Source organism: Lactuca saligna, chromosome 5 (genome assembly GCF_052625555.1).
Source record: "Lactuca saligna cultivar CGN05327 chromosome 5, ASM5262555v1, whole genome shotgun sequence".
Classification (NCBI taxonomy): Eukaryota; Viridiplantae; Streptophyta; class Magnoliopsida; order Asterales; family Asteraceae; genus Lactuca; species Lactuca saligna.
The window spans coordinates 284,649,605-284,721,693 of NC_136421.1; the positions used below are offsets into that span (position 1 = coordinate 284,649,605).

General features: G+C 34.0%; 4 protein-coding genes and 1 pseudogene across 7 annotated transcripts; 2 read left to right on the forward strand and 3 right to left on the reverse strand.

Annotated features, from left to right (window-relative positions):
• The first annotated feature begins 28,023 nt into the window (after positions 1-28,023).
• Positions 28,024-29,151, forward strand: LOC145048073 (small ribosomal subunit protein uS10y). Its single transcript, XM_078996482.1, has 4 exons — positions 28,024-28,161; positions 28,268-28,389; positions 28,608-28,721; positions 28,828-29,151. The coding sequence occupies exons 2-4, from the start codon at positions 28,278-28,280 to the stop codon at positions 28,968-28,970; spliced, it is 369 nt and encodes a 122-aa protein (XP_078852608.1). The 5' UTR covers positions 28,024-28,161; positions 28,268-28,277; the 3' UTR covers positions 28,971-29,151.
• A 1,302-nt stretch (positions 29,152-30,453) lies between these two features.
• Positions 30,454-35,102, reverse strand: NEK5 (Serine/Threonine kinase catalytic domain protein). Of its 3 annotated transcripts, XM_078996484.1 has the most exons (15): positions 35,086-35,102; positions 34,460-34,789; positions 34,219-34,366; positions 33,975-34,041; positions 33,490-33,555; positions 33,253-33,296; positions 33,051-33,096; positions 32,871-32,951; positions 32,639-32,681; positions 32,509-32,558; positions 32,321-32,402; positions 32,178-32,227; positions 31,869-31,942; positions 31,721-31,772; positions 30,454-31,643 (listed from the first exon to the last, which is right to left on the reverse strand). In XM_078996484.1, exons 3-15 carry the CDS (start codon positions 34,344-34,346, stop codon positions 30,759-30,761), a joined length of 1,668 nt encoding a protein of 555 aa, XP_078852610.1. In that variant the 5' UTR covers positions 34,347-34,366; positions 34,460-34,789; positions 35,086-35,102; the 3' UTR covers positions 30,454-30,758. The 3 variants fall into 3 exon arrangements, with proteins under 3 accessions (XP_078852610.1, XP_078852609.1, XP_078852611.1); XM_078996483.1 differs by lacking the exon at positions 35,086-35,102 and having other exon boundaries at positions 34,460-35,052; XM_078996485.1 differs by lacking the exon at positions 35,086-35,102 and having other exon boundaries at positions 34,219-34,384; positions 34,460-35,052.
• A 4,965-nt stretch (positions 35,103-40,067) lies between these two features.
• LOC145046810 (potassium channel SKOR-like) lies at positions 40,068-41,661 on the reverse strand (annotated as a pseudogene).
• Positions 41,662-64,436: 22,775 nt separating this feature from the next.
• Positions 64,437-65,735, forward strand: LOC145048077 (hexokinase-1 protein). Its single transcript, XM_078996488.1, has 3 exons — positions 64,437-64,604; positions 65,362-65,441; positions 65,530-65,735. Exons 1-3 carry the CDS (start codon positions 64,494-64,496, stop codon positions 65,597-65,599), a joined length of 261 nt encoding a protein of 86 aa, XP_078852614.1. The 5' UTR covers positions 64,437-64,493; the 3' UTR covers positions 65,600-65,735.
• Positions 65,736-65,808: 73 nt separating this feature from the next.
• LOC145048075 (uncharacterized) lies at positions 65,809-69,727 on the reverse strand. Of its 2 annotated transcripts, XM_078996486.1 has the most exons (8): positions 69,333-69,727; positions 68,630-68,738; positions 67,647-68,423; positions 67,291-67,561; positions 67,013-67,207; positions 66,753-66,926; positions 66,380-66,658; positions 65,809-66,256 (listed from the first exon to the last, which is right to left on the reverse strand). In XM_078996486.1, exons 3-8 carry the CDS (start codon positions 68,399-68,401, stop codon positions 65,924-65,926), a joined length of 2,007 nt encoding a protein of 668 aa, XP_078852612.1. In that variant the 5' UTR covers positions 68,402-68,423; positions 68,630-68,738; positions 69,333-69,727; the 3' UTR covers positions 65,809-65,923. The 2 variants fall into 2 exon arrangements, with proteins under 2 accessions (XP_078852612.1, XP_078852613.1); XM_078996487.1 differs by lacking the exon at positions 68,630-68,738.
• Positions 69,728-72,089: the final 2,362 nt, after the last annotated feature.

Genomic DNA, 72,089 nt, shown 5'->3' on the forward strand with positions numbered 1-72,089 from the left:
TCATATGCCAACTAAGGGCTGAAAACCTTAGAAATTCCGGTTCAAGTTCTTTATGGACTAGGATTTTATTACTGGGCCTATCGGACCAATAAGCATGCAACTCGACTATTTTGGGTTTGGAAACCCTATTTTGATTCTAAATGGACCTAATTCACAAATCTATAACATTTTGAGCCATAAGGGCCTAAAATGTAATAAAATTATCTAATGGGTCTTGTTGAGCTATAATTAACCTAATTAGTTTTATTGGGCCATAATTGATTTAATTAGCCCTAATGGGCCACAAATGATTTCATTTATTCTAATAGACTTCAATTGGGTCGTGGACCCTCATAATGCGCCCAATGGGCCGAAAATTTATAATTAGACTACATAAAAATCGAGCAAGGCCAAGGATGGGCTCAAAACCATTTCATTTTCATTTCTCTTATCCCATTCTCAGCCCAACATCAATTAACAAAAAAAAAAGAGAGAAAACTAATGGGAGAAAATGGGGTGACACCTCATAATTATTTGTTGGATATCCATACAAGAGTGCATGTATCCATGCAACTTTCACACCATCCCTTTATAATTCAAATTCTATAGCTCTCTTATCTCTCACTCTGTCTCTCGACCTTCTCTCACTCTCTAACCTCACTCACACTTCAAGATTAACACATATTCTCTCAACACTTTTCCACCCATATCTCTCAAGCAAAACCGTGAATATAAGGATCGTCACCAAGGGAAATTACTTCAAACTTCATATTGTGGTAAGATCTTGCAAACCTAAGTGTTATACTTCATCCTTAAAAACATTTAATCCTCTTACACCCATGATTTCGTGACTAATACTCTTATAACACTTTAGAAGCTGCATAAACTCGAGATCCACAACAAAGGTGTGCTAAGACCCAAAAATCTCTTCCACTTCTTCTTCAAAAACCGAAACATCAAGCAAATGTGAGTTCATACCCCTATTTTCGATTTTACTTGGTTTTTGGGGGAGAATACAAGTCTTATGTGTACATCTATGTGTATATGCATGATTATGTGTGTTTTCTTGAACCATCTGGTGATTTTGTGTTGTTTACTTCATAAAACTAAAAATATGCTAAGAACATGAAGTTTGTCTCTTGGATCTTCATAAAACCCTTGACAAAAGTATGTTTTATCACATATATTACATGTAAACTTGTAGATCTGGGAATTATACACTTAAAATAGCAAAAATGAGTATTGTGCTCAAAGATTTATAACTTATACTCAAAAATCAGCTTTTGACAAGAAAGTTTTAGTCCAATCTCGGACTGTTTTGACCTCTTAATGGAAGTATTTTCAAAACTGTTTTACATGGATAAAATTCAAATTTATACATTTAAAATGACTACTCTCACGTTTTCATACGATTTTTCTACAATTTTTGGCGAATTTAACAAAAATCCCTATCCGATTTGAAATAATTTCGGACCAGCCTGTGAAGGTGAGAAATTTCACACTTGTTAAAAGCCATTAAAAATTATGAGAAAAATTGTGAACAAAGTAGACAAAATTTACAAGATTCCAGAATTTACGGATCAAAATTTTGACTTATGATGATTTTCATACAAATTTTCCAAAAACTAGGTCGGAAAAGCCCAAAACCAGAAAAATGTGTATTTCCACAAAAATCAAGCCAAATATGATATTTTGACAAAAATGGGTTTAAAATGTTATTGTTACCACAAACTAGTCATCAATACAAGTTTGCACAAAATGGAGACTAAAGTGTTATTCTTACAAAAACTGGGCCTTAATTGTAAATTTTTGGCTTATTGGGCCAAGAACGTCATTTTTACAAAAGTGGGCTTTTTGTAACAACTTTGTAAATAATCAAGCTAAAATAAACAAAACAATAGCAAACGAGTTAAAAACGATATTCATATCCTTATTGAGTATGGAAATAATATACATTTTTAGTGGGCCTTAGTGTCATTTTATATGTATATTGGGCTTAGGATAGACATTCATATTCCTTTGAGCCTAAAAATAATAGACACGTATAGTGGACCTTAGTGATCCACTTACATGTTTATTGGGCTTGGGAATGAGTTTTATATGTGTTCTTCTTTCTTTTGCTATTTTATTGAGTACCTGAACCAAAACCAACGATAACTAACAAACGGATTATTTTGATCATTTTCTAGATTATTGGGCTTTAGTGACCCATTTTTATGTGTGATAGGTCCTGTATACTATTTATATGTTTATTGGGCCTCACTGACCCATTAACATGTGCGACAAACATTGAATACTATTTGTGTGCTATTTGGGCCTTAGTGACCCATTTTTATGTGCGATAGGTCCTGTATACTATTTATATGTTATTTGGGCCTCATTAACCTATTAACATGTGCGACAGACCTTGGATACTATTTGTGTGCTATTTGGGCCTGTGAATATCTTACATGTGAAATGGGCCTTTGTTGTCCTTTCATATATATTTCGGGTCCATATTATATAATTTCATCCCAATTTGGGACTTTAAATGATTTACATGTTTAGCGATGCCTTAGTGGTTTACTTACATGGTTCATTGGGCCTGGAATGAGATTATACCTTTCTTCGCGTAAATTCGATTAAGGATCTAGTGAGTTTTGTCGGTTGGAACCTATTAAGTATACGATCGTAGCCTGTAGTTATAACCAGAGTCTCTTGGAGGGAGAACGGGGATTTGTGTATACATCTATACGGGGATGACACCCCACACCTGAGATGTTCGCTACAATTAGACTAACTCAGTCTAGGGTGACGAAAACCTTATAATCAAATATCAAAACCGGCATCCAACAACGCCAAGATAGGCGAAATTGTCATTATTTAGTATGGTTATGACGGCTCACTTAGAAGAATTAACGTTAAGAAGTTTACAGAAGAACCTTCTCTTTCTTTTGGATTACTCGGAAACATTCTCGTACTGGTACTCAACCTCGGGGGTTGGTATGGAAGCTTTCTCTTTTACAGACAACATCGGGTTGACTGAGAACATTCTCTTTACATGCTATTTACATTCTATCTACATTCTCTTTACCCTTTTAGTCCAATAAACAAAAACACACATGCATTAATACAAGATCTGACACAAACATACTAAACAATTTGAAGAAACTATCGGATTTTCTGGTGGTTTCAAAGATATACAAATCATTTTCACAAACATGCTTATGAACTCACCAACATTATATATGTTGATGTATTCAAAATAACTTGTAATCTCAAGAAACCGTTGAAGCAGGATGAACGAAACAAACTAATGGATATTGTGTTATATTTTGTTTCATCATACTCTTACTATTTTGGCATGTAATATTCAAATACAATACTCTATGTAAACAATGAATGTTGTTATATTACATGCGTGATGATGATGATGTTATGTTTCAATTATATGCATTGTAATGATATTTCAAGATGAAGTCACGCACAAGCCCCCAAACGTTTCTACCGCCTAGTTCGGGGGTGTGACACTAAGATTAGGGTTTTCTCATTCCGGCACCAACTCGTCGAGTCCAGCTTCCAACTCGGCGAGTTGGTCACTTAATTCGCGACCCAAACCCCCTCCGACTCGGCGAGTAAGCGTACCTACTCGTCGAGTCCCTTTTTCGAAATTACACTTTAAACCCTTAAATTATTCTTCGGAAATTCGGGATGTTACACTTTTAACTTAAGTCAGATGTTACATCGAACTTGGTTCTCTGAACCACATAACAAACTCATCATAGTCGGACTCAATTTGATATAACCACTAGGTTCAGAATATCAATCATCATTCATTACTGAAATAATGGTAACGACATATTTGAATAAAAACAGAATCAATCACTAGCGTCTTTGTAACTTTGTGACTTTCCCTGATCCAAGTGTGAGTCCTGTGCTACCAGTAGTATAGATCTGTACTACTATTCACACATACTCATACTCGTCCCACGTATTGTCTCTCAATCCCCAAGTTCTAAAATCACAAAACAATTTAACACATACGAATGTGTCCAATTAATCATACAAATTTTCCTAGACTCTACTAGGATTTCTTCCAAACGTATCTTCAATCATCAATTCTAATTCAACTCGGTTGGTGGTGGAAATTCAAGATGATGGGACAACTTCAAGAATTACACCAATCGTTCCATCATCCAGCCAATCAAAGGTGTACTTCAGACGTATCGTACTCCTTTAAATGTACTATTATTTTATCAGACATAAACTAAACGCAAGATACCACCTACGATATCTTCCGATAGGTGTCACTAAATCCACCAGATAACAAATAAGAGTTTATATTATTTCTTGAAACTATTACACAGAGGTTCAAGTTCACCCTATACTATGCCTCTAATAGGCTACACCACATGTTACCATTTACATTGTTACTTCATAATTTGATCTTTGGATATGAAATCCTATTCCTGATTCCTCGCATTATTGTCTGCTTCATCGAGGATCATCTGGAATGCCCTTGGCTTTGGTGGTGCCTCTAGCCTTGTTGCCCTATTTTTCTTTGGGCAGTCTCTAGACATGTGCCCCTCGCCTCCACATCCTTAACATACTTTATCATTATGTGTGCAATTCGAGGAATAGTGGTTGATCCCTCCACATTTGTAACAGGTTACTTCTTTGTTTCATGTTCCAAAGTTCTTCTTCCTCTACTTTTCACACCACTTGGCTCCATACCTCTGGTCATCAAGGTAAGACTGCGGGGTGGCCCGTAGAATTCACTAGTTGGCAGATAGAGTAGAAACTTTGTAAGACTGCAAGGGTGGCCCGTAGCATTCATTAGTTAGTTGTTAGTATAGTGGTATAATAAGACTGTGGGGGCGGCTCGTAGCATTCACTAGTGGTCAGTTAGTATGGGAGTGATGTAAGACTGCGTGGTGGCCCTTAGCATTCACCGGTCCCTATTCGATGGTGAGAATCTGACAGATTTGTGATTCACTCATACATTCCTTCAGATGGTTTAGGCCAGGGCGGGTCAGCCCGCACAAATGTGACTAGGCCACAGTATTATCAGATTCGGGAAACGGTAAGTCGTTGGAAACTAGGCATGACGTAACACTACAGTGGTTCTGGTAGCATTTGCTTTTCGTATTAGATTCTGTGGCGATAGGTAGTCGGACTGTTATGATTGGGAAGATCAGAAGGAATAATGGAGCCATGAGTGGAAATATCGTTAGGACATATTTCGATAGCCGAAGTTCTCTTCAGAAGTCATTGGGAGCGACTATGAGGTTGCTATTTTGCTCAACAACCGGGTAAGAATCCGGTATTCCGAATGGAGGCAGTGATTTGAGATATTGCGTAGAGTAGCTTGTGAATAGGAAGACACTAAGTTACTTGCAGTTGGATTAAATAATATCATAGTAATTGATTTGACCATGTTGCACAGCCTTTGTTTGAGTCTAACCGTTGCAGGGATGAATCTTCTACGTGAAGGATTATCTGAGCCTTCTGTTGGGTATAAGCATTCTGCAGCTGCTTATGGTTAGTGTCTTTGTTTTTGTAGGTTACATTGGGATAATCAGGGATGGAAATTTTATGGTTGATCAGTTATTCGATGAGGTTTTGGTATGGTAACATTTTAGTGTAGGCGGTATGTCAGGAAGGTAGACCATTGTAGAATTCAGATTTTGGGAATACAGAAGTGGTTTATGGAAGTTGGAAGTTTGTTTCCTTCGGGATGGAAGCTCGGTTGGGGTTTCATTTATCTTGAGGAGGTTGTTTTACGTACAGAATCACCGGTTGCGTTCCAATTGTTTGGATATAGGTGTTAGTATGGAGCGGTTTTGAGGATGAAACCTAATTTAAGTAGAGAGAGTTGTAACACCCATTTTTTAAAGTGTTGTGTTTCTCGGGGTTAAGGCCCAATTGTTATTTGTCATGGGATTTAGGGCCTTGGGGAAGGAAGTATTTTGCCTAATTCGGAGGTGGGTATCATGGCATAAGTAATCCAAATATTCGTTTGTGTCTTCGGAAGCCAAGGGTAAGACTGTAATTTGATATCTCGGTCTTGTATGGATTTTGGGTTTAATCTGGGAAGGTTTCAAGGATTGGGAAAGTTATTAGGAGCGTAGAGCTTCTCGCCACCTTTTCGTGGATATAAGGTTCGTTGGAAACGAACCTACAATGAGGAGTTATGGTACTTTGAAGATTTTGGCAAAATTAAACCCTAACGGAAATACTTGGTAGATTAGTCCCATGCATGAAAGGATGCATGCACGTGTTTCAATGGGTACGTCCAACATAAGCTAGGTTACACCCAGCATATAAGGTCATCTAGTCGCGGGTGGTTTGTGAGTACACCGGACATACTAAGAGGTACCCGGGGCGTACTCCCTTCAGACCAAAACCCTAATTTTGGGGTTCCTATCCTATATAAGCAACATTATACCATTCCTTAGGTCATTTTAAGCCAACCACCACCCCCTTTTATGTCCATAAAATCCTAGAGTGCCTTGGGTGAAGCTTGAAGCTTGAAAAAAGAATCTCGGTGGTTTGTGTAAGAGAAGAAGGAGGTGAAGGACTAAGCCTCTAGAGAAGAACTTAGAGATCCAGTATTTATATCACCATTTCGAGATTCTCAAGGTATAAAGTCTCTATCTTGGATTTTCATTTCATATATCTACTTTAGGATGGGTTTTTAGATATTCTAGGCCCTTTTACTTGGTCTTTGTGAGCTAGGGTCGTTTTAGGGAATCAAACTAGTAGATTTGGACATTCTATGTTTCCCTCATTCATAAAGGTGCAAGCTTTGTGGAGTTTTTGAGTTCAAGCATGAGTTAAGACCATCCATTAACCTCTTTTGAGCTCTATAGTCCCATTAACCATGTATGTTAGTAAAGTTGCCAACTTTAATTGAAAAGTCACCTCTAGGAGTCAGACTGAAGAGTTGGAGCAAGGGATGAAGTGATTAAGTGCTTATTGGAAAAGTTTGGAGTCCAACGGAGTATGTTGGGCATACCCACTTGGTACGCGGTGGGTACTGGCACTAAAGGGTGTACGCTTGACGTACCAGATGAATATGTAGGGCGTACTCGGCCCAGATTGATCAACTCGTTATGTTGACTTGTTGGGCTTTGGACCATGGATCGGGAGTTGATTAGGGTTGACCATTCAGTAATTCATGCCTTTTTGGATATTGGGCCTTCTTGGGTTAGGTCCATAATAGATTTGGGCCTTATTGGACCTTGTGGGCCATTTCGGGTTTGGGCTATCACATGGAATTGTAGTGCATGGATTTGTTGGGCTAGCTATGGTCATGTGTATTGGTTCAGAAAAAGTAAATGGACTTTAGGGAAAAGGTCCATATAAGGGTTTGGGCCCAATTTGGAAACTTGGGCCATTAATGGGCTTTTATGGATTTTATAAGTTTTGGGCCTTGTTGGTTTTGTGCTTAGGCCTTGATTGTGAATCTTATAGGGCCTAGGCTGAAACGGTCATTTCATCCCAAGTAAGGATTATGGATCATGGTTTGGAACCTAATTGCTAATTGGGTGATATTTGGTATTAATAGCTCGAGGATTCAGCAGGGCTGCAACTAGGGATTTCTTGCAGTGGGCTTCAGCATTTGAGGTGAGTCTCCTCACTGTTTGTATGAGTCGAAGGCACCAATGCCAACCCATTTGGTTTATGTATTGTAGGAAGACCCGGGGGTTAGCCCTAGGTATTATGTATGAAATACCAAGAGGTGGCTCCTGGCACACTGTGTGCTAATTAGCTAAGCAAAGTAATATGTATGCTAGTTGTCTTTGTAATGCTTGCATGGAAGACGATGAGGTGGCTCTTGGTACTTGTCTGTAAGAGCTAGGGGTGGCCCCGACTTGGCAAAAAAGACCATGAGGTGGCCCATGGCATAATGGCAAGACTATATGCGACACATAGCACCTTTATTGATTATAATATATGAATGATATGTATGGAATGTATGGATCAATTGATATGTACGGTAGGTGGTATTTGGGGAACTCACTAAGTTTCGTGCTTACTGTAACATCTCGAGTCCAGGAGTGCGAGTTCGGGGTTCAAAGTGCAAATTTGAAGGACAACTCGGCGAGTCCATGAGTGGACTCGGCGAGTAGGGTCGCGACTCAGGTCGCGTGTTAAGTGGCCAACTCGGCGAGTCGAAGGCTGGACTCGGCGAGTAGGCGCTGAGTGAAGAAAACCCTAATTTTGGGGGATGAGCCCTATATAAAGGACATTATACCCTTTCCCCAGCCTCGTTACCTTCCCTTGAAGTCCAGAAAACCCTAGAAGCGTGATTGTGAAGGATTTGAGTGCATTTGAGCCTTGGAGAAGAAAGTTGGAGGAAGATCTTGGAGAGTTAGGAGGCTTGGAGCAAGGGGCTTTGCTTAGATTCGGACTTCCTTGTTGTATGGGATTCCTTTTGAGGTATTATCTCGTTTTTGGGCTGCTATTCATCTAGATTCACCATTTTTGGGATGTGTGGAAGTTTAGCTTGTCGTATTTAGAGTTTGAAGGTTAGATCTGAGGTTGCTACCTCAGATCTGGAATGGAGAAGGTCTATAGTGCATTAAAGTCCCTGTTATTGAGTGTTTGGTGAAGCCATCTTGTCCCAAACCCTAGCCCTAGAGTGTAAAATGCCTAGATCTCTTTGGATTCACGTAAAGTTTGCCACTTTACGTGATGGAAGGGTTGTAGAAGGGTAGATCTATGTTTTGGATCGATAGCATGGCCTGGAAGGCTTCTGTATGGGTTTAGAGCTAGTGGTACTCGGCGAGTTGCTTGAAGGTGGGTAGGAACTTGACGAGTTGGAAGAACAACTCGGCGAGTTGATTGAAGATAGCCTTGGACTCGGTGAGTCTGTTCTTGGACTCGGCAAGTCTGGTCTTGAGGTCTTAGCCTTTCCTGGTTAAGCTAAGAATCGGTGAGTCAAGGGATGACTCAATGAGTTGAAATGGGTCCTTTTCAGTGTTGGGGGGACTCGGCGAGTCAGCGGGCTGACTCGGCGAGTAGAGTCAGCCAGAAGGTTGACTTTGACTTTGACCAAGAGTTAACCAGTTGACTTCTAAGGGCATTTTGGTAATTTATGGCTTTTGTTTTGAGTTCAGTGTTGGTGCTAGCCAGTGGTGGAGATCGTGTCAGTGGTCGGAGCATCTCGGTCTTATCTTTCCAGTCAGCAGTTGCGAGGTGAGTTATCCTCACTATATCAACAGGGTCTAAGGCACCAAGGCCGGCCCTTTATCGGATTGTAATCCGGGTATTGTTGTTATGTTGCTGTTTTACTATTTTTTCATCCTGGTAGTTAGGATGGTATTCGTTAGAGACCTGGTTAAGTCGGTATCCTGGTATATAGGGGGATGTTATGCTAGTAACCGGTTAGGTCGGTATCCTGCTTAGAGTATGTTGTGTTACGTGATCTGCTAGATCGGTTTGATTGAATGTAAATTGTTATATGATTGTATGTTTATGTGCACATGGTTGTTTGACTGGGGTTGGGTTGAAGAGGGACCTGCTTTGTGCTGTAGGCCAACATACCTAGGGCGGACCAGTTATTCCAAAGGCCCAGCGAGCGGTCCGGATAGGCTGTAGGCCCCACGAGGGCAGACCAGACGTGCCGAGGCTTGGAGAGTGGACCAGGCCGACTGAAAGCCCGATGCGGGCGGACCAGTCATACTGTAGACAAAGAGAGTGGACCAGGTGGGTTGAAGGCCCGGTGCGGGCGGACCAACCATATTGCAGACTCGAGGGACGTGACTAGACTCGGAGGGTGGACCAGGTGGACTGAAGGCCCGATACGCTGGACCAGTCACACAGTAGACCCGATATGCATGGTTGTTCTGCGATTTGTTGTGATATAGCATGTTATGTGTATGGTATATGTGGTTGGTATTTTGGGGGTATCTTACTAAGCTTTCGGGCTTACAGTTGTGGTTTAATGTTTTTCAGGTTCTTCAGGAGACCGTGGCAAGGCAAAGGCATGATCGTACCGCTCCTCGTGTTTATGTTTTATGATATGGTTCTTGGAATACTCTGATAATAAATGTATTGAAAACCTTTTTGTAATAACATTATTAAAATGGGTTGTTTTTGAAAAGTTAAAATTTGTTGAAAATTTCAGGTCGTTACACTTACGGTTTTCAGTTTTGGTTTCAGGTACTTCCAGTTTTCAAATAAAGGAACTCGGTATGATTGCAGCGCATACACCCGTATTTTTCATAATATGTGATTTCTAGGAATGAACTCTGATAAATGTTTCATTTGAAATGCTTCTCAATGTGTGAACAAAGTTACACGTGTGTTTTTAGTTATATTAAAAATGAAAATTTTATCTTGGATTTTTGGGATGTTACATCACTACCCTTCGTTACCCAATGTATAATATTTATAAAAGTACATATACGGTATAAATTGTATAAACTTATCTTTATAACATTTCATCTAACACATAACATCTTTGCACTTAAGCACACATAACAATTAATTAATTCGATACTTCATATCTAATTGTAAAATGAAAGTAACTTTGCACTCACTTGATAAAAGTTTATGACTGATGATTTCAGCAGCACTTCACTTGGTACTTTCAAAAGACCTAAACACATAAAGTACTAAGTCGTAGTCTAGTTTCGTAGTCATGGTGACTATAATATTTATAGTCTAGGTTCCTCACTAATCTCAATTGTCTACATCAAGATCTAACAAGTAAGGATCAGCCAAGCAAGACACTTGGGAGGCTGGATCATTTTGGTGTATAGCTTTTCTAAAATCCAAAAACCAAGTCAACATGACTATTATAGACACCTCTCCTGCAAGTAGATCAAATAGTAATTTAACTTGGAATCACTGATAAATCTTATTTATAGGTTCATAATAACGAATTTTGACTATAAATATAAATTACAATGAAAGCAAAAGAGTGTAGCTTAACTTACATAGGTTTTAGGTAAACCGGGAAAATGCACTTAAAGGACTCCGAAACCGAAAGCTTCTATTTTCCAGACACCTCGACCCCTTAAAAGCTTACCAAATACCCCTAGGAACCTTAAGAAAATCAGACTCAAGAAACAGAGAGAATTTGAGAGTGTTTTGGAAGGTTTTGTGTGAATGAAGAAGATTTCGCAACTATTTATAGGCTTTAGGGGGGTCTTTGCGGCGCGCATACACTCGGCACGCCGCACCTAATTGCTTTAGAGGTCCACATAGCCTCCTTCTAGAAGGTGTCATATGTCACAATTTTGTGGAGGCACGTCGTCGTGTCTCTTAGAGAAGTGAGAGGTCGGCTTGCCATGTGGCACACTCCGGTGCTTCCACGTCACCAACACAGGTAAATAGTCTATAAAATGATAGATTCTTGAAGATCCCACATGACAGGTATATCAAGTTAAGAATGGTTTTCATAGTTGAATACCACAAGATATTTTTTGGAAATATACATAGTTTCTCATTTGCTTTCTATTTAAATTGTTAGGCCTAACAATATAACCCTAATATAAAATATGCAATTGCTGATAGTTTTATAAGTTACAACTTGCAAACAAAACAAAACATTACAATTTTCACTATACCAATCCAATGCAACTAACTATATTAAAATAACCTCTAGTAAGATTGCAGAGGAGAAAAGTTATTCCAATAAATAAAAGAAAATTGCAAAAATTATCTGGACACAAAATTTAAAAATACCATGTAACCTACAATAATAATCAACAATATGACCAGATTTGTTTATAATCACGGTCGGAGATGCTTGCGGTCATTCATGGAAGAATGTCTTCATCTGTGGGGCTATAAGGACTCAATCACCTGCCCAGCAATATAATTCAAGCTTCCAAATCAACTTTGAACTTTTACTCAAAGATGGTTAATAACCACAAAAATTGAGATTTAGTTATAAAAATGGACCCCTGTAATAAAAGTAATACATAATAGATTCCTCTGCAATAAACAAATTACAGAATTAGTTTTACTATACAAAAAGACTTAACGAGACAGTTTGTTGGCCATTTGCCTTCACACACGTTGCATTGTGATCACTAAAATTATATTTTAATGAATTAACCATTATGTGTAATATACTTTAATAACCGGTGGAAACTAAAAAAAAAATCAGTAATGGTTCGTAATTACGCAAAACTATAGAAATGATAGGCATGATCAATATCTTTCAAATGATATATCTTTCTATTAGAACATCACATTTAAATTTGTTTTTTACTTAATCATTATATATATATATATATATATATATATATATATATATATATATATATATATATATATATATATATATATATACACACACACACAAACAACAAACATGCATAATTTCATACTTTACAACACATGTCTTGTTCAAATAATTTATTTGAATTCATAAATAAGGAATAGAGATACACCGTCCAGGAAAAGTAAATAGGGTTTAATATTGAACCTTAAATCGATAGGAAGAGCTTCGGGATAAATCGATTTACCTTCAAGAATTGATGATCAATGGGAAGTGAAGATCATAAGAATAATATAAGCCCAAACCGTATTTGCTGTTTTAAATTAAATTTGGATACGGTCTTATTTTTGATTTTCTACCATTGAATTCAAACATTTGTGTTGATCATTCGATATATAAGATCAATGCCGGTTTCTATAGTATTGTAGCTTGAGCCGGAAAACAAATTTGTGGGTGAATATAAGGGGTCGTTTGTTTCGTTTGATTCCTAAGGAATTGAAAGGAATTGGAAACTAAAATCCAATACAAAACGTGTTTGGCTAACAGAAGGAATGAAATATGATTTCCATAATTACTTTTTAATTCCGTATACGAAAGATTTCCCATTCATTGCCTGTCTATAAGGAATCCACAGTCTGTCAAAAAAAAAATTCATCTATCGATCATATCTTTTCTACAATTACGGTCGTATTTCATCTCTGGCTCATCATTCTTCTACTGCTTTGGTGTATCTATCATCTTCGTTTACAGGTAAACATCTCATGTTCAATTTTTTCGCAATTAATTGTGTTCAACCATTTTTTTTTATATATTTGTAATATGTGATTCATCTTTGTCTGATAGAAAATAGCATAATTTTTTAATATTTGTGATCCTTATTACATCTCTAGTTTCTTTGTGTGAAGTATGAACAATTTTCTTTACATGCTATGTACGTTTATTGTCGTCGTATTATAAAATTTATTTTCTAATTCCATTGTAAAATCAGCAAACTAAACAGAAAACATATTTCATTCCTTGTCCTCCAAACATATTTCAGCTTCTAGTATATTCAGATTTCAATTCCTTCAAATTCCAATTCTTTTGACAGATTCCATTCTTTCAAAAAATATTCTGCGAAACAAACGCCACCTAAGATTGAAAGGTGACATTAGTGAGATTTACACGTAGTATATAAGGATTCGTTTATTAGAAAATGTAGATTAGAATAGCGAATAAAAATAACTATTTTTGGTAGTAGTGTATTAAATTTGAAAGCGATTGGAGAATGCCATTAACCTTATTTAATATTTATGAATAAAAGTAACTATTTTTGGTTGTAATGTACTAATTATAAAAGAGATTGGAGAATGCCACTAACCTTATATTATATACTATTATATTTACGAATAAAAGTAACTATTTTTTGTTGTAATGTGCTAATTTTGAAAGAGATTGGAGAATGCCATTAACCTTATTTAATATTTAACGTTATATTCAATGCAAATATTAGCTTTTAAGTTTTAACCACACTATCGTCGACAATGATAACACGCCAAGACAAAAGCGATCAACAGAAACAACGTGTTACCAAATTATTTGACTTTAACAACCGACCGTTAGCCAGTCAAATCATAATACAACTCATCACCATTTTGGACCGTAGATCTCAAAAGATCTGCATTTCAAACTTTTCCTTTTTTCCTTTTTTATTTTAAATAAAAGTTGGGTGACCAATTTGCAGCGTGATTCGCGCTGTCACTTTATTGTTTCCTTTCTCTTCCATATTTCCCCCTCTATAAATACCACCATTTTTACCTTCGCTTATCTCACACAAGTTTAAAGAGACTCATTTATTCACATTGCTTTTTGTCTGCTTCTTTCTGTTTGTTAAAATCTCCATAAATTCAAGAGAAATGGCCCAAGTCAGCATGGTGAAGAAGGCTTCTGTTCTCGCTATTGTCGCTGTGGCGATCTCTGCCGCTACTGTGTCGGCTCAGGAGTTGGCTCCGGCACCTTCTCCGCTCGCTGGAGCGGCGTTCTCTCTACCGGCGTCTGGTGTCATGATCGGAACTTCTCTGCTTCTCTCCTTCGTTGCTCTGTTCAGGAATTGATGTTATTTTGGATGACGACGTGAGTGCAGTATTACTTCGATACAGATCCATTGCTATTACATTATAATTATTTGCCAGTTATGTATTGGATTTATTCTTTATTTCAATTTTCAGATATTATATTGTGATCAGGTTATGCTTTCTGAATATTAATGGTATTATATTCTGGTGTTGAGTTTGAGTTTATTTTTTGAGCATCTCGATTTCCTTATGGTTTTAATAATCAAGCACACATATATGTCAATTATACACTATTTAACATCCGCTTCAAATAATTGATTTAAAAATGTTGAGATTTTACAACAGAAGAAATGGATTGCATCAAGATGCTAGGTTTTGGGGTAGTTGATTCTGTAGTTGAACGAACCTTAACCAAGAAATTATAGATCCTATCAAACAAATTTAATCTTCAAAGGATTAATTTTGAATTTTTTTATGTGTAAATTGAACAAGTAGTTACCAAGAACTTGCTATTTGGCTAGTGACAAAAATAACCAAAATGGTTGGTTCAATATTTTTAGGTGACTATATTTTTCACTTGTATTAAAAAGTATTCACAAATTTAGTCCAATCATTGCAAATTGCGAAATGCAAGAAATATTTGGCCTACTGCTTAAAGCAGCCAAATATTTCAGTGGGATATACTATACTTAGATACTATAAAACAATGTGTAAATGAATATAATATTTTTATACAAATGAGAATAACCTCAAATTCATCCAAAATGTTTTTTATAAACATCTTTACACTCATAAACACTTCTTTAAAACTCGTCAAAACTTATTTTTGTTGAAATATTTGCATAAATCAAAATACACAATTATAACGTCATAAAGTTCATAAAAATAAATAGCGTAATAATGACTCCAAGTAATCTACATATCTGATATTACAAAGTCGTCTTCGGTATGAATAACCTCGTATTCATCAAAAACTTATTTTATAAACATCTTAAACTCATAAACACTTCTTTAAAAACTTATTTGATATATATATATATATATATATATATATATATATATATATATATATATATATATATATATATATATATATATATATATATACCAAAAAGCCTTTAGCCTAGCGATAAGGAGTGATTCTCTTGAATGAAAAGTCATAAGTTCAAATCTCTTAGGATACATATGTGATATTTAGGAGTATGTTTATAATAGATAGTTTGCAAAGATGTATGAAATCAGTAAGAAAAAAATGAAAAGTTAGAATTGTTTACAAATATGTTTTAACAACTGATTTAAGAACGATTTTCCAATGAATAGTGTCCTATGTTGATTAATTGTATTAAAAAGTTATGATTGTTAACAAATATGTTTGAACAAATGATTGATGAATTGTTTTCCAATGAGTAGTGTCCTATGTTGATTAGTTGTATTGCCACTAAGAGAATCCTTTTTCTTTATCTTAGAACAATCTATACATGCATACACTATTCTACTCCTAAATGTACGTCTTTCTACTTGAAACCCAACATCTTGCTGATTAGCAACTATCCATCAACTTATGATACCGTTAGGCCAAAGACCCTTTAAGAGGGATGGGGGATTGCAGTTGGCTCATGGTAGCTAAGTGGTTCAGGAAATAATGGCCTCAAACATTGTTGGACGGAATAATGGCCTCAAACAAAATAACTAAAAGAAGGAAAACATGTAACTAATTTTCAAGGTTAGATAATATCTTAAATTGAGTTTTATTGATTCGCAACGTACAAAAATAATTACTTAATTTCAATCCTCCCGATACGTGCATCAGAAGATTGAATGTGGGCTGACTCAGAAGTTTTGCTTCGTTTGGACATGCCCACATAATCATCAACACTTTTTAGATTAAGCCATTTTGGTTTGTCATTCACAACTCCCCAAAACGCCTCATTTCCAAAAGGTTTTCCGTCTTTCGCCTTATAAATCTTATGAAATTTTGATAGGACATCCACCTCATTTGCACCGCTTTGGGGGTTGCGGATCGAGTTCATATAAATGTCATTGAACTTCATTAAGGCTTGGTGGTCCTCCATTTCGAGTAAAGTTGATTAGGATTGTGATACTTCTTTTTCACTCGGACACAAAAACTATTTCAAACTCTTGTTTTAAAGAGTGTGGAATCTTGGTCATCGTCTGTCGTCGGATCCTCCGACACATCTAGCCATGCTTGCGCTAATGCCCTATCTCCATTATCCGTCCATCCTTTTACATGGAACCTTGCCTTTTCCTTTACTTTTTTCCTTTTGGTTCAACTTCGGGATCTTGAAATGACTCTTAAACGAATCTTGAACGTGTCCTTCATTGGAAGAATGAGTTGATTCATCGAATATGTGGCGTGGGTGGGATTAAAAATAGTTTGGGGTTGAGGTTGTAAAAAGAATTGGGTTTCTTGAACCGTCTCAAACAGATCAAGATTGAAATTTGATTTTTTTTTACTTGGGGTTTTGTTCTGGGTAGATGAAGACATTTTTGTTTGGTGAATTTAGAGTATTTGTGAGAGAGATATTGATATTTAGTGTGTGTGAAATGTTGAAAGTGTAGTGTTAATTTATAGTGGTTGAATTATAATATGAAAATTTGAATTTTATAGGTATTTTTTTTAATAAAAGAAGTGGAGGGATTTAGTAGGTTTGAAATGTTCAAATAGAAAGTGGAATCCCATCAAATAATTGAGAACCAATCACAAGAAGCATTTCCCTCTCACTCCTCTCGTTACACCCAGAGCGACTTCGGCTTAGTGAGTTTCCTTGTGAGAGCTTGGGGCGGTGTTCCTTCTCCTAGCGAGCCTCATAACGATGTAACATATTGATTTTTACCAAAAAAATTCATTAGAGAAAACATAAATATTATAAAACCAAGTCATAAAAATCCTAGGTGAATCAAAATACAGTTATCCCAAATCAGAGTATAAAGATGCAGAAAATCTCAAAATCTGCAAGCCGAAGTGTACAATCAAGCCTTCGCCTTTCTGCGATCATCTAATTTACCTGAAACACGTTTAATCCACAACTGTAAGCACAGAGCTTAGTGAGTTACAAAAATATTACAGACAACTTCGCAAATTAGATAACTATAGGTTATCAACAACCATGTGGGTTAACAATACATTTCAGGGGTTATCAGCAACCCTGGGAACTATCAGTAGTCCGTGGATTCATAGCTATTCAGGAGATATCATCAACATTGTTTCACAGATAACATCATTCAACAAGTAATATAGCGAGAAGAATTACCTCACATACTTCAACTAAATCAAGACAATTCTCATACAGTGAAGACCAATACTACGAATCACCTAACAACAATAAGTACCAACTTAGTCTACACCCTAAATCCTATAAATTGAACAAAATTTAACTATGGTCAAAACACAACGGTCAAACTCAACTTGACATGCCTCCACGTCATGGCCACCCTTAGGCCACGTTGTACCATACGAATCTCGAGGTATTTTAAAATTTTCAAATTTGGGCATTTTAAGGTTTGTCACGACGTGACGAATCAAGTTCAGGTTATGTATTTTATTTAAGTCGTCGCGGCGTAGCAGTATATGCAACAATGTGGCAGCTGGCAAGTGAGAAACTCTATTTTCTGAGTTTTTCTTCCTATTTAAAGGAGTGGGGATGCAAGGGTTTGCTTACCCTCATCCTTCATCAACCTCTTTGATATCTGAGAAACCCCAAATCTTACCCTATCTTATTTTGAGACTTTTTGGTTTTCCTTGAAGCCTTGGAATGAAGAAAGAAGAATAAGCAAGTTAGGATTCAGCAAGCTAGTCCTCATCCTTTCTGTTGGCAATCTCCTAAACCTTTGTAAGTGTCCAAGACACGATTTTTATCATGCTAGGTTGATAGATCTTATGTTTTGTCCCTAAATCTTCATGTTCATGTGATTTAGAGTGTTAGGATCTCATAAAGTTTGCAACTTTATGAATCTGTGTGACTTTTGGATAAATTGTTGGGTTGGATCTGGATTCTTGTGGGGTTTTGATCCATGCATGATATTTCCATGGAAAAAACCCTGATTTATAGCTCATTATGGATTCAATACATACATTAGACATGCATGTCTATAAAACACCAACTTTTATGTTGGATTTGGTATTAGAATCTGTTTTGGAGTAAATGAGTTATGGACTTTTTGGATTAGGTGCTTAATGGAGAAAGTCATGTCTTATTTAGCTCATTTGAATATAAGGGTTGAGATTTTGACATTTTGGGTGATCTTAACGGGTAAAGTTATAAACTTTATCCTTCTAGATTTTGACATTAGGTGCTTAGGTCGCCACGACGCGACGGCTAAGGAAAACGCATCAGTTTTGTCATTTAAGGGTCAGGACGTAGCCAAGGATGGCCATGACATGGAGAGTCAACTTTGACCATTGAATTTTGACCTGATTTGACTTTTGGTCAAACCCCCCTAGTTGAAAGAAAAGCTAAGGATTTATTTGTTATGATTGAATAGGTGGTGCGTAACAACAATATTCTGTCAGTGAGAGTTGTAGCAGCTGAGCATTTTCTGAGAGGTGATCCTTCTGACTGTACTCGTGGGTCGAAGGCACCAATATCGGCCCACTAAGTTGCGTATTTAGGATGCTAGTTGTCTTTGTGACTCTTACATTGTTGGATTAGGTGTCTAAGTTCATAACTATTTCTGGAATGTACTTGACCCGGTTAGCATGGTCCATTTTGGGTTTCATGGCATTGCAACAATTGGATAAACTAATTGAGAGAAAGGATACTTATGGTTTATTAATATATTATAAGTTATAATATATTAATAATATTATTTAATTAGTATTGATCAATAATTAATTTAGAATTAATTTGGAGATCAAAAGGAGACTAATTAAATATATGGGGTTGATTGTGTAAATCATTCATTCTTATATATTGGGCTAATGACCCATGGTTTATTAAGCTAAGCTAAAACCCATAAGGTGCTCCATGGATAGTTCATGGAGTTTATGAACCCATGGATCATGGAATATGAAAATTCATGCACATTAGGATTTACATGGTGTAACCCTACATGTGGCACACGATATAAGAAGCTCCATGGATAGCAAAATCGGCGACTACGAAAGAGCTAGAGGGCTAGCCGATTTTGAGTGTTAGCGAACTTCTCTCAAGGTTATTTGAAGATATGTGGTGTTGTGTGAAACATTTGAGGCATCGCACTTGAGGTGCTAGGCTCACAAGGTTCTCAAGGAATCCAAGCAACAAGAAAGGTATGTTATTCTACTAGCTTTTATGTTTCAAAGTTCCCCATGCTATGTTATTTAGGTTAAGAACCTTGGAAATCAAATTTGCATGTATCTTAGTAAAACATAGATCCAAGGTTTCTAGGGTTGCATGTATACCTTAGGAGTGCTAGAATGCTCAAAACCCGTTAGTGGTATCAGAACCCAGACTTATTTTATTGATACTTGATGCAAATTGTTGAAAAAACTCAAGATTTCTGCATTCTGCTGAGTGAACTCACCGATTCCATGGGGGGACTCGACGAGTCCATGTGTTAATTCATCCTACTCGTCGAGTAGGTTCGTGAACTCGACGAGTAGAAGGCTCTGAATGCAGATTTTCGAGTTTTGCTGCTGGAAATGGACTAGAAACATTACCCTAAACTATTTTGGTCTTATAAAACCTGTTTTAGATGGGGGTAATGGTTACGCTAATCCATTTACAATAGCTATTATCAAAATTTCAAGTTTTATATGTGATTTTTATGATTCTTAAAATTGTTGATATGAATGTTCATGAACTTATGAGTATGGTAGATCATAGGAATTATTTTGTTAGTTTAATTCTTGATCTTGATGTGTTTTAATGGAATCCATAATTGTCCTCAAGTTATGGATTACCAAAAGTCTTCCTTTTAAAGTTCATTAATAAACACATAGGTTACATAAAATGAAAAGTATCTCATATTAATAAAACATTAACTCATAAGTTATGAAAGATGAAAAGTTTTGAAAGTTACAAAACTTGCCCTCAAGTTTTGGAACATGTAAAGTCACTTTAAAAACTTTAGTTCCAACCCCTATAATTTTAAAAGTTAAAATTCAACACTTATACTTTATAATATTATAAGTTAATAGTATATATATATATATATATATATATATATATATATATATATATATATATATAATAACAAGTCATTTTACCGTTAGTAGGCCTCATTCACGACGTCGGTCTATAAGGGGGGTATAAAGTTGTTGCCTATAAAATTCCAACTTAATGAGTGTCCACTCTCACCCACCGCTTCCTTGACTAGTGGAGGGTCGTTAGCCGAACGGGTAGGACAATGACTTTAATCCTCATTAAAAGTATAATGGTTATAAAGTAACTAAATGTTTTATAAATTCTCAATCTTAGTTACTTTAGGAAAATGTGGATTTGATGCTAATCCATGAAATTACACTTTGCACTTTGCTTAAGTCATTAGTAGAGCGTGTGTGGTTAACCGGCACACTAACTTGTACTTAACAAGGTATGCAAAGGTTGGCTTAAGGTTTATCATAGATCGGTGGAGCGTGTGTGGTTAAGCGGCACGTTGGTTAGGTGATAAACATTAATAATACCAAGTAATTTGCATAGTTAATTCACACCCTGTTCTGTGATCCTCGGTATCCCAGTCACAAAACTTGAAGGGCACATTCGAGATTGAAACATGCCTTCGAAAAGTTCAATGAATCTCAAAAGAATCTATGAGTTTCAAAACCAATTAAAACCTAATAATTTATTTCGTTTTTCATGTTGGAAATTGGTGAATCATCATTCACCTACTTTCAAATATTTTATTGCTTGGATTACGACATCCCTCTTATAAGTTATAAGATATTGTGTTGGGTCCTAGCCTTAATATTACATTTGGGTGTCTTATTAAGGACTATCTTTATATCTAATCTAAACTTGTCTTTTTTTTCTTTTTCAGATGTCTTCCAACAATGTTGCTTCTGGCTCAAACCCTATCGACTCCTTATCTCTAATGAAACTTTGTGGGAGAGTCATCTCCGATGGTTCCATCTGTATGGATTGATCCGGAACATCAGGATGGTCACTCGTTACGAGGACAAGGAATATCTCCTCGACAAAGAGCTTAAGGAAATTAATGAGTTGGCTGCTACTCCTGAGGAGATCGCTGAATTTTGGACTCGTGAGAGAGATGCCACCAAAGTGGCATGTATCATGTTGGCCACAGTCACAGTCGAGCTCCAAAAGTCCTATGAGGACTTCTACCCTTTTGAGATACACCAAGACTTGATGGACCGCTACCATCAGAGTGCTCACCAAGAGCGGTATGAAATCATCTCCTCCATGATAACAACCCGAATGAAGGATGGTGAACCCATCACGGGCCACATGCAGAAAATGCAAAGGTATGTGGACCGTTTGCTAAAACTGAATGTGACTTTCCCGAGGAGTTAGAAATTGACATCATTTTGCACTCCTTACCTTCATGTTATGATCAATCCGGAATAACATACCACATGAACAAGGAGGAAGTTACACTCAGCAAACTTCAAGGACTCTTGAAGACCGCCGAAAGTGGTCTTAAGGGTAAATCGGTTGTTACTACACCTACTCCTACCGCGACCCTTGTCTTGGTAATCGGTCAAGGTAAAGGGAAGAAGAGGAAGAGCCCTTTGAAGGGTACCAAGGGAAAGTCCCTTGATGGTTCCTCTTCAAGTGGAACCAAAAGAGGTTCTGTCACTCTTTCTGCCAACCCTAAAGAGGCTGAATGCTTCTATTGCCATGAAAAGTAGCACTAGAAACGAAACTGCCCGAAGTACTTGCAAGATGTTAAGGATGGGAAAGTGAAACCCAACCATGCAGGTACTTACACTATATTGTCTAATAACTCAACCCATTATAATTCTTGGGTCCTTGATACAGGTTGTGGTATTCACATATGTTCTGATTTGCAGGGACTAAGAAGAAGTGAGAATGTGGAGCATGGAAAGATAAACTTGATCATGGGGAATAGGAAAGCTTCACCTGACACCAAGATTGGAGTTTGCACTTTGTTGATAATTAGTGGGTTAACATTATTGAATAAATGTTGTTACTCGTCTGAAATGGCGAGAAATATTATTTCCTTTCATGGTTTATACAAACAAGGGTTTACCTTTTCGTTTGATACTGAATGTGGTGGTATTAATGCTTTCTTTAATAATGTTCTTTATTTTAAAGCATTACCTTATGATGGTGTGTATGAAACTGTGTCGGTTGTTGATAACCTAAGAAATAATGTGTTGTGTATTGATTCTTCCGATAACTTGGATAAAGTATCATTATGGCATTATCGTCTTGGACATGTAAGCAAGAAACGCATAGGCCAACTCCAAAAGGATGGAGTCTTGGAGTCATTTGACCTGAAGTCGGATGATAGTTGTGAATCTTGTTTGCTTGGGAAAATGAAAAAGTCACCATTCACTGGTTCTTGTGCTAGGGATGAGGGTTTGTTGGATCTCATACATACTGATGTATCTGGACCCTTTAGAATCGCCACAATGGATGCTAACCGCTTCTATGTGATGTTTACTGATGATTTTAGTAGATATGGATATGTCTACTTAATCAAGCATAATTCAGAAACCTTTGAAAAGTTCAAGAAGTTTAAACAGGAAGTGGAGAATCAGTTGGGCAGGAACATTAAGATGCTTCGATCCGATCGAGGTACTGAGTATCTTAGTACAAAGTTCCTTGACTATCTTAAGGAATGTGGGATTGTCTCACAATTGACACCTCCCAGGACACTATAGTTTAATGGTGTGGCTGAGAGGCGTAATTGAACCTTGTTGGTTATGGTTCGTTCCATGATGAGTCGAGCTTCGCTACCAATCTCATTTTGGGGGTACGACTTAGGCACTGCCACCCATATTCTTAATCTAGTCCATACCAAAAAGGTTGCCAAAACACCTCACGCGATGTCGACTGGAAAAGTTCCCAATCTGGACCACATCAAGATTTGGGGTTGCGAGGCTTTTGTGAGGCGCGAGACTCACAATAAGCTCGAACCTCGAAGTGAGAGGTGTATTTTCATCAGCTACCCACATAAATCCTTTGGTCACCTCTTCTACATACCCACTAATAATGTGGTATTTGTATCAATGAGAGGAGTCTTTCGCGAGAGAGAGTTCATAAGTCAAAGAAAATAGTGGGAGGCAAATTGACCTTGAATAAATTCAAGATTCAAGTGGTGAAGGATCCCAAACCGTAGCAATCAACCTGAGGAGGAAACCCCTGTTGATCCGACAGGTGAGTCTGTACCTATGAGGCGTTCCACGAGAGTTAGAAATGCACATGAGCATTACTATGGTTTCCATATTACTACGGAAGGTGATACACTTATCAGTGATAGCACACTGGTAAGTTTGGATGAACCTAATAGCTACACAGAAGCCATGACAGGCCCTGAGGCTGCTAAATGGAAAGAGGCTATGGACAACGAGATACAGTCCATGTATGACAATCAAGTTTGGAACTTGGTTGGCAATGTACCAAGTCGTAAGACAGTCGGGTGCAAATGGATCTTCAAGAAGAATACTGACATGGATGGTAATGTACACACTTATAAAGTACGACTGGTTGTAAAGGAATTTTCTCAAACTCCGGGAGTTGATTATGATGAGACCTTTTCACCAGTAGCGAATATTAAGTCTATTAGGGTAATGCTAGCCATTGCTGCATTTCATGACTATGAAATATGAAAAATGGATGTCAAAACCATTTTCCTTAATGGAAAGTTGATCGAGGATGTTTACATGAGTCAGCCTGAGGGTTTTGTCAACATAGACTACCCTAATAGAGTGTGTAAGCTTGAGAAATCCATCTATGGATTGAAACAATCATCTCGCAGATGGAATTTTTGTTTCGATGAGAAAGTCAAACAGTTTGGATTTTCGATGAGCGAAGATGAATATTGTGTATATGTCAAGGCTAGTGGGAGTATAGTTAGCTTTTTGGTATTGTATATGGATAACATAATACTCATAGGAAATGACATCCCAACTCTGCAGGAAGTGAAGTCTTGGCTTGAGAAATGTTTCACTATGAAAGACCTTGGTGAAGCTGCCTATATCCTAGGGAAAAAGGATTTTGAGAGACAGAAGTAAGAGACTAGTTGGACTTAGTCAAAGTAACTACTTGGATAAGGTGCTGAATATGTTCAGCATGTAAAGGCTGAGATAGCTGAGATGAGTCGAGTATTGTATGCTTCCGTTGTAGGCTTGATCATGTATGCTATGACTTGTATTCGTCCTGATGTGGCCGTTGATTTGAGCATGGTCAGTAGATATCAGGGGAACCCTAGCAAGGCTCACTGGACTGCGGTAAAGAACATTCTCAAGTACCTGCGGAGGACTAAGGATTGGGTTCTTACCCTCGGTAGGAGTGATGACTTGAGAGTAGTAGGGTATAGTGATGCTAGCTTTCAGACTGATAGGGATAATTTCCACTCTCAGTCAGACTGGGTCTTTACCTTAAATGGAGGAGCAATTACTTAGAAAAGTTCCAAGCAGGAGACATTGGCTGATTCAACTTGCAAATCAGAGTATGTAGTGGCAAGCGAGGCAGCAAAGGAGGCTATATGGTTAAAGAACTTCATTGGTGACCTTGGAGTTATACCAGCTATATTGGTGCTTATGGAGATTTTCTGTGATAGTGAAGTGCAGTTGCCTTAGCCAAGGAGCCAAGGAGCCAAGGGATCACGGAAGATCCAGACACATCGACAGAAAATACCATTTCATCAGACATCGAATAAAAGAAGTACTCCTCGTGACAAAGAGGGTATAATCGGATGAGAACCCAACAGATCCCCTCACGAAGGGACCGGGTAGGGTTAAGCATCTTCAGCATGCGAGGCGCATAGGGCTAAATGATGATATTAGTTTTATAAATTAGATAGCTTTGAAATTTGTAAAGTATAATTGACATTTGATGATAAATAAAAGTTGTTGTTTATTTATAAGTAAAGTCTTTCTATCTTCTGTCAATCGTTTACTATCATTTCATTTTGCATGTTTTGATTTCCAAAATAATTATGTTATGGTATATCATATTATTCAAATTCTCCACAGTCGGTCAAATGTTGGAAGTAGATATGAATCAAGACTGTCATGAAGTTAGTTGTAGATGTCTAAGGTGTTGGACATAGCAAGAGTTGCTACAATACTCATGAGTGTTCATAAGTTATGAGTATTGGATTCAACCCACGCTCACTTGTATCACTTCATGGAATTTATCTCGAATGATCGTGAGACGGTAATATTATATAAGTCTTCAAACCTAGAGATATGAGTTTTTAACTATGAGTTGGTTATACATTGATTGTACAAAAATGCATTGGTAACTCGATGTTATAAAACGTGTCGTTGTGTATGATTCAACAAGTAGTAGAACAAGCATATGAGTCGAATTTTATATGTTCCTTCTTGGATTAGAAGCGATATCTGAGCCCCTCGATGATTTTGTGTTGACCTATGTATTGGGCTCGGTCAGAACTAAATTGATGTGTTCGATTAAGTTCTATGTCAAACAAATCGGAAATTGGGAAACAAACTGTTGGATAATAAGTAAGATATTGTTCCATGTATTTTTCCGGCTGATATCTAGAATAGAGGATTATATGATCACTTATCTTAAATGGCATATCATCATCATCTCAGTTCCGCGAGACCTTGAAAGAGTTATGATTGCTGATCGGTTCCTAAAGTCATTCTTGCAGTTATAGTTATTAGACGTATCCAAGTGGGAGACTGTTGGATTAGGTGTCTAAGTTCATAACTATTTATGGAATGTACTTGACCCGATTAACATGGTCTATTTTGGGTTTCATGGCATTGCAACAATGGGATAGACTAAATGAGAGAAATGACACTTATGGTTTATTAATATATTATAAGTTCTAATATATTAATAATATTATTTAATTAGTATTAATCAAGAATTAATATATAATTAATTTGGTGATCAAAAGGAGACTAATTAAATATATGGGGTTGATTGTGTAAATCATTCATTCTTATATATTGGGCTAATGATCCATGGTTTATTAAGTTTTGCTAAAACCCATAAGGTGCTCCATGGATAGTTCATGGAGGTTATGAACCCATGGATCATGGAATATGAAAAGCCATGCACATTAGGGTTTACATGGTGTAACCCTACATGTGGCACACTATATAATAAGCTCCATGGATAGCAACATCGACGACTAAGAAAGAACTAGAGGGCTAGCCGATTTTGAGTGTTAGTGAACTTCTCTCAAGGTTATTTAAAGAGTTGTGGTGTTGTGTGAAACATATGAGGCATCACACTTGAGGTGCTAGGCTCACAATGTTCTCAAGGAATCCAAGCAACAAGAAAGGTATGTTCTTCTACTAGCTTTTATGTTTCAAAGTTCCCCATGCTATGCTAGTTAGGTTAAGAACCTTGGAAATCAAATTTGCATGTATCTTAGTAAAACATAGATCCAAGGTTTCTAGGGTTGCATGTACACCTTAGGAGTGTTAAAAATGCTCAATACCCTTCATACATGTTTGTATGATTGGGTTGAAATAAACCATTAGGGATGGGCCCATGAGTATGCGATGGGTTGAAAGAGACCCTATAGTTGGGCCCCAAGGCTAGGCCCATGATTGTATTTTGGGTCTGAGTATACCCAAGGCTAGGCCTAGTTGTATGTTTGGTATGTGATATTTTGGGGAACTCGTTAAACGAGAAGGTCGCGGAAACACCAATCGCCATGTCTTGGGCACTTGGTACGAAAAACTTAATGGATTAAGCTGTTATACTCAATCCCAACAACTCTAATGCTTAAATCCGGTTCCCCTCAAGGTCTTGATGGATTAAATTTCCAACTTTATCCATTAAGGCATCCTATTAAGGCAATATCTCAAATTCTAAGTCCTAAATGACAACACCGAGGCATGAACTCGCTCATTAAGCCAAACATGCCAACTTATAAAATGACCTAAAACTAGATATAGAGAAATAATGAGCAATGTAGAGACTTTATACCTCCAATGAATCAAAAATGAGATGAAGATGATGAATCTAAGTTGTAACCATACCTATAAGTAACACCAAGAGCTCCTTCTTCCTTTTGACCTTCACAAAAATGGAGTTCAAGTTCTCAAAGCACAAATGAAGGCTAGGGTTTGGATGGAAGTTTGTTTTCAAATGGTGGATGCTACCAAATAAGGCAACTCAAGGAGTTAGTGTCATTAAATAAGACACCAACCCCGAGATTAGGATTTTAGGCCCAAAACCATTGTCACACCGTGGCCAATCGCGAATGCACGTTTTTTATTAATCAAGTGCCATATCATGGCACTCCAATGTCACATCGTGACCAAACTAACAAAGTAAATAATTAAAACTTAGAAATTAATACCTGGAACAAGGATGTTACAAACAACTCTCTCAAAGCCTTAAAATCAAAATAAGTTTGTTGTATAAATACTGGTCATTTAAAAACGTCACAAAAAAACCAAAAAAAATATGATGACGTTTTTTTATTTTCAATAATCATGTTGTTTATGTGATCAAAGAACTTTTAACAACAACAAACCTACCAATTTTAGATTAGTTCGGAATCGGAGGTCCAATTGTAAAATTTCATCGCGTTAACCTAAATGAGGCCTTTTTCACATAAACTGTTTAGTTGGGCCAAAAGTCTCTATTCGAAACATTTCGGGGTTATAAACTTATAATTATAAATCGGCCTAGGGTTTTAATATCATCTGCTGCCGTCTCTACCGAACATCGCCACTGCAAATGCAATAGGTAAAGAAGGTAGAGTCGCCGTCGCCGTACTTAGTACCGGAGTAATCCCGCAACCTCTACAGGTTTATTTTCGGTAAGTTTCTATCAGCTCCTCGTATATCTGATCATACATATTGTTTATGTATTATCAGCTCTTCGTATATTTTGATGGCAACATTAACTGAAATTGTGCTTAACAGAAGCTAGAAGATGGCGTATGCAGCGATGAAACCAACAAAGCCAGGGCTTGAAGAGCCTCAAGAACAGATTCACAAGATTAGGATTACCCTTTCCTCCAAGAATGTTAAGAATCTTGAAAAAGGTCCGTGTTCTTTCAACCTCAGTTATTTCAGCAGATCCTTTAACCTATCTGTTCATTCTTGTGTAAGTAGTTATGATGTGTAGGGGAATCTGTGTTCTTCATTGGTTGTTACTAACAAAATGACTAAACTACCATGATCTAATAACCATTTGATGTCTATATTAGTGATTGTTTAGAAGAGTCTTGACAAACTTTATTGAATTGGGGATTTGTGACAGTGTGTGCTGATTTGGTTCGTGGTGCAAAGGACAAGAAGTTGAGAGTTAAGGGACCAGTTAGAATGCCCACCAAGGTTCTTAATATCACAACCAGGAAGTCTCCTTGTGGTGAAGGTAATTCAACTTTTCATTTTGCTTGTGTTATACTACAAGTTCATCTCATAATTTCTAATGAAAGAACAACATTTAATTTTTGTATTTGATGTTTGTAATAATGTAGGAACAAACACATGGGACAGATTTGAGCTTCGTGTTCATAAACGTGTGATTGATCTTTTCAGCTCACCAGATGTTGTGAAGCAAATCACCTCCATCACCATTGAACCTGGTGTTGAGGTTGAGGTCACCATTGCCGATTCTTAGATTTCCAACTGTTGTTTGACTTGCCCCATACATTTACTATGTTCTATTTTGGGTAAGATTTCATATAGGTTAAATACTTTTTGTATTTTTGCAAGTGTTTCAAGTGAAGAAATTGAGAGTCGTGTTTATTTTTAAACTATTGTATTTTCATCAACTTAGTGCATTTCAAAGTTCATGCCTAGTTTAGTTTTTTCGATTGGTGTGTAGTATCATGTGAGATTTTGGATTGGATTCGTAAAACCATTTTGAATATGTAGAAGGAAAAAACAGAAAATGGGTGATCTCATGTAACAAATTGATCACGTTTCTTGGCATTTTAGCATAATTATAATTTCCCCTAACCACAATAACCTTGAAAAAAAAGATTCATACTTTGAAATTATATTGGCAAATTATTCATATGTTAGCAAATTCTGAATTTGCAAAAATTAAAATAAGAATTACGCTTTAGTATTTTTGTCACTTTTTGCCAAGTAATACTAATTTTGCAATTTATTGAAATTTTGAATTAACCCACTACAAAATAAGTAGGGATGAGGATTTGGACTGAATTGGAACGAATCTGACAACATGCAATGTGGAGGCTGCAAGCCGACGAAACATTTGCTATCCAGTGGTTTATGAGTTATTTGAATATTCACAAGTTTAGGTGAATTATCTGAGTTGTATTAAATGTTTTTAACGAGTTTATCATAAAGAAAACACAAGTTACTTAAAATGAGATGATGGTATTCCATCTTCAAGTAATTGTAGCTCAATTTCTGTCACCAAATGAGGCGAGCTTATGTTCTAAAATGAAATATAAGCAAACGACATGTTGGAAAAAATAATGACATTTTAAAGATTCAACGTTATTTAGAAAATCTGAAAACATTTCATACCTGTTTTCGGGAGAGTATAACTCAATGTAACCAAATAAAATGAATTTCTAGCCTAAAATGAAGTACAAACCATATATCATCTCATTTTGACTTCAAACATATTAGGTATGACAGTTTAAAGAATTTTACAAATTTTACATTATGCAGATAACAAATTTAACATTATGCAGATAACATTCCAAAAAAAGCAATTTTACAATCTTGATATGGATTTTATTCTTCAAAATTGAAATAATTATCGGAACATAACGAGTACTTATTAAAAGTTTAAAAGTTATGACTTATTAAATAAACAAAACTAATAGACGAAAATTTTAGGTTTAGTGGACAAACAGTATAAGATAATATTGGAATGGTGCTCCTCCTCAGATGGTTGAGGATTCTCGAAATAACCAAAAAATTGTAGATTGAAGTTATGATTTTGGTCAATTTGCCTCAACTCGATAAATTCCATAAATGTGTAAAATACTCAAAACCAACTTCAAAAGCAAACCTTATTTTTCTACCAATACCACATAATTACGTAGAATCACAATATCTACCAAAAATCACCAACAAAAATTCCAAGATAATGTAAAAGTACCCTATAAACATAATATTCGTAAACAAAAAAATGAAACTTGGCTTCATAAACAACCTTACAACACCCATATAAGAAAGATCCCACACCAACAACCAAACACACAAACACAAAAAGTTAAATTTTTTAGCCCTTTGTATGCTTAAAGTGTGGGAGATAGTCAACGTATTTACACCAACAAATACCACCCCCCACACATTTCAAAGGACAAAGTTACTCAAATCCTCTTTTAAACTCCCAAAACCATTCATACTCATAGATACACACTTAACTCTATCAAACTATCCAAAAAAAAAAAGTCAATAATCTCAACACGAATCCAAGATTTCAAGATCCACCACCCGCAAATTTCTGTGCACCCATGAGACTTTTAGTCAACCAAATCGCTGTTTCCCTTGAAGAAACCGTTTCTTCCCCAAACGGTTTCAAAACAGCAGCAAGCTCTTCAAGTTTCTCTTGTTTTAGCAACCTTGCACATAACTCAAGCAAAGACTCTAACGCATCAGCCCTTTGTTGAGTCGGGTTCAGCCATTCAGACGATGGTTCTGGTTCAGCCACCGGTGCACCCTTCTCAGCCTCCTGGTCCACAACCAGCTTAACCGGTTCAGACTCAACGGCTCTCGGTTGCGGTTGCGGTTGCGTTTGCGTATCCACCTCACAAATAATCACCCGATTCGACACATTCTCTTCATCACCCAATTCACCTGTGTTCGATGTAGTAGTCTCCTCCACAAGATTATCTTTTTTCTCATTTCCCAAATTACCCTCGTCACGTTTTTCGAGAATTTGAGGACTTGTTTCCTCTTGCTCTCCATTCGAAAGAAGATCCAGAGAACTCGATTTCATGCTCACTTTTTCCGGCCCATCCCCGTTGCAAACCGTTGTTGTCTCGCAACTCGTGTCCCCACTAAAGTAACTCGTGGGGTCCACTCTTTTGGTCTCGAGATTTGTTTCTTCCATGAATATCGGGTTGTTGTGTAAACTTCTAACCGGGATCTCAGCGTTTTCGTTTGTGACTTGTACTTTCTGCTTAAGGACTTGTACATCACGTTCTTTTTCTTTTGTGTCGTTTTGTTTCATGGGAGAATGTTTTTTTGGAGTTTTGTTGTCTTTTGGGCTATTTGGAGGCTTCACGGGTAGAAATACAGAAGACGGGTTGTGACACTTTAGGAGGTAATGTTGTAAGTGTGGGTGTCTTAGCAGTTCCGCCGCCTATTGTTTTTTTGAGGAATACGATGATTAGATAAAATAATAATAAAAATATTTAATAAAAATATTTGTCGACTTACTGTTGGTCTATGTTCCGGACTTTTCCTTAACATGGTTTTTATGATCTGTTTCCTGGAACATTAACAAAAAATATATATATGTATCGTTTTTATATTTAAAGATTAAGATAAATTATTAGAAATTCTTTTGGGCTTAAAAAATACTTACAATGTTGAAGAATATACGATGGGGAGAGGAGAAATCGTGGATCTGTTTATTTTGTTGATAAGTCCCGACATATCCTGCAAGATTGTTTGACTTTGACCATTATTTTTTTGTGATATCATAGTGGGCAAATTGGTCATTTTACTTTGGAAACTTCCGATAAAGAAAAAAGTAGCAATTTCCATGGGACAGAATTCAGGAGTCGTTTTTTTTTTCTAGATCTTAAAACTACAATAACTAAAGTTGTAAAGAAAAAAGGGAAAACTAAATCTCAATAATGTAATAACATAAATAGCTTAAAATAGAACTTACGGGAGCTCGAAATGGTTGTTGATGTGCACAAATTTCAAACATGCAACAACCTAAGGACAAATAAGAATAAAAAACAATAAAGTATAATGCATAAAAAAATGGGACCTTAAAAAATTAAAATAATGTGACAAATGTGTTGTTACCAAGTGACCAAATATCAGATTTATAGCCATAAGGAATGTCTGCAAGGAGTTCTGGACACATATAGTTGGGTGTGCCCACAACCTACACATTCAATAGCCATAAAAGAAATATTATAATTTTAAAAAATAAAAGATTAATCTCCATTCATGAAAAGTATTATATTATAAATTTATAATAAGTAGATTACCGAGGAAGCAAGGTCTTCTGAATTGAGAAGTTTTGCAAGTCCAAAGTCACCTGTTCATGCCCAAAGTCTTTAGAAATACCAAAAAAAATTTGAATTTGAATTTTATTTTAAAATATAATTTATTTTTTACCAAGACGGATATCGTTCTCCTTTGTGAGGAATATGTTGGAACACTGAAATTAGACAAAAAAAAATTGAAAATTTTAGTGTTGTGTATTGAAATAATGTTTAAAGGTATTGAAGAAATGATAACGGGCATGAGGAAATGGAAGGAAAAAATAAACGAGGGCAAACTTGTGAAAAGTTTGGAATTCATGGGTAAAGTAGAATATTTATTGAATAAAATAAAAAGAGGAGCTTACCTTCAAATCCCTATGAAGGACACGATTCGTATGCAAGTAATCCAATGCCAATAATAGTTGTGTTAGCCATTTGCAGAGTTTCTATGAACAAAAATAAAACAATAAATCAACTTGGTATAATCGAATATTATAAATAATAAAAGAAACAAGAAATTAAGTTAAAAGTTTTTATTTATTTACCTCTTCCGGGAAATATGCTCCTCTAGCCTTTCGTACAAGCTCGGCTCTAATTAACCAAAAAGTTAGTATCATTTAATTTTTCAATTATAATCATTAAAATTTTAAATTCCAATTATTCATACTACTTTGGGCTCACATGATTCCCTTAATTTCTTTTTTCATTTGCTTTAATTTCAACTAAAAGTCTAATGAAGTTACTTACATGTCTCCTCCTTCACAATAAGCAGTCACTATGCATATTCCCGCCTACAAAACAAAAAATGACCAAAAAGAGAAAGAATATGTAAAAAAAAAATCTAAAAGGGTAGGATAGTCATTTCAAGTCAAGCGGATCGGGAGGAAAGTCTTCGTGTAGAATCTTTCTCCTTGTATATGTCAAAATGGTTGTTCTTATATATGGGAATTTAAATAAATAAAGAAGTCCGTATTAGTATATTACCTTATCCACCCAAGCATCCTTGTACTCCACAACATATGGATGATTAAGTCGTGATATCAAATCCATCTACAATAAAATTCATATAACGAAAATGATGGATCTTGAATTTATATTAGAATGACAACAATAAAATTAGTAAACTATCAATTCATTTGCTATCTTTCAGAAAATTATGATTTTAAATTAGCCACAATGACATCCATGTCGAAGTCATCCCATTATAAAAACTATTTATGACTTATCGCAGATTGTTGACATTTAATATTTTGTTACAAAATTCATGTATCCTCGTGTTCTTCTTCCCAGAATAAACGCCATTTTTTTAGTACTATGGTCTCATGAGTTACTTTCAAATTGTAAGATACTAAATTGGCAAAGATTTTCTAATGGGTCACACAAATTAATATTCAAGATTCAAATGCAAATCTAATTACGAAAAAGGTAATAAACTAGTAATTAATTAATAAGAACTCTGAAAGAAATACCTCTTGATGCGCTGTTTTCTTAAACTTCTCAGTTTGTTTATTCAACCTAATCTTCTTCATGACATACCTGGTTATAAAAAGGAATATCGATTATCAAGAACTGCATATTCATGGCGTATAATTTAATTTGCATTTGAAACCCTAAACCCTAGAAATTGCAAGAAATATGAAATAACAAAAGAACAAGACATAGATGATAATTCTTCTTTTGTAGTGGGAATAAATATTTGGGGAAAACACGCACTTCTTTTTTTCAATCTTATGGAGAACAAGAAAAGCAGCTCCAAAAGCGCCTCTACCAATCTGTTCAATAACCTCATAATCATCCATCTTCGACTTGCCATCGCCATTTTCTGCTTCCATTTGGGACATGTTCTTCGAAGCCTAGAAAACTGTGCCAAAAAAGAAGACTGAATTTACAAAACTAAAACGTCAAATAAGCGGATGAATTAGCTAAAACATGAGCAAAACGAAGTGGGTTTTACCTTAAATTAGCAGGAAACACCACAAACTTGTCTGATTTACTCAAAAACTGAAGGAATTTATCTCTTGAAATTTGTGGGTTTTCTTGGAAACTTCAAGGATGCGACTAAAAACTTTCAAGAAAACCTAGAAATGAGAAGTTCATATAAAAAGCTATGAAAATTTCAAACAATGATGATATCAAGCTTCAAGAATGTGGGTAAGAAATAGAAAGAAGATGTGTGTGGGGCAGAAACACTCGATTAAAGTTGAAGCTTAGAGTTGTTTATATCTCGAAATAGGTGGAAAAATAAGACACAAGTAAAGTAGCTCCAACACCATATAGTCTCCATCTACAGATAAACACGCAGAGAGATGAGGATATTAGAAACTCAAGTAAAGGGACATAACACTCGTAAAATAATGATTAAAGATTAAACAAAAGGGTGTGTGTTTTTCTTCGTTAGTTTCATATATTTTGGATCAAAGAAAGGGGTAGTTGGTGACCAAACAGGCGAGAGAGAGAGAGAGAGAGAGAGAGAGAGGGAAGAGACAGAAATATAAAACTAAAAAGTAAATGAAAAATGTAGACTTTGCTTGCAAATACAGATTGAATCGGGGGAGGGGATAGTGGAGGGCATTGATATACCAAGGGAATTTCTTTTGAGCAGTGGCCTACGGTTATGAGGTCAACATCTTCACCTGAAAAACGCCTACAATTTAAATACCCTACAAACCCCAATACAATCTAAATACACCACCAACAAACATCAATACATGTATTTTTTTTTTTTCTAAATAAATATAATTCCATAAAAATATTAATCTAACATAATAATTAACTAGAAATGTTACCCCCGCTACGCAAGGGCTACAAGCTTATCGATAAATATGACAGTCGTAGATAGTGCAAGGATGAAAAAGTCCGAACTTTGCCCCGGATTGTTTTTTTCATGTTTTTATGAAAAAATGTAAAAGTTTTGACTGTAAGGACCAGAAGTGTCAAAATGGCTAAAAAATTAAAGGGGTAGGATTTAGCAACTTTTTAGAAAATTGATCAAAATTGTCAAACCGTTAAAGTTTTGTGATCAAACTTTAAATATTAAAAGGTTCCTAAAAAGTGTAAAAATATTGACTACAATGACCAAAAGTATCAAAATGGAATAAAGTTGCCAAAAAACATCAAAATTTACTATTTCTAATAAAGTCCAACAATAGTATATATATATATATATATATATATATATATATATATATATATATATATATATATATATATATATATATATATTAAAATAGAAATACTTCCTTACTTAAACTAAAAATTACATTTTAAAAAAAACAAGAAAAAAAAAACCTAAAAAAATAAATCAACATTAACAAAACAGCCTACATACATACAAACACAAAAAAAAAAAAAAAAAAAAAAAAAAAAAAAAAGATAAAACGAAACAATCTAGGATAAATATTTTTCATGATTTTGTTTTTTTTAAACTACTTCGATGGTTGATCCCGAAAGATAGTCGGTTTTTTCCCTCAAAAACTTCATATCGTCTATTTCTTGCTTTTTCGTGTGCTCTTTTTTTACGGCTTCTTTTTCTTTGTTGAATATCAAACATTCAGCAAAATTGTACCGATCAAATGATGCCATTATTTTCCGCATTTCGTTTGCGTCCATGTTGAAATCCGATGCATTGGAATACGACCCATTCCCTTTCTTTTTTTTGTCGTTACCCATTGATCGGACAATTTCTTCTAACTCGAGTTCGTCGTCTTCATTTAAATCTAGCCTAACACAAGCATCAAAAAAAGTTGTGTGTCCACTAGAGCTTCTTTTTGTTCTTTTTTATTGTTTTCTCCTAGTTTGAAGTCGACTTCATATTTTTTCTACCTTAACAATTTCCAAGTCTCGTTAAACTTGAATGTTTTTCCCATTTTCTCACGAAAAAAATGCAAAGCCGCTTAAAGAATTTATCTATCTCATTGACTGTTTATCCTTTAGGTTTTTAGATTATTGTACATTATGTTCATTCTTTAAATAGATTTCGCTATTTATCAAAATTTTGAATTAAGTTGGTGCTTGGTACGGTACTCGTCTTCTACGAAATATCAACCCAAGCTTGTGTCAACACTAGCTCTTCTTAGGGAGTCCATGCTTGAGGCTTTTGTTTTGTACACTCTTGCACTTGTTTTCCTTTACGACATGGTGAGGGTGAGGGGGTTGAGTTTCTCGTACAATTTCATTGTCCGACTCATTGACGCTTTCGTTTTGCACTTGAGAGTGAAAAGGGTGGGGCGTGGCTTTTTTTGAGATTGATAAAGTGGGGTTTGGCTTTGGGGTTGATTTGATGAAAGTTAATCCGGAAAACCAACAAAGTTGTTGAACATATTTGGACTAACATTTGGTAATTGCATGGGGTAGTATTGTCAAATATTTTGGTATTAAAATTGTGGAGGTGATTGAATGGGGGTATCAAGTTGGGGATGATAAACCGGTTGGGATGGATCGAAGGCGAAAATGTTTCGAGTTGGGGTACTTGAACTTGAAACATTGATTTTTCTTTTATCGGATTTTGGGGGTGGGTTTTTAGGATTGTTGGGGTTCCTTTTTTAAGAAAGAAATAGGAATTGATAGAAAAATGTGTGATTTTGAAGGTGAAAGTAGTGGTTAATTTATAGGTGTGTAAAATTGTTGAATATATATATATATATATATATATATATATATATATATATATATATATATATATATATATATATAGAAGTAAGTTCATGCGAAAATATAAATATCCTGCGAAAACGCGAAAACAGATTTTATCTTATGAAAATTAAACACATGTACTATAAAAAAGTAATTTTATTAGCAATAAATTAAAGATAGTAAGTTTGAATTGGATGGTGTTATGGTAATATAGATTTAAAGACGGTTTTTATAATTATATTTTTTTCACGTCTTTAATCATTTTTAAATTCATGTTTTCATAATAAAAATGTTAAAAATCATACTTTGCTAATATGAAACAGTTTATCATCTATCATCGATTATCATCATGTATTTCAAAGTTTGGATGAATTATTTTCCAAAATATAATGTTGAGGTGACATAATATCATAGGTTTTTATTGTTTTCGCGTTTTCGCAAATTATTTGCATTTTCGCATGAACCCTATATATATATATATATATATATATATATATATATATATATATATATATATATATATATATATATATTCAAATTATAACTGTTAAGGGTAAAAAAACGTATTTTTATATTATAACCGTTAAGGAATGATCTTTAAAAAAAAGGGTCAATGGGGTGAAGAGAGAGGAGACGGAGTAGTATCTCCTCACTACTAAACCACACCGGTGGTGTTGTGTTCCGGCCATGGTTCTGATCCCCACATCCTGCTTCTCGCTTTGTTTCCCTTGAATTAATACGTATCATAGTTTAGGGTACCATTAAATAGAATCCATACAAAAAAACTTTTAAGTATATAAATCTTTTATTTTATAACCCACATAAATTTGTCATATTATACATATTCATATAAAAACATATTTAGATATGAAAAAAATGCATAATTATACATCTATAACATCCCAAAACACTAATAAAAAATTTTCATTTTAAAATCAATAGTTTCAAACATTAGGTTGTTCCAAAACATTCACTATATACAATACTGAAATCATCAGAGTAACAATGCCCAAAAAGTGTGGAAAGCATGAAGGGATGATGTTGTGCCATCACGTCAAGCTCTTCCCTTTAGTACCGGAAGTACTTGAAACCATAAAAACAAAGTGTAAGCACAAACATTAGTGAGTTCCCCCAAAGTATCACAAACCCAACATACAATTGGGCCTAGCCCTGGGGGTATATTTCAACCTAATAAACAAATATGGGCCCCGCCCTAGGGTATATTTCAACATGAACATGCCATAGTGGGCCCCATCTGGGGGTGTATTTCAACTCGACATACCATAGTGGGTCCCGCCTTAGGATGTATTTCAACCCGATCATACCAACAAACATATCACATAGCAGTTAGCATTCTACACAACCAAATAATGGATCGGCATTAGTGCCTTCGACCCATGGATACAGTGAGGAAACTCACCTTACAATCTGATGAAAAAGCTGAGACAACACGCTGCTCCGAATACCAACTCTATCGATCACCATTAAAAATAACAGTGACCAAAACTCATACTAAAACTTAAAATACCCAAAATACCCTTAGGTTAAACTTGGTCAAAATCCTAGTCAAAGTTAAAAGTCAACCGGCTTAATTCAGTCTCAGTGAGTACGGTGGGCGTACTCAACCTGTATGCGGGGCATACTACTCGTTTGACCAAGTATCATAGAGTTTACCGCGTACGCGCAACATACCCTTTGGTACACCCAACGTACGCGTCTACGAACCCTCATTTCTGTTAAGAGCTTAATCTGTTAAGCCCTTTCAACCAAAATCCAAATCTAGTCCTCAAATGATGTCCTTAACTATAAAGTTTCCAACTTTATGGTCTTGCATGGCTAATAAGTGCCCAAATCTAAAAACCTTAACTTCTTAACTCATTAAGACAACCTAGATCATGCATGAAAGGAAACTAATGCCCAAAATCACATTTTTATGACTTATCACACCCTAAAACATCTGAAATGGCAAATCAAAGGTCATGAAGTATTCCATACTCACAAGGATCAAGATTTAGGATAAACAGGTGCAACTTTTTGGAGCTTTATACCTCCAGAATATGCACAAGGGATAGTAGTTGTTGGATCCAAAGGCTCGAGTGAAACACCACCACACAAAGAGTCTTCCTTCACCACCAAGAGCACCAAAATGATATTCCAAAGCTTCAAAACACACCCTCACACTTTAGGGTTTCGAATTGGGAGCTAAGAGGGATGGAGGTTGAAATTAAGAAATGGTATCGGGCTATAATGATGCTTAAATAATCTCCAAACCCTACAACTTGGGGTTTGCACCCTGGCCACGTACGCCCAATATATGCATGCATGCCTTAAATTAAAAAAAAAAAAAAAAATACCACTTGGGACTAATTTTGCAAACAATACTCAAACCAACGGTCAAAATAGAATACCTGGAAATCAAGATGTTACAACATCCTAGTTACATTTTTTAAATATATTTCTATATATACAATTTTTGTTTAGCCAACTTATACGTTTTTGTAACGACCGTCATTTGAGGTAATAATTATTAAATATTTCTTCATTAATTGTTGGGCTAAGTGTATATAGAAGGACTAATGGAGTGGACCTTTAGCAAGTAGGCCAAGGACTTGGGCCACCTATAAGTTGTACGCTGGGCGTAGCCTTGGTGTACGCGGGTTGTAAAGACACATTAGATGCGGGGGACGCATGTACAAACGTGCAGCGTACCAAGGAGTACATGCAACGTACATGAGATTCATGTCCCATAAGCAATAAAGTCTTGACTTTGAAGTTCCTTTTATGCCCATGCATGATTTTGGGGTCGCTCCATGAAAGTTAGTTGTATGTTCCAAGTTGGTCTTATTTGGTGGGTTGCAATCCATCAAGTAATCGGATTTATGGATTAGGATAGGTTTTTGGACTCAGATCTGTAAATTGGACTTATTGTATTAAGGGATTAAGCGGTTTTGAAGTAAATGGTTTAACAGTTGAGTCCAAAAACCAGTAGAAACCTCCAACTTCAAATGCTCAGTTGTTGTTTTCATGAGTTCGTCAATGGTGTCCAAGACCCACAACACAACTCCAGATTTTCTTTCATCTTTTTGTTCCCATGGTTGAAACGTGTATATTGTACATTTCTTTGGTAACATTTTATCTCTTGTTTCTTGAGAACATGAAGGAAATTCTGACATATGAAAAGACTTTCTTTCTTCTAATAATTTCATCAATATTTTGTTTCCAGATAATTTTGCTTCATCAAGTGGAGTATTCCCCCATCTACACATTCACATAAATCATAAATGTTGTTATATATTTGATAAATTTTAGTGTTAACCCTAAATTAATAATTTCACAAAAATCCACCTGGCCTTCAATAAAACATTAGCCCATGCTTCAACTAACATCTTCACTATTACATAAGATCCTTGTGATGTGGCAACATGAAGTGGAGTTCTAAAGTCGTAATCTTTTGAATTTGGGTCAACACGATTTGACAAAGGGGTTGGCTAAAAAGACACCCCAATTTGCCATATAGACACCCTAATCAATTTTTGAAATATTTTTATTGGTTGAAATTGTATTGTTTTCCGAAAAAAGTTGATTATAAGTAGTTAATTATTGGTTGACATTTTATAAATATGCCAATAGGGTGTCTAAGGGGGTATCTTAATAGTAGCAACATTTGACAAAACCCTTATGATAAAATCTATGTCTCCGCTTGATACTGATGAACAAAAGAAACTTCCAGCATCTTCTATTTTGAATGAAGCACGATGTTTCACTAATAAGAAGCAATCTTATCATGCTCTTAATCGCTTCAAATAACGGCGTGTTCCTAAAATTATCTGTCATCTAGGTAAAATAATAAGGACTAGAATTTCAATTCAAGAAGTTGAAGGACTAGAATGTACGTTTATTTACCGAAAATGTTAACTTCTATGCCTTGTTGAATTAGGAAAAGAGTTATATTGTCGTGCCCTTTTGATGCAGCAAGTTGTTGTTCAGTGTTCATCCCAAAATAACTTGTTATCAAATGTGTACGTATTTTTTTTATTATTTATGTTTTTGTACGAAAATAAAATAAAATACCAATGGTGTTCTTCCATCCTAATCTATTTTATTTGGGTCAGATCCAGCTCGAATTAAACTTTTTAAATGAGATAAATCTCCACTATAAGCTGAACTATTGACTCTTAATGCAAGTTGTGCTTCTTGCATTCCAATATGAATTTTGATATTTGTTACCATATCTTTCATGTGATTATCACCTTCCTTACCCTACAATTATTTTTTAATTTAAGTAATGGCATTTAAGGTAAATATAAAAAAACAATTAATTAATTATTAATTGGTTACCTCTAGTAAATTGTTGAGAATTTTTCTTCCATCGTGAAAATATATGTCACGGATATTGGAAAAAGATTGTATATCAATCCCACTTCATCATCCTGTGATTATATAAAGATGCATAACACATAAGCTTAAAAAATGATCTCCCACCATCGTTCACGTTTTCTCCCACCTCTCGTCTTCTTCATCCATCGCCTCCAACACCCTTTACCATCGTCGGCCACCAACAACTATTGCCCCTACCACAAGCTTCTATTGATGGTTGTCTTTCCATCGTGTTCTTACTTCAAAGCCCGCCAACCGAACCACAAAAATCTTAGAGCATATTGACGAAGTTCACCAAAGAAGGAGGAGATGAAGCAGACACTCGAACCAGACGATACATGTTCGATTTCCATCGTGTTCTTCCAACAACACAATTTCAATTCAAATTCCTATTTGGTTTTGAGTTTTGAGTGTGATTTCAGTTTAAATTCAATTTCAAGCTTCAAATTGCCATCGATTTTGATTTCAGTTTTCATTTTTGATTTCGGTTTTAGGTTTGATGTAACGATCCAATTTTCACGTACAAAAATTTCATTTTTATAAATTACTTTAATTAAAACATTCGTAGGAAAAACATTGAAAAATCATAACATCTCATAAAACTATGTATAATGTCTAAAAATCCAAATCATAAAATCGTGATAATGTCAGAGTACAATCCCAAGGAAACTCATAGTGCGGAATTTGGGGTGTGTGTATGATGTGCAGCTACCGCGTCGGCTCCTTCCCCTTCGCTGAAGAGGTACCTGAAACAAAACTGAAAACTGTAAGCACGAAGCTTAGTGAGTTCCCCCACAATACCACATACCATACAATGTATTGTCAGGCAATTATGGGGTGCCTGACTTACCCAGGTCAAACCATTATGGGGTGTTTGACGTACCCAGGTCAAGCCATTATGGGGTGCTTGACATACCCGTCGGTCTATTTCACCCGACTACCGGGGACTATTTCACCCCCTACTACTACCACATAATCACATAGCATAATATAATATACTGTCAGACAATTCTGGGGTGTCTGACTTACCCAGGTCAAGCCATTCTGGGGTGCTTAACGTACCCGTCAGTCTATTTCACTCGACAACCGGGGACTATTTCACCCCTACTACTACTACCACATAGACACGTATCATATAAGCACATAACATAATAGGTAGCAGCAAACCTAGATGAATATCACAAAGATAATCATCTAACATCCAACTCCTACTAGTGGGCCGACATTATGGCCGTAGACCCACCGCTACTAGAAGGTAACTCACCTCGAAAGGTTGACTGCTGAAAAATTGTTCGGCAACTGACTGACTGTTGCTCTGGTAACCCTCCGGCTATAATTCCACAAAACACTCAGTTAGAATCTGATATCTACTCTTTGGGTAAAATGACTATTTTACCCCTAACCAAGTCCAAGACAAAGTCAACTTCCAGTTGACCCAACTCATCGAGTTGGGCAGCCAACTCGTTGAGTCCCTAACTCTTTACCCGTCCTTATCTAAGACTATACTCGTCGAGTTCAGCAACGAATTGACGGGATCCCTCTTCTTTATTAACATTGAATGAATCTTCATCCGACTCGCCAAGTCGGATGAACAACTCATCGAGTTCACCTTCATCTGATAAACAAGTCATCTCCTTAACTCGCCAAGTTGTATGAACAACTTGTCAAGTTCATCTTCAACTTGTAAGGAGATTGCCTTGGACTCGCCGAGTCCGTACTTGCACTTGTCGAGTCCCATGAACTCCAGATCTAAGGCTGAGTCCAATACATTGGGTCACTCTCTTGGACCCTCTAAAAACCCTTCTAGTGCTCAAACGAGTTCCTTCAAACCTTAACAGAAAAGGGGAGTTTTGCCTCGGACTCGTCGAGTCCCAAGAACGACTCGTCGAGTTGGGCATGTCCAAGTCTCATTTCTCGATTTACAGCGTACAACTCTTGACCAAAAGGTAGATCTAAGCTCCTTCAATCGTTCTAGCACGTAAAGTTACAAACTTTACGTGCATACATGGGACTTTGAGCTCAAAAGGACATAAAATAAGCTCTTATGATGTATGGGACCTTAGATGGGTGCAAAAGCAACCCAAATTAGCCTTGTGACTCCTTCCAAGACTTAGATCTAAGGTCTTGACCCCCAACCATGTTTGCAATCATGGTTGGCTACCTCGTATGGCTTAAAAAGCCCTAAATCCTCCCCAAAAAGGGATCTAACAAACAAGCAAGCAAGGTACATACTTTATACCTCTCAAAGACTGCAAATGATGAACCAAAATCGAATCCTTCAGTCTCCTCTTGATCCTTCTATGCTCTTCCTTCTTCCTTGAGGTCAAAACCCACAAAAATCACTCAGAAGCCTTAGATCTTGCACCAAAACACTTAGGGTTTACTATGGAGGGTTTCTGGGAGCAATAAGGATGAGGGGTGGCTGAAAGAGATGATTAAATATGGTGTAAACCCTCAAATTAGGGTTTTTTCCGCGGACTCGTTGAGTAGGTCATTAAACGTCTGTGTCCAATACGCTCTGACTCGACGAGTTGGACCTCAACTCGCCGAGTCCAATGCCAAAATGCAAGATATTAGAATAAAATACATACGAGGAGCCAGTTGCTACATTTGAATTCATGTTTGATTTTGAGTTTTGAGTTTGATTTCAGCTTTAGTTCGATTTCAAGCTTCAAATTGTCGTCGATTTTGATTTCAGTTTTCATGTTCTTTTGGTTTCAAGATTGCTTTCAAGATCAATTTAAGGTTTAAGTTCCAATTTTGGTGATTATCAGAATCTGATTTGTTGCTAAAGAAGACCAGAATTTCCATCGATTTCATAAGAAACCACTTATTTGACTTCTAATAATATGGCTCGGAACCACCAATGACCTGTTTGAGATCGCTTCCAAGTTGATTTCTATTTTTTTTAATTCATGGAATGTGTTTGGGTTTGATGGAGGTTTGCTGGAGAATACATTATTTTGATTTTGGTTTGGTATTTGTTGTTGGTTCGTCGGAGAAGACTGGGTTATGGATGGTTCGCCGGAGAAGACGAATTTGTGGGTGATTTACAAAGAAGAAGGATAGGGGTGGGGTGGAGTGATAATTTAGGACCCATTAGATTTTAATATTTAATTAATACCATTTCCATATTTAATTATTATTTTTTAATTAACTGATAATTTAAAAAATATAAAACATATCAGTAAGGGTAAATTAGTCATTTTAGAACGAACATGGACTAAATGTGCAACAAAAATTAAAAATAAGTATGATCCGAGTTAAAAAAATATTGTTAGGGACCAAACACACTGATTACCCTAAACCACATGGACTATTCGTGTAATTTTCCATTTTTATTACTATTTATTATTATTATTAATATCACTATTCTTCTTTTAAATATGAATATTATGATCGAAAAAAAATACAAAGTTCCTTATCATATATATATATATATATATATATATATATATATATATATATATATATATATATATATATATATATATATATATATATATATACTTCTTATTTATCCTTCTAAAAATATAATTATATTTTCAAAAATATCAAAACAATAACAAACTTCAATCTTTTAAACAAACTTTAAAAATCATATTTTCAAATACTATTAAACTTATCAGGTTATCAATAAATCATAAAAAGAACTAAATCAAAAGTCATATTCTCAAATACTATTAAACTTATGACAAGGGTTCTAATATGAACCAAAACAATAAAGACAATTTTTATATATAAGATTTTTCATAAACTCATAATAAACCTTGTAAAAAAGAACTAACATAGAAAACTCATTTCATGTCATGCAATTACTCAAAACCATATTAATAAACATTTTTCATATTTTTCAAACTTAAAACAAGTATCATAACTTTTTTCTTGCAAATAATCATAATCACATTAATGCTAACATTTAGTTCATAGAAAATAACTTGTTAGCGAGTATCCCATGATAAAAATCAACATGTACTCATCTCAATAGGCAGGTCACTAAGTGTAATATTGATATCACCATATTTCACTATAAGAAAATTTCAAAATACCTACAGAAGGTTGCTATGGAACGTATCTGAAGTCGAGGATTTGGATGATGAAATCTAATTCAAGGGGGGAGAGAGAGAGAGAGAGAGAGAGAGAGAGAGAGAGAGAGAATTGTAACACCTAGTTCCATGTAAGCATTTCTTTCAAGTTATTAATTAAATATATAAGGATTTAAACCTTGGTCATGACTTGAGCACTTGTGTGTTACGACGTGACCATTCCCGAGAAAACGCGCATCCCATTTAACTGTCTCGACGTGATCACATGAGGGCCACAACGTGACATCCTTTGTATGCTAAAACACTAATTTCAGGGATTGCCCCTATTTAAGGGAAGTGAGGACTAGGGTTTTCTCACCCCAAGTCTCCATTACATCCCTCCGACCTCCAAAATCCCTAATGTCCAATTATTGAAGTTTGAGCTCCATTTTTAGTGATTTGAAGCCTTGAAGAAGAAGATAGGGAATTTGGTGCATTATTTCAGCTTCCTAGCTACTCCATCATCATCTTGAGTTGCATTAGGACTCTTATAAATCCTCAAGTTCCTGGATTTTTAACTTAAGCTTGCTAAATCTAGTGCTTGGCTCACTTTCCTCATAATTTATGGATGTTTGAGTGTTGGGATCTCATAAAGTTGGCAACTTTATGAGTTCCCAAGACTCCTTTGCTACTCTTTTTCTAGATCTGGAATATTAGTGAGTTTTGGGTTTCATGCATGGGATTAGAGCTCATTTTCCGTTTACTTTGACCTACCTGGTGTTTGGGACATGCATTGGACATGCATGTCCAAAAAGCTATGATTTTTATGGTATTATGTGATAGATAAGGCCTTCTTAAAGGTCTGGTTGCATGGTTTAAAGGATTAAGAGCTTAAGGTTTTAGTTTGTCCAGAGTGTTCGTCACTCCGTGGCACTTTGGGTCATCAGGATGTAATGGGGGACTGATCCGCGATTATTTTGTCTCTATTATGCCACGACATGATCAATGGGTGGTTAATGGTCAAAGTTAACTCTCCACGTCATAGTTATCCCTGGTCACATTGTGGCCATCAAATGAAAAAACACACACATTCTAGTCACCACGACGTGGCAACCTACGCAACAGCGTGGGCACCGGGTTTTTAACAACTTAATGGATTAAGTTGCTTTCTTCGATCCTAAGGGTTCCAAATTCTAGATCTAGTCCGAAGCAAATTCTAGAAGGATAAAGTTTCCAACTTTACCCGTTAAGACCATCGAAAAGGTGAAAATCTCAAACCCTAGATTCAAATAAGCTAAATAAGACATGAATTTCTCCATTAAGCACCTAATACAAAAAGTCCATAACTTATTTACTCCATAATTGATTCTAATACCAAATCTAACATAAAAGTTGGTGCCTTATAGACATGCATGTCCAATGCATGTCTTGAAGCCATAAAGAACCAAAAACAAGGGGTTTTCCAATGAATACCATGCATTGATCAAAACCCCACAAGAATCTAGATCCAACCCAACATTTATGTCCAAAAGTCCTAGAGATTCATAAAGTTGCAGACTTTGTAAAATCCTAACACTCTAACTCACATGAACATGAAGATTTAAGGACAAAACATAAGATCTATAAACCTAACATGATAAAAATCGAGTCTTGGACACTTACAAAGGTCCAAGAGATTGCCAACACAAAGGATGAGGACCAACTTGCCGAATCTTGGCTCACTTCTTCTTCTTTCGCCCTTCCAAGGCTTCAAGAACACAAAAAAGGCTCAAAATAAGAGAGAGAGAGGGGGGGGGGGGGATTTAGGGTTTCTCGGATCTCAAAGAGGCAGATGGAAGCTGGGTGAGAAAACCCTAGCCTCCTCATTTCTTTAAACATAGAGCAAAACCAAGAAAATAGGCTTTCTTAATTTACAGTTGCCACGTCGTGGCCTATACTGCCACGTCATGGCAGCTTAAAAGAAATGCGCAGCCTAAACTTGACTCGCCACATCGTGACACCTCCCCACCATGTCATGAAAAACCTTAAAATGCCCAAATTTGCAAAATAAAAATTACCTCGGGATCCAGATGTTACAACGTTCACCACAACGTGGAGGCCTCTTGGCCACGTCGTGGGAATATCATGACAAAACAGTCATGAAGCTGAGAACCACTGCATCGTGGCAAGACCACTGTTATGTTGTGAAAATTAGCAGAAAGCCATATTCTTCATTAAGATCTTAAACCTTACATATCTAAACCCATAACTTCATATCTAGTCTATTTCAATGACTTAATGGATAAAGTTTCCAACTTTATCCATTAGAACTCAACTACAAGCCAAGATCTACCATTTTATGTTCATTAAGTCCTTAATGAGGCTATAACTTGAGCATGGACACAAAAAAACTCGAAACATGACTCTTTTTCTTATTCAAGTTTATTGGCCTTAAAAAGCCATATTAAGCTCTGGAGTTTTTCAAACTACAAAAGCATCCAAGGAAATGACCCAACATCAAGCAAAATGAACTTATAGTTTCATTAAGAAGAACAAAGTTCAAGACGAGAGCTTTATACCTCTAACAACTTAGAACTCTAAAGAAGATGATGGATCCAAGCTGATTCCTTGCTTCCTTGCACAAAAATGATATTCCTCTTTACTCAAGCTCCACCAAAATCCAAGAATAAGGTCTTCAATCAAGCAACCAAGCTCTTAATCATCAATGGATGCTATGGTTTCATGGTGAAGGGTTAGATGTTGAAGAGGATGCCATAGTTCTTGAGATTAGATGCTTAAATATGGAAGAAACCTTAAAAATCATGGGCTTGGGTGCAGTTGCTGCCACGTCATGATGGCTATCCGGATATGCGTTTTATGCATTTTGGTATGCTACATCGTGGTGCTCCATTCACTACGTTGTGGCATAAGGTTTTTGATCCTTCAAATCCCCCGGTCGATCTATTATGGAAAATAGGTTTTTGTTTGAAAGCTAATTATTGATCGTCTTCATACTCAGGTGCACTTGGATAAAATAGAATTTGAGGTTGACTCAACTTTGTGTCCTATTTATTCTAGCCTTTTAAAAGATGTCGATCATTTATTCTTCACTTGTGATTTGGCTCAGAGATATGGAAAAAAATGTGCGTTTGGATAGATATAGATATTCCTTATTTTTCGAATGTCACATATATGATTCAATGAATTGATTTGCATATGATAGTCCATTTTAAATGGAAAATCTTGGAATCGATTTTTATGATACTTCTTTAGGGTTTGTGGTCTCATAGAAACAATATGGTATTCTAGCAAAAATAGTATAGAAAGGTTATTATGTTTGATAATATTATAGCTTTTGCATTTAAATGGTTTTGCCAAAGAAATACTAAGGTCAATCATAGTTGGAGTGTAAAAAACCCTACCATGTAACTTGAATTATCTTGTTCCTTTTTGCTAGCATGTAGCTAGTAATTTTTAGGGATAATGAAATAAGCACTTATGTTTGACAGAAATGTATGGATTTACTCATTTGTCGATTTTGGGTTCGCTAATACCGGGTATCTGTATTTTTTTTCGATTCTACTTTTTTTACTGATTTATCTGGTAAAACCGAGCATTTCTATCAAACTTAAGGACTTTAATGAATCATAAAACCAAAATTAATGGTTTTTATGAACCAGAAAAATAGATAAAGTCGAACAGTTCTGCTTAACACAAGGTAAAATCGAAAAAAGTTGCAAGTATCCTATATTAATAAACCTAAAATTCACAACAAGTGAGATCGGTAAATTTCTATCAAACTTAAATGAGTTATTTTTGTCATTATCCCTAATTTTACTTTAATATTTCTACCGTTTAAAAAAAACATTAAAAACAAAATTTTCGCCTCGACATCTATAAAATAGAAAGATAACTCTACACGATTATATTCAATTCATTACCTTTTAACATTGCAAAGCGAATTTAGCACTCATTGTGGAATTGTGGTTTTGATGATTGTCCCATTTCTATTTTATTAAATAGACAAGACATAACATGCTAATTGGCAGCTATATAACACACAACCGACGCTATACTAAGAAAAAACAAATAAATCTTTTTAAGTGGGTAGTGAAGCATTAAAGCCAATGTTGAATATGTATTATTAAACTTTGACCATGGTTGGCAAAAAGTCTCTAATTGAAATGTGATTAGTATAACAATTGAAAATTGCTTTCGCTTTTTGAATTTTGAATGCTTTGTACAACCACGTAGCAATGTCCAAACACCAACTTTAGACCCCACATTCACCCCTTGGTCCCCTTATTGTTTCCTCAAACTCCAAAAATTATATTAATAGAATTCTCCTATTATTGACTACCATCACATTATATACCATTTAAAATAAAATAAAATGCCTCGTGTTCAATTTTGGTTGAGTTTTATGTGATTTTGTATATTTTAAAGTTTTCTAGTTAACCTTGTCGAATATATGTTCAAGCCACTATTTAGTTTTGTCAAATATATCAAGTGTTAGGTTATCAATTGTCTGATGAAAAATAAACATCTCAAGATGCACAAGTATACAAATTACTGAAATTAGTTATACACTTCACTTTAATTTATTAATTATACAACCCTTTATTTATGATAAAATATCAAAAAACTAATACTTTTATTAACTACAAAAATCATAAGAAATCTGAGTGCATTTATTAAGCCCTTCATGATTTTACGACCGTGCACACAGCCACTTTAATAAGCTCATTGAATGAGTACACACCTACTTTTGAATATAATCAAAAATGATTTATGCAAAAAATATTCTATTGACATGATACCCATGTATCATGGTCCATGGATGAATTGGATATTGGTGAAAAGATAAGGTTTGTTCCCCTCCCCTCGTGTGAATAATAATATGGTTGTCCTCCACCTCAAGAAATCACCTAACTTATTCCTTTGTTTGGTATGCCAAAAGGACAAGAAGCTAAAATTTCTTACAATATATACACCCATCTATAATTGCACTTGTATTATGTCCCACCCTATGTCACAAAAGTTGATAAAATATTTGGTTATGTATGTATGTTACCATATATGAATCATGGAAAGGAAACCGAATGGATGCACGTTGTGGTCCTAGCTGCATATGGTTTTTGAAGAATGGTAACTGTAAATGATGTAAGGTAGCAAAAGATGAACTCATGTTCTATGTAGATGGAAAAAAAAAAAAAAAAAAAAAGCTAACGTATATTTGTAAGGATTGTAAACAAGATTATAAATTTCTTTCGTATTTGTTGGTGAAATAGACGAAAATGGTAGTTTGGGTAGAGTCTTTTGGAGAGACGGTGAAAGAGCTTATTTTCTCATGCTAGTAGTGAATTGTTTTTTAAATGATAGTTTTAATTTTTTAATTTTATTAATTTATCTAAGGGTTTGTTTTGTTTTAGAATTTTTTTTTAAATCTTGATCTCAAAATCATTTGCAAAGTAACGTAAGAAAGATTGGCATTACGGTTGATGAGGTTAAGATGAATCGGTAAGAGGAAGAACCGAGTTTTAAGGAGTTTGAGTATCTATCTATATATGTGTTTATTTATTTAAGAAAATTTCCACCGTTCAAACAAAAATATATATCGTTATCTAAAGTCCCGAAAGTAGTGATTAATTTGGAAACCTTAAGAAGTTGCTTTTTGAAGGAGACGTGAGAGAAACCCAATTTTCGTTGACTAAATTGAAAAAAAAAAAAGTCTTTGGTGAGCAAACACAAGGATGGTCTTGGTTTAACCGAACTTCCTATATAAATAACCATGGAAATTATTTGTTGAGCCTAATTATTTATGGATTGTTATTATTAACTATACTAAGTTATAACGTGTGTACTACACGGTTGATAAAGTAAAACAAGATTGAGATTTTAAAATACACAATATTAATCATATACTATTTCTAAGCAATTAGTAATTGACTATATTTTGAAAAAAATTATGTATATAAAAATTTGTACAATTTGAAATGTTAAATAAGGGCTTCAAATATTAATATTTGTTGAAGGAGAATGAATATAGAAAATAAAATAAATCCTAACAGGAGAAAACAACATATATCAAACTTTGGGTGGTATTTTGAAATAAATAAAATCATTTCCTAAATGTGACGGAAATGTTAGGTTGGAGAACAAAAAACCCCAAGGTCATTTCAGTTAGGTAGAAGGAGTAATACTTACGAATCGAAGATAGATTGAAGAACATGTCAAGTATCTGGGGTCAGCTTAGATTTCCGGTTAACTTTTAATTAAGCAAAATAAATTGTTGAAATTATTGTTAACAGTTTGCTGGAAATTAAAAAAAAAATCTAATTATAGCATTGTACTTGCAAAATACATTGCTATAATGAGGATCAGATATATTTTCTTTCAACATAAATGGTTTTTGTTTAAAACACTGTATAAATGAATCATGTTTAAGATAATTAGCATAAATAGTTCTTGTTGTCAGGAAAATAAATGCGGAAATGGTCACTATTTAGAATAAATTGATAAATGATCCTTGTTTATACTAAATTCATAAATGTTCCTTGTTTAAAAACAATACATAAATGGTCCTTGTTTAAAAATTACAAGAATGCTCTCTATCAACATAATTATTAGAAATAGACCCTCATTAAAAAATGTTGAAATGGTTCATGTATAGAAAAAATGCACGATTGGTCCCTGTTTATAAAAAAAATACACAATTGGTCCATATTTATAATTATATCAATGTACTTTGAAGGTACATTGATATAATTTAATTGTAGGAGCAGAATGGATCTTGAAAATTAGAAATGGGGAGTCGGAGATTGTGTTACAATTGTAAAGGCTAACCAATCAAAATGACTGATATACCCTATTACATACCCCATCTCGCCTCAAGTAAGTTTTAATAGTAATCTTTCATGTTGTATTGTGTTAATTGCATTCTTGTTTTAACTCTGATTTTTTTCACCGCCTTCACATGAGGATAATTTGATAAGATTTAGAAAATATATAGAAGCCGACATATGCAAGAATTTCATTTATTAAATTGCTACCATCAACATATCCATGACAAAAGACAAGGAAAAGACGAAGCAACCTCATTTGAATAAAAAGATCTCCATTCTGCAATATCTAAATTGTTGTATTTAGTAGCATATGGGTTGTTCACGACATCCTACAAAACTTTCACAAACACCTCTTTGTATTTCTTCAGGACCACGTGAAGAAAAATAGAAAATATTTATCGTCATTAAAATTTCAAAGATACCAAATAACATATCATGTCATAACCAAAATCACAGGTAACATAAAGACCAAGGATTAGATGTTTATCATAACAACTTGTATGCATTTAAATAAAGATCCCTTATCATATATCAGAATATTTCACATCCTTTCACGAAAATTCATCATGATAAGATCATTATATAAATGATTCATTTCCTTTTTCACATTTGTTCATAATTATTGGAGATTGAATCATGTCCACACCAAAAAAAAATTGATATATCATACTGTTTTGCTTTGATTAATTCCTTATTCATGGTACTTATCTATCTGGGTGAATAAAACCCCATGCACACTGCTTAATGTTTTTTTTTTTATTATTTGAAATACAACATCAATTTTGAAGATTCGACATAAAATGTGCTTCAAATTCTTATTTTTAATGGTTTTTCATAATTGCAGATAAAGACCAAGGCTAGCATGTGATTTTAACAAAATTCACATGAATCACGGTAAACAAGAATAAAAAAAAATGGTGTATTTACATACCTAATTAACGATACAAATAATTAATGATATAGATGAAAAACACAAACTGGATAAAATGATCAAATAGCACACGCAACTATATCTTGCATCATAATGTAATGTATTTACATACCTAATATGATGTATTTTTTTTGGCAAAAGAGGATAATTTCATCATGCTTCAACAAAGTTGAAGAGTAATTACATACTTGAAGGAAGATCTGCATACAAATGTCTGTTCTAGTGAGAAAACCAGTTGAGAACGGACCTAAATAGTAAGTAGTTTCTTTGAAAAGTTCCCAACAAGTGGAGAACAACAGGAGAAAAAAAAGGTAGGCACAGTTTCAGTTGACTTGATCAAAACTATTACATCAATAATCAATAAAACACAAAAAATAAATCCTACCCGAAATCAATTTTATTGGCGAAGGATGGACCAAAATCAGGCTAAAGTTGAAACCATAACTTCCTTCCTCCGCTTCATTCTACACATTCACACAATGAAAAAGAAACGTTGCATATACTCTCGACCATTGGATAAATCTTGAGCTTCGATTCCAAAAAGAAAGAAAGAAATTATACATTAAAAAAATATATGAATTACTACATATTTGGAGCTCAACCATGGGTATGTTAGTAATTGCAGATTTGGATATGATCACCCTTGATATAGCAAAATGTAAACGATGGGTATATAGGAAATCTTGGATGCAACTAGGTATATATGAAAAGGAAATTTTCCTATCCATTTTAAATATGGATAGGATTAGAATCCCTGGTTTCTTGGCTAATTTATGAAATTCAAATTTCTAGCCTAATTTTTTGGTATACAAATCATGGGGAGATTGATTGGATAGTTGTTGCGCTATCTATAATGGTGTATAGCGATGAAGTGTAAAAGAGCGGGAAATCAAAAGAATAGTGAGTACTACATGTGAGACCTGTGAATTATACGGGTTGATTAAAAATTAAATTAAAATGTAAACAGAAAATATTTTTTAATGTACAATTTTAAAATAAAAAATGAAGAAATGTATTTATTGCAATTTAATATCATATATATGATATTTAATACTTTACATATATAAGTATATGACTTTAATTTTAAAAAATGAAACAAACAAAAAATTGACAAGTGGATAATATTTATTTTAAAAATACCACAAAATGACAAGTATCAAAACTCATGAGAGATTGACATGTATCAGAAAAAATTTTCATTTATTAACGATGACTAGTTGTGAAACCCGTATATTATACGAGTTAATTAAAACATAATGTTAAATAGAAACGTTTAAATGAGAAGTTTATTTGAATTTGAAAAATGAAATAAGTGAAAATTATGAAAAAAAAATGCAAAAAATAGATTAATTAAAATTATGTGTTTAATTGTTAGTTTCGTGTACTAAATGAGTTATTATAATAAAATGTTAAATACAAAGGTTTAAAGTGTCAATTTATTTGAAATTGAAATTGAAATTTCAAATTCAAATTTGAAATTAATAGTAGGTTTAATTTATGAAAACTAAATTAATGATATAGTGGAAATGAATAATGAAGTAATTGACAAGTGGAAAATAAATATATTTTAAAATTATAACAAAATGACATGTGGTCAATTAAATGAGAAAATTACAAGTGGCAATAACATTTTCATTTATTATGATAGATTAGATTGACATGTGTCAAAAAAAAAAAAAAAAAAAAACTTTCACATATAAAGGAGGATTAGCATGCCATGTGACAAAGAAAATGTAAAAAAAAAAATGACATGTGGTACCTTAAAGATGTTTTTATTAGGAAGAGAGATTCGTTGCAAGTAAACCCCCCCCCCCCCCCACCCCCCACCCAAAAATAAATAAATAAATAAATAAATCGGCAAGGGGGGGGGATTATCAGTTTGGGTAGATCGTTATTGAGTTTTTTCAGAAAGACAAAAACTTACAAAGATTTAAACAAAAACTAGGCAAAATAAAAAAATTACATAGAAAAAATAGCAATATCAGGTAGGTTCGATTAACATTTGCTTCTCCAGAGTACCAAAGGCAAACATGATATCATTATGAACATAAAGTCTCAAGATATGGAAACCCAAAAAGAGGCTGGCCCAACACAACCAAACAAACCAATATATATATATATATATATTGTTTCTATTAAACATAAAAAAACAAATTGTGAAATAATGGTATCGAAAAACGATGCCTTTCTAATTTTAACCACTCCGAAAAAAGAATTGTTACGAAAATTCCAAAGAACCCATAGAGTTGTTGTAAGAATGATCGTATCAAAACATTTTCTTTTAGTCACGTTTAATTTTATATTTTCGCCCAATTGATCAAATCCACACACGTAAAAAAGAAAGGATGAACTAACTTCCACCACTTTCCAATTTGACTCCATATTACAATTACATACAGACAAAAAATAAAATATGATATAAGGTCTCAATAAAAACATCACAAAGAGGATACATACTTCGGTGCTGTTTGTTTTTTCTGAGGTAAAATGTCTGCAGTCTGCGAACCACATCTGTAGACCTCTGCAGTAGAGGAGGTGGACCAAATGTCTGCAGTCTGAAAAAAGAAGACTATTTGTTTTTTTAACATCTGTAGACTACTAAAATAAACTGAAATCTAAATAAACTGATTTTTTTAAACTTCAAAGTGATTTTTTAATATTTTTATGACTTTGTTATAAATAATTAACGAATCTAGATCAACTTTTATGTATTATTGTATAAAAAATAAAAATAAAAATATAAATAGTATGAATTAACGTATATATTTGATAAAAACCAACAAGTTTGGTTGCAAAGTTATAACTAAACATTGTAATTAGTGATCAAATAATTTGATACATAAACGCATGGAAATAAACTTCGATTTTTTTCAATTAAATCCATTAAAAACGTACCATAAATATTTTCTCGAAAAATTGACGATACTATATTAAATAATGTTTTGTAAAATTTGGCAAAAAAATATAATAATATATTATGATTTTTTTTTTTTCATATTTATATAAACAACTTCAACGACTGTTATTATTATTGTAATAAATCTTCATTTATAAATTAGTTAAAAATATCATGCTTGTATCGTCGAACGTTTTTTTTTAAGTTTTCGTAATTTATTTTTCAAATTGTTTATCATTAATAAAGTTAGAAAAATTATAAATTAAAAAAAAAACTTAAACAAATAAAGATATATATATATATATATATATATATATATATATATATATATATATATATATATATATATATATAGGCTATAAGATGTCTGAATATGTTAGAAGACTCTAGTCCACATCTGCGCCAAAAAGAGGGCACACATACATTTTTAGGTTTGCAGTCTTCAAAAAAACAAACAGTCTACGAAGGATAATGTTTGCGCGTGGTCTGCGCGGCGCAAACAGAAAAGATCATGCAGATCTGCAGACAAAAAACAAACAATACCTTAATGAACATTGATATACTAGTTGTTAGTTACGTGTATTACACGAGTTTATTAAAAAATATAAAGATCTACAAATTTAAGAAATTTGAATTTATAAAGAAAAAAAGAAAAATATTGAACTATTAAAATGTAATGTTTAATTTGTTATTCTGAACTTTTTTTTATTCTTCTTTTAAAGTTAAATGAATAAACAAATAAAATTATTGGATTAAATTTATAAACTTAGAAATTAAAAGGAAATTGCATTAATTAAATTCATATGTAATTATTTATACAATTATTATATTTAATTATTATGTACAATTTAATAAAATGAAAAAAATCATAAAATGACAAGTGGAAAAACAATAAATAAAAAAATCTTAAAAAATGACATGTGTCAAATGCAATAAAAATATGACACTTGGCAAAAAAATATTTCCATTTATTAGGATAGATTAGTTTATAACCCGTAAGAATCACGGTTATAAATTTAATTATATTTTCATATTAAAAAATCAAAACTATTAATCAATTATTTTAAATAAATTATTATTTAAGATATATTTTTTAATTATATAAAATTATAATCGTTGATTTAAATAAATACGTGAAATTATATCTCCTTATAATCTATATTAATTTTTATTTTATTTTTAATCTAAAATTATTAATTTAATATAATTAGAGTGAAAAATTTTGAAATTTAAAATTTAAAATTGATAATTAATTATTAATTTAATATAATTAGAGTGAGAAATTTAAATTTTAAAATTTGAAATTGATAATTAATAGGTTGACAAGTGGTGTGATAGGTGACAATAATATTAATGAGGAGTTATAATAATATATCACATGTCAATAGAAGAATAAACTTATTCATTTATTAGAATAAGTAGATAATGAGATAAGAAGATTTGTCAACCAAGTTCCCATGTCCATTGACACTCGACTTAGACACAATCTCCAAGCCAACACATTCATCTTGATATGAACAAAGGAATTTTATCGCGTACGAATATTTCCCCTCATCAAAATAGTATTCTTTAAAAAAAGATCTCACGGAAGACACCAAAAACACATGTAGCATATAAATGTCACACCCATATATTCATTTGGTTTGAAAAAAAATATAAGATTTAAGCAAAACCTGAATTTTGTCCATTCATCTTCCTAGGTGCCACCCCTCGACACTCAATGTACAAAATGAGCCCAATAATCAACATGAAACCTTTTTTTTAACAAGACAATATTTGTATTTCTCACGATAGTAAACTCGAGAGAATCTTTGCTTCAATAGTATACCCTCACCAAATATCATCCAAAAACTTAGCACAATGCACATTTCCCAATTTAAGATTGCAAAAGCTAATAAAATCCAAGCAACTGCTTTGAAGTTGGCTTGATGCATGAAGCATATTAGACCGATAACTATTTTGAAAGGGCCCACAGTACTTTTGACTAAACCACCATATTCACCATAAAGAGCTTTAATAATCGGAATCCACAATGCATTATCATCTTCAAGGAAACATCATATCCATTAATAGAGTAATGTCATGTTGAAAGAAAAAAAAGACTACCTAGTCCAAGGCCACCACCTTATTTTTCTAGTCATCATTTTTTTCTAACTAACCTATACCAACTTTCTCTCACCAAAATCTCCATCCCTACAATTTGATTTCTAAAGGACTCCAACAAATTCAGAATCATATCTACAACTTTAAGGTTATGTTTGGCATACTAGCTGTTAGCTGAAAAGTTAGTTGATAGCTGAAAAGCTAGCTGTTAAATAAAAAGTTAGCTGATAGCTGAAAAGTTAGCTGATAAAAAATAATGTTTGATAAAACTAGCTGAAAAGCTAACTGAAATATATAAAATTAAATAAAAGGATATATAAGAGTATGTATTTCTATAATTAATTAAGGGGTGTATTTGGAAAATTTTAAAAAAAAAAACCCTCCTAAAAAGCTAGTTTAAGTAGCTTTTCAAAAAGCTAGCTTATAAGCTACTTTTTTGCTAACCAAAGTCATGCGTTAATAATTTAAATACTACTTTCACAAAAAATAAATATATTTAGAAAAAACTTAACAAAAAAATTTATACATAAATTATTCATATATTAAATTGTGAATTTAATATATTAAGCCGTGAATAAAATTTACATTATCAAAAGCAAATAAAAAAATTATAAAATAATCACAACTTAATGTCAATTTATTCACATCTTAATACAATCAACTCATAATTTAATACATAAAATTCACAACTTAATATAGTTAGTTCATAGTCTAAGAATTTAATGAAGTAAATTCACAGTTTAAAATACAAAAATCTTAGTTTAGTACACAAAATTCAAAGTTTATTACACAAAAAGTATGCATCCACAACCATATTTTCAACTTAATTCATAGCTTAATACAAGTAACTTCATAGTTTCATACACATAATTCACAGCTTAATCTAGTCAATTTATAGTTCAAACAGAAAATTCGCATCTTAATACAGTCAATTCGTAGTTAAAAAAAAAAATTCAAAGCTTAATGCAATCAATTCACAGTTTAAAACAAAAAAATGACAGCTTACTACACTAAATTCACATTTTAATACACAAAGTAGTATTCACATCTATATTATCAACTTAAAACACTTATTACAATCAATACACAATTTAATATAGAAAATTCACAAACCAGTATAGTAAATTCAAAGTTTAATTCAAAAAAAAAAATACATTCACAACTTAATAGCAGTTAAAACTAAGATTAACAAAACTATACGACAAATGAGAGGTTAAAACATCAAATTCACCTTTAACATAAAAAAAAACAAACAAACAAAAAAACTATATCATATAGATCTATAACAGATGCAATTAGAAAAACATATCATCAATTTAAAACTTTTAATTCATAGTTAAATACAGCAAATTCACTATTTAATACAAAAAAAGTATGTATTCAAAAGCATATTATCAACTTAAAATTTTTAATACAAACAGTTCACAGTTTAATACAATTAATTCATAGTTAAATATACAAAACTCACAACTTAATATAGTCAAATTTACAGTTTAAACAACAAATTTTTAGCTTAATGCATTCAATTCACAGTGTTAAACACAAATATCACAACTAAATACACAAACTTCATAGTTTAATATACAAAAAATATGCATTCACAACTAAATTCATAGCTTAATAACTTACCAAATTTTATTGAGACATTTCATCAAACACCTTGTGTGCATTTTTTTTCCAGAACTTTATTTTGTAAGCACCATCAATGTAAACACCATACACACACCAAATCTAACCTGAAAATGGACAAACACATCAGATCTGATGTCGATTTGGTGGTGTTTTGATAAGAGATAAGAGAGACAAAGATGAAAATGAGTTATAAATGAGAAGGAGGCGACACATAATAGATCTAGTACAAATCCGTCAAACATTTCACCGAAGAGCTTCATACTCCGTCACATCCGTTATTTCGGCGAAGCAGATCGAAGAGTGTTTCTTGTGCTTCATCAGATCAGAAACGTTGGAGATCCGGATAAGAAACATATTTAGACTTCAAAATAGAGTGTAGTGTTTTCTAGGTGTTCTACCAAAACAAAGCGGCTGATGGAAAGAGATAGCCGATGCTGGTGAGATAGATGGCGTTGGAAGGAGGTGACCCTCGGTGGTAATGTCAGATCTGAAGTCGGGGGTTCTAGATCTGAAGGCGAATGCACCAAATCCGAAGGTGAATGCTTCAGATCTAAAGGCGACAGCTCCAGATCTGAAGATTGTTGTATTCCGGCGACGGCGACGGTACCGGCGGTAATGCTGACAATGGTGGTGGTCGTTGGCAACGGTAGGAGGTAAGAGAGAGAGAGAGAGAGAGAGAGAGAGAGAGAGAGGGAGGGAGATGAGAGCAAAGTTATGATCATGACTTAAGTTATAAGGTAAAAAGCAGTTCTTATGGTTCTTAACTTTTTATGGTTCTCATTTGAACCTTTACCTATATATATAGGGTTGAAATCGGTTGAGAACTCACAGTTTCCCAAGAACCTAAGAACAAAAGGTGGAACGTTGGATCAAAATCAAATCATTAAGGGCATGATCGTTATCACACCAATCTCACTTTTTTTTTTTTTCTGTATTATTGGAAATAGTAATAAAAGGCTCTCAAATTAACATTATAAAACAAAATTTTGGATTTTTTTACAAAAAAATAAGTTTTGTTTTTTTTTTTAACTACAGATTTTTTAACTTTTTTGGAAAGCATAAATTTTTATAAATTTTGATTTTTTTTAAACTGCAATTTTCTCAAAAAAAAAAAGAAAAAAAAAAAAAAGAAAAAAAAAACTGCATTCTTTTTGAAAAAAAAATTGTAAATTTTTTGAAAAAAAATGTATTTAAAAAAACTACAAAGTTTTTAATAAAACAATAATTTTAAAAAAATGTAATTTTTTTCTAAATTTTTGCAATTTTTTTTCTAAAAAAGTGGAACTTTAAAAAAAAAAAACTGCAATTTTTTTTTATTAAAGCTTATATATATATATATATATATATATATATATATATATATATATATATATATATATATATATATATATATACACTAAAATCAGTAAATTTAAAAAAAAAAAAAAAAAAAAACTAGAATATATAAAAAAAAACTCTAATTTTTTTAATAAAAAAATCGACATTTTAGATACATATATGCATATTTTTTTCAAATGAATATATGCATATTTCTTATATTATAATATTCGTAAGTAAATCATAAAAAATCTCATTTTTATTAATCAATCTATAAACATAATAGTACAAGTATTTTATTCGATATAAAATAAAATATAAAAAATAAAAAATGATACAAAGATTCAGGATGATATCATTTCTTCATATCAATATTTTCATATGTTTTTCAATTTATCACTTTTCACCTCTTCAATATTTTCCACAAATTCTTCAAAATCTACAAGAAAATTAAAAATTTTGATTAATGCAAGAACACTCACAAAAATGTACATGTATATATCATATAAGATTTACATGTGATTCATATGTGAATTACATATGATTTACATGTGAATCACATGTAATTCATATGTAAGTTACATGTTATTTACATGTAATTCTTATATGATTCACTTGTGATCTACATGTGAATCACATGTAATTCATATGTGAATCACTTGTGATTCATATGTAACTCGTATGGGATTCACATGTGATTTACATGTGATTTTATATGTGAATTACATGTGATTTATATGTGAATCACTTGTTGTTTATATGTGATTCACTTGTGATTTATATGTGAATCACTTGTGATTTACATGTGAATCACATGTAATCCATATGTGAATTACATGTGATTTTCTCTATAACGATATGAGATTTGCTGAATTCCAAAACACAAATTCAAAAATAGAATGCTAAAGAAGCAACTGGTGATTATTAGTGCACTATATAATTAGTTTATGTCCAAAAAATAATATAAATATTAGAATATTTGTAAAGATTTTGCATTTTTTTAAATTAAAATATAATAATAATAATAATATTCATGTACCTTGGTTGTTGTGCTCCTATTTTCATTATCATTTATCCAACTCATCATCTTAGAGGTCTTTTCAAGTTCACAATCAATTATACAAGTTCTGTATAATCATTTGCATTATCATTTTCAGGTGAATTGGTTATTAAGTTATCACTTGAGGTCTTTTCAAGTTCTGTATGATCACTTGAATCAATTACAGGGAGCACTGGACTTGAGATGATCATTGAATCAACACCAAAATTGTTTGATGGTGTTTTACCAGTGATGGATATTGTTATTTCTGAAGTAGCATCATGCAAGAATTATATGACATCAGGATCACATACTAAGAGAACAGACAAAAATGTACAAAAAGTAACCTTTTTCTTACTTTTGAGAGATTAGATTTTGATGACTTCTTCCAAAAAAACACAATCTTGATCCACTTTGCAGGAGACTTCCCCATTCTTGACTAATAGATATGTTACAACTCTAAATTCTCTGTATTATCCCAAAAACAAACTCTTAATGAAGCTACAGGAAATGAGACATAAAACATAACCAAAACTGTGAAAATAACTATCCCAAATTCGAACAACTAGAATGATATCAAGATCAATATGTCCAAAAGGAAATTACCACTCCATCATACTCAATAGGGTGTCCAAACCAGCTACTCTGTATAATACGTTAGAGAAAACAAACTTTTTTGCCACCAAATAATACAAAATTTAATTCTAGATTGTAGTTACTTGAGGAGGATACAAAATCATGAATGTGGCTAGAATCGTTAAGAACATAGCAACTGGTTGCAGGTAAAACCACAAAACCAACGATGCATGTTTGATAGAGGAAAGTTGGAAATGAAACAAGAAAACAAAGTTTTCATTCAAAAAAAAGAACAAAACTGATACACATTAAACAATTCGCTTCTTAATTCTTACAGAGATGAGTAAATAACTACAAATTCATAAATTACCTGTAAAAATGGCTGAGAAAAAACTGATCATTAACAGCATTGGAGCATATGTTATGCCTTGGGTACCAAGAAAATACAAGTATACCAGGTGCTCAAAAGGCTGCAGTCTTCCACAAATAAAAATATCTCCTACATTTCTAAAAAAAAATCTTCAAAATACTAAATTGGAATTGGTTTATCATTCATGAAGTCAAAGTGAAGTTAACATGTGATATTTCTCATTGAAGCATTTCATCGAACATGTTGAGTGCAAACAAATATCTATATTTTTCAATAACACAAGTGTCTATTTTTATACCTACAATCAACACACGTATTTAACTCTTCTTAAAAACATATTGACTAAACATGTTCAACTTAATGATTAGACAAAAACAATTCATAAAGGTCAAACAAAGGTCATGAGTCAACTATAGAAATAGATGATACATAAATTTTGATCGACAATGATCATATTCTTCGTTCATGTATTCAATCCACAGTGGAGGCCGAGATGAAGTTGGCGATTACGATGTACTCCAGGGAACGAATTGATGGAGGATAAACGATTCAAAATCAAAGCATCTTCAGTGGAGTTTTTTCTATGAAGAACGTGAGATCAAGGAGTTCAGCAACAATAAAACTTCGATCGTTGGGGAATTTCAGATTCGTGTGAGTAGAAGCAATTTCATAATCGAAAGCATGGAACTGGAAGAAGGATTTGAGGCAATTCGACGGAGGTGAGTCGTCGGAGGATGAATCATAGCTTTGAGTGAGAGAGGAAAACGGGGAGGAAAGAGAGAGATGAAAATGTATTTTATCAGATATTATATTTAACGAATCATTTAATTATACTTTTATTCCTATAATATCCCTGACTGAATTAATTAAGATACCCCTCATTTTTTTGTCTACTTATTTACAAAAACGTCACCTTGCATCTCGACCCTTTCTTTTTTTGATCCAACGTTCCACCTTTAGTTCTCGGAAAAATTTGAGTTCTCAAATGATCATTTCTCTTTCTCTCTCTCTTTCTCTCTCTCTCTCTCTCTCTCTATATATATATATATATATATATATATATATATATATATATATATATATATATATATATATATATGACAATTAATAAAAGTATTTTATTTATAGTCATTAGCGGTTTGAGGCTTGACTTGAGCTTTCACAAGCCAGCCCATTTTACTTCAGCCCACATATAAGAAAGTTAAGCTGTGGTATTGTCTATTCTGTATAGACATTTTGACGAAATCGGAAAGAAGAACGAGAGAGATGAGTGGGAGAGAAGTTCCTCGGAGGGAGAGTCCGTGGGGATTACCCGACGGAGACACCCGACAACCCAAGGCTCACAGATGCAACGATCGCATTGAAGATGTTGTCCAAGTTAGTTTCTAATTTTCCTTACTTCTCCTTTCTTTAATTTGTCTGCAAATCTGTCATTGCTGTTGCCTCGATGAATTTGTGAATTTGCTCCTCACCTTTTAGGGTTTCTTGATGTTTTTCAAGTGATTTGTGGACTGTGGTGCTCCTTTTGTGGTTAATTGAGAAAATTGGGGTTTCGTTCTATTTGAAACTGTGGTTGCACTGTATGATTTTAGTATAAACGAACTTGTCGAATAAGAAACTTCTCCGATTCCTTTATTGTAGTTGGATAGATCTATAGGAACACCAGGTGCAATCTGTATAAATCAGTTCATTGTAGTGTAAGAAATCTATAGGAAAACTAGATGCAATTTGTATAAATCAGTTCAAACTGTAGTGTAATTAAGCTCTTGAAGATCATGCAATCACTCACTTAAGGCTGCTATATATATATATATATATATATATATATATATATATATATATATATATATATATATATATATATATATATATATATATATATATATATATATATATATATATATATATATATATATATATATATATATATATATATATATATATATATATATATATATATATATATATATATATATATATATATATATAGGAAACTAGGAGCAAGTGTTATCATTTCATTTGTAATCTGAGCAGCCTTAAGTGAGTGATTGCATGATCTTCAAGAGCTTAATTATTCTTACATTTTGTATACATATTTATAATTAAATGACTCTTTAACTTGTTTGGCATGTAGGCTTGTTTTGAAGGTAACCCTTTTAAGACAGTTCCTGGACCTTTTAAGCTTTTCTGGCGTTGCATGCAATCCAAACCTGGGTAGGGAGGGTATTTGTATTCCATTTTTTTGATTGGCTGTTTTCTTTTCTCTTTTTTTAGCTGAATATGCTTCTTTATATATTTGCAGTGAAGAGCCTACTGAACCATTTTACTATTTGCAATTAGCACCACCAACTAGAGAAATCAAGCTCGAGTAAATGCAACAAGATAGATAGTTTCTATCTCTTCTCTTCTATTCTCTTTATTGGGGATAATAAAATCCTTTTGTGCTTTTGTTCTGGGATCATGAATAAAGTTTCTATCTCAATATCTCATCACCTTATTCTTGTCCAATTTCATTACATGATCACAAACACATAACATCACAACCGAAAAATGTACACTCGCATGCCCTCCAAATCTTACATTGAGTGGAAAAACATTATTTATTATATGGTATACATTATATTATATGATCACATTGACCCCATTGTTCTAAACATACAAAACAAAAAAACTAAAATGACTTTTTTTGGAAGTGGTTACGATAACCAGACTTCACGAAGAAGTTCATAACGTGAGTTGACTGCAACACGAGATGTTTGGTTTGTATGTTGACCGTTTCCATTAGTTTGTGATGAAGGTAGTTTATCGATAATCGAACTGAGTGGTGAATCGAGTTCTTGTAGTTCCTCATCACTTGTATAACCTTTTCTTTGAACCACAGATGCATTTCTACTCAGTTGAGATTTTCCACCGGCTTCCGACACCTTCTGAGAGATAGCGGTGGTGGAAGGCGGTTTGTATTTGACCGGAGCCGCTGCGTATGGGAAGCTGCTTGAATCGTCTCCTGATAATCTCCGCTCTATAATGGACTACACCACACACACAAACACACACACAAAGGCCTTCAATGCATGTTAAATACAACACAACATGTTATGTCGTGTATAAATGAGATGTTAAAGTTGTGTTTTGAAAATGAATACAAGTTGTACCTCAGCATTTACTGCTTCCAAAACAGCACCAGGAACTGAATCTGGACAGAATTCGTCTGGAGTGAAGTTGCAGAGAATCCGTTTAAGCAATGGAAGACTTATTGATGGGCATACCTCGGTTCTAACTGATCTATCCATAAGCATGTCTTTAGGTAGCATTAAAAGATCACTTAATGCATTCAACAGATGAAAACATTTGAGTTCACCATCATCTTCACCATGCTCATCGTCAGTGTCCATCCCAAACCAATCAGAAAGCCATCTAGACCAATTCCCAACCTAAATAAAGAAAAAACATATCAAAATATCATTATCTCAATTCTCAATAAAAAAATAAAAAAGAATCAGTTTTTTATTTTGTTTGTTTGCATACCGCGTTCTTGAGTTGTGCCCCAGAACCAAAATTCAAATCCCCAGCTGGAATAGGCAAAACCCTTGGTTCAACGATAGGATCTGACACAGGATCAGTTGGGATTTCATGGACTGATTCACGAAGAATAGCATTAAACATGGCTACATCAAGTCTAGCAACACATTGTTCCATTACCTAACCACAAAACAAAAATGGAGGATTATTATTATTATATAATTTGAAGAACAGAATGATACGAAAACAAGATAACACAATTATACCATTCTTGCCAAAACAGGCAGACAACCACATTCATGGCCACCTGCACGAACAGGACAAAGTCTCTTGAAAGCATCATGGAAAGCAATCCTCCATAAATTAATGGAAAAGTTTCCCTGTTGTTGGTTTCCCAAATTCCCATTACATTTATTCCTATTTGTATCAGCTGCTAGAGATTGCATATTAGGAGTCAATGTCTGCACATATCAAAACAATAAAGATTACAATAGCGTTGATATAAAATTATAAATTCAGATTTAATAAACTAATTAATACCTACCTGCCACCAAATAGACTCAACAATTCTTGAAAAGATCCATGACTCGACTTTCTCAAGTGCAGATGTGAAACTTCTTGTTTCTTCCCAATCATCAATGAAATCCATAAAATCAGGTTTATTGATTTCTTTACTTCCAGAATTAGCCTTCCATGGTAGTGGTGAAGGGGTAGAACTAGAACCTTCCTTTTTATAACTTGATTGACATGAACTACCAAAAGCTTGTGTTATTATTTCCCTCAACACAACCGCGTTTGACCACCAGAAAGTCAACCTGTAGTATAGTTACTAAATTGTAAGAAAAGATGAAGGAGAAGATAATTGGAAATCTGATTGAAAGATTGAAATCAATTAATTACCTTGGAACATCATTGCCACAAGATTTTGCTATCAAAACAAGCCCTGAAGCAGTGTTCTTAGCAATGGTGGAGCGTTTTCCTTGAGAGTAGTGTTTGGCTGCATGAATATAAAGCCTGGAAAGTCGGCGTGCAGGTGTGTGGACTTTATGGGCTGAGCTACCATGCTCTGGTACTACAGAATATAAAGAAATTTCAAGAGCAGCAACTTCTCTTAACTCCTCTTCAAGTTTCTCAATTCTCATTTCCATTTCTTCAATCTTTTCATCAAAATTCTCTTTCGTTTCATTCACTTCCTTTGGATCTTCACACGTTTGATCATCTATTCCTTCCGATGACACTGATGAAGGTGCAGATGATAGCTTTGGATGAACTTTCACACCCCCTTTTGAATCTTTTATGCCATTTGAAGAAGGTGCTCTTTTAGTTGATGATGATATTGTTTTGTTTTCAGGAGGCTTTTGTGAGACTATTGGAATGGTTTCTAGTTTTTCATCCCCACTTGTGGTGGATACAGAATCAGTGACTGTTTCAGAGTCTGATTCATCTCGTTCTTTCTCTAAGTTTATGATGTTTTGTTTGGGATTTTGAGATGCTTCTTCAGACTCCATGTTTATGTCTGGTTGTTTTACAGGCAAAGGTTTTGTATCTGTGTTTTTTGTTCTTGGTGGTTGGTTTGCCTTATTCTCTCTGATTTGGGATCTTACAGAACGTTTTGGTTGATTATTTGTTGTTGATTTCTTGTCTGTCTGCTTCATACTTGCTATGTTCTTTCTTCAACTGCAAACAGAAAAGAAATCTCCAGTTACTGAAATGAAAAGAAATCTCCAGTTACTGAAACCCAAATCCATTAATCTACTAAATATTATTAGAAGTATAAACAGGGAACATGTGATGCAATTAATTCATCCATCCAGTAAGGCATTACCAACCACACAGTCCTCTCATCAAATTACTATAATAATCCGAGCTCATATGTGAAATACCTTTTATAACCCTTGGTTGTTGGTGCTGAGGAAGTGAAGATCAACAACGAACAAACGCAAACTTATCTTTCTTCAAATCTATAGATTTGAAAGAGTGTAAATCGTTGAACTGCAAAAGGTTCGAATTACAAGTTTACAACAGATCTGAAGAAGACATAAGCGGAAACAGAGCAATGGCGGAATTCTAACTAGACATTGGCTCACAACAGAGCGAAATGTATGATCTTGTTTTCAAAAAGTCGGTTTCATTAACACGAAACCAATAGGTCATTAAAGTGAAAATTTAACAACAGCAAAACGTTGGATCGAACACCAGTATCTATCAACACTTTCGGCGGAATTGGTAAATCGAATCGACTAGGAAGGAGTATATAAAATCTACTGAAGCATATCGCAAGCGAAATTTCAAATGGAGAATGAGAGCAACTTTGTTAATGGACAAAAAATCATATCCGCAACAGGACAATATGAAGAAATAGTAGCAATACAGTGCTAATGGCTGTATGCGTTCAAAAAAGAACTATATGCCGAAAAAGAGAATCCGAAAATGGAAGAGAAGATCTAATCCTGAAATAGAGAATTCATAACACTTTGTTGTCAAATTTCGGAACATAAAACGTGGAAGAAGACGACGACAGACGCGACAAAATGATGTGTATCCATTTATAGATTTAGTAGCAAGTGCAATGGGCGTTGAACTAACCAAAAACTTTTTTGTTCTCTGAATTTCCCTTTTTTGTTGAGCTTCAAGCTTTTGAGGACGATGACAGAAGAAGCATCAAATGATGAATATAAAGCTGGCCTTGTGGTCCGCCATTGAAGAAATACAGAATCTTCGGGATTGGCAGCACAGCTCCTTGGACACCAAAAACTTTTAGATATAGTCCTTAAATTTCCTCTCTATCTCTCTCTCTCTCTCTCTCTCTAATCTATATATACAGGCGTATGTATGTATGGTCTCTCTCTCTCTCTCTCTCTCTCTCTAATCTACATATACAGGTGTATGTATGTATAGTCTCGTTCTCTCTCACACATAACTGTCCTCGATGGTTTCTCTCTCTAGAAGTACAGTGCTGTTGCTGAATAAAGTGACAATGAAAGATGAGAAATGCAAAACCAAATAAATAGTACGGCGATCACCATCCAAACTGGTCGTAATAATGATATTAGGAAATTACAGTTTTGCTCCTGTTATTTATAACCATCTTCATTTTTAGTCCAATTTTTGAATTTTTTATATTGATCATCCATGTGGTTTCCAATAGTTGCACTTTACTCCCTAAGACTAACTATGTCACTTCTTCTTTAAATGCATATAAAATGACCACCGCTGCTTCCTACTCTCCCCATCACCTCCACCATCGAGTGACTCCTTTAGTTATTGATGTTATCTCGATCATTAACATATGTCGTCAAAGAAGCGAATGCTTGATTTTTCATCTTCTTCGATGAGGAGTAGCACCTCGGCAATGTAGCAGTAGTACCTTTGTAACATCTTTTTCTTTACACTTTTTGAAAGATTTTAAGGGGTAACACAGGTTACCCCTGGGCCTAGTTACTAGCTAGTTCCGCCCCTGTCACCCACTATTTCTATATTGATTTCTAATGCACCCTGCAACACCATGGTGTCACCGCCTTTCGTCATCTACTCCCCACCAAATCTTTCTCACACTTCTTCTTCTCCCACCGATTCTCCTACCACCCGACAATCGTAAGATTTACTTCTTTCTGTATTCTTCCTAAGTTTGCGATCTAGGGTTAATATTTATCAAGAACTCAATAACCATTACAATGAACAAGGTTTCTTCTTCTTTGTGGGTTGGTGATTTAGCATAGAGTGGTAGTGATTGTGGGGGTGATATAGTGGTGATGGTGGTGAGGTTGATGGTGGCAAGGTTGGTTTGATTACAAGTTAGGATATGAAGTTTGAACCTATATCTAAGTTTGGTTACAAAAATATAAATTATGAATAAATATTGAAATCAAGTAAAATTGAGAGAACATTCCAATTTTTTTTTTATAAAATCAAAAGGTAACTATTTTTATATTTATTTCTCATTGATCCCCACCAATTTTGCAGGCTCAATTTGCAGAATAGTTGTTACGGACTACAAATTACCAAAATGATGTCATTTTTGCAATTCCGTAAGTCCCAATAACTATTTTGCTGATTGACTTTGTGAAATTTACAGCTAATATCAGAAATCCTTAATTTCTTTTTTAGTTTTTGAAAAAAAACTTAATATTCTAGCTTAAAGTTTTCTTTTTTCCTTGATCAAAATATCTTATTGATGACGAAAAATCTAATATATCTTTTGGGAATAAAATACAGAAAAAACAATGAATCCTAAATTTCTTATTATTAAATTTTAAAGTTATTAATAAAGTTAAAATTGTTTTAAGATAATAAAAAAAAAAAAAAAAAAAAAGAATCATTTTGTTTTGGGTGTAGTACTTTGGAACTTGAAAGCAGTATACTTAAAAGAAAAGAAAAAAATAGGAGGAATTTGAGGCTAAATGCAAATAAATTAAAATAATGGAGTAATGAATAAACGGGGTGTTGGGAAAGTAGGGGAGTTACCGGTATAAGTGTATAACTGTGTCGGTGTAAGATAAATTACCGGCAACTCCCGGTCAAGCTACGCGTTTCTTGATTCTTACGGTTACAATTTCTGAGTTCTGTGCATATATCTTTTTTTAAGAATGGTCGCTTCTGTGCATTTGATTCAATAAATAAACTATTTATGTTTTGCCTTTTATAGTAGAAAAAGAATATTTGACGTCAGTGACAAAGTATTACTATAGTACCAAAATCTTAAAAATCTTTTAATATGCTGCTTATGGAGTTCCGGTCTTTAAAGTTTGAAATGCTATAATGTCAAATGTGTAAATATGCTGATATGAAGGTGCAATTCAATTATCATTATGAAATATATATTGAAAAATAACACTCATCAACCCTCTTTCATCTACAAATTAACATCAATTGCTAAGGTGCAATTCGATTTATATTCTTGCCCAACAATTTTTTTTTTTGTTGGGGACAAATATGTATGTCGTAATAACAAGATGAAAATTGCTTTTTTTAGTGTAATCATTTATGAGATATTGTAATCAATTATAATGCTAATTTTGATGTCATGATTCATATATTGTTGTTTCTAATATATATTAAAAAACATTAATTTTTTATAATATACTAAATAATCATAAAATATATATTAGGAAACGAATTGTTACAGTAATATATAAATAATCATAAAATATGTACATTAATTTTTTATAATATACTAAATATCATAAAATATATATAATATTACATCAACAACCCAACAAACCAATTTAACATGCGATAAAACTTAAAAGCCACAATCGCAGGAAGTGAAAACACAAACATCTCTATTCCAAATAAGGTTATGTTTGGCGTACTAGTTAAAAAAACTAATTGTTAGCTGAAAAG

What these genes read in the sequence shown, in the direction of transcription:
- NEK5 (XM_078996484.1), bottom strand. Translation starts at nt 34,346, where the DNA reads ATGTCCCAAATGGAAGCAGAAAATGGCGATGGCAAGTCGAAGATGGAT. An exon ending in CATAAGATTGAAAAAAAGAA is followed by an intron (nt 34,042 to 34,218) that starts GTGCGTGTTTTC and finishes TTTTATAACCAG; the next exon opens with GTATGTCATGAAGAAGATTA. An exon ending in CAGAAGACCTTGCTTCCTCG is followed by an intron (nt 32,403 to 32,508) that starts GTAATCTACTTA and finishes TTGAATGTGTAG; the next exon opens with GTTGTGGGCACACCCAACTA.
- LOC145048073 (XM_078996482.1), top strand. Translation starts at nt 28,278, where the DNA reads ATGGCGTATGCAGCGATGAAACCAACAAAGCCAGGGCTTGAAGAGCCT. An exon ending in TGTTAAGAATCTTGAAAAAG is followed by an intron (nt 28,390 to 28,607) that starts GTCCGTGTTCTT and finishes GATTTGTGACAG; the next exon opens with TGTGTGCTGATTTGGTTCGT. An exon ending in GAAGTCTCCTTGTGGTGAAG is followed by an intron (nt 28,722 to 28,827) that starts GTAATTCAACTT and finishes GTAATAATGTAG; the next exon opens with GAACAAACACATGGGACAGA.
- LOC145048077 (XM_078996488.1), top strand. Translation starts at nt 64,494, where the DNA reads ATGAGTGGGAGAGAAGTTCCTCGGAGGGAGAGTCCGTGGGGATTACCC. An exon ending in GCATTGAAGATGTTGTCCAA is followed by an intron (nt 64,605 to 65,361) that starts GTTAGTTTCTAA and finishes TTTGGCATGTAG; the next exon opens with GCTTGTTTTGAAGGTAACCC. An exon ending in TGCATGCAATCCAAACCTGG is followed by an intron (nt 65,442 to 65,529) that starts GTAGGGAGGGTA and finishes ATATATTTGCAG; the next exon opens with TGAAGAGCCTACTGAACCAT.
- LOC145048075 (XM_078996487.1), bottom strand. Translation starts at nt 68,401, where the DNA reads ATGAAGCAGACAGACAAGAAATCAACAACAAATAATCAACCAAAACGT. An exon ending in TGCCTGTTTTGGCAAGAATG is followed by an intron (nt 66,927 to 67,012) that starts GTATAATTGTGT and finishes TTTTGTGGTTAG; the next exon opens with GTAATGGAACAATGTGTTGC. An exon ending in GGGCACAACTCAAGAACGCG is followed by an intron (nt 66,659 to 66,752) that starts GTATGCAAACAA and finishes TTCTTTATTTAG; the next exon opens with GTTGGGAATTGGTCTAGATG.